The sequence below is a fragment of the Manacus vitellinus genome, unplaced genomic scaffold (assembly GCF_001715985.3).
Source record: "Manacus vitellinus isolate BGI_N305 unplaced genomic scaffold, ASM171598v3 scaffold_10_pilon, whole genome shotgun sequence".
Lineage (NCBI taxonomy): Eukaryota > Metazoa > Chordata > Aves > Passeriformes > Pipridae > Manacus > Manacus vitellinus.
Window position 1 is genome coordinate 5,804,870 of NW_021938838.1, and position 72,089 is coordinate 5,876,958.

General features: G+C 40.8%; 1 protein-coding gene across 1 annotated transcript; it reads right to left on the reverse strand.

The window, feature by feature from the left end:
- Positions 1–35,420: 35,420 nt before the first annotated feature.
- MLYCD (malonyl-CoA decarboxylase) lies at positions 35,421–54,175 on the reverse strand. The gene is given in 6 exon segments (XM_025896468.2): positions 35,421–36,794; positions 45,503–45,652; positions 46,147–46,303; positions 47,283–47,395; positions 53,763–53,941; positions 53,944–54,175. Coding segments are annotated over 6 exon segments (1,365 nt in total). The 3' UTR covers positions 35,421–36,260.
- Between the last annotated feature and the right edge of the window lie 17,914 nt (positions 54,176–72,089).

Sequence of the window (72,089 nt, forward strand, 5' to 3'; positions counted from 1 at the left end):
CTGATACAACCAGGGGGTTGACTTGTTTTCACTATGACTGCCAGAAAAAAAACCCCAAACCAACAAAAAACCAACTTTACTTTGAGTAGAACTCTCTCATTTCAGGCAAGAGTTCTTTCTTAGTGTCTCTACAGCTGCAGTTTCTTGAGCCCTGTCTTTGAACCTTAGTAATGTTGAAGCCAGTGCTAACAAATGCTGTGTCTGCAGCATTGTTATCTGCACTGCTCCAAGTCCAAGCAGAAGTTTTAATCATTTATGTAAATGTATGATGTAGTGCTTTATGGCATATTCGTGAAATATTGATTGCTGCTTGAGACTTGTGTTTATGCATTCTGTGCTAATGAAATTTGCACCAAAGACCAAATTGGACAGTGATGTCAATACACATACATATAAACAAGGCTTATTCTGCAATGGTTCACTCTCCACAATTATATTAAGTACTTTTATGGGAATAAAAGCAGTAAGCTAGTTGAACTGCCCTCTAATGACCAATGAAAACAACCCAGATATTCTGTTTTAATTGCTCACTTCCCAACATAAGCAAGCAGCCTTTCCCAAATCTTTTGCACTGTCAAAGCCTTTTGGCTCAAAGTGAATGCACCAAGGGTGGCTCCTGAGACACAGGCAAATCATCTGCTATGCAGCATGTTGCATCCCAAAGCCACCTGCGTGTTGGGAGATAATGCAAAGCATTCACGTGACAGAGTGGATCCTCTGTTGGGATTTTCAGAAGTTATATCTAAATAAATTTCTTCTGCCAGGTACATTTGATGGGGTTTCCAACCAAACGATAACACGATTTTTCTGAGTCTCTATTAACTCCACGGCCTCAGTGTGTGTTTTTCCCCTGCCTCTCTGCTTTGATTTGCATCACTGTTCTTTTTTTCCCTCTTGCCTCAGCCAGGCTCTCTTGTTTTGCTGACCCCCTCGCTGTTGCACAGCCTGTGCTTTCCAGTTCTCTCACGCTCACTTCTGAACCGGACCTGAATTGAGGTGAAGGGGATTCTCAGCTGCCTTCAGTCCGTGTTGGTTTTGAGGATAAGACTGCTAAAATCTTGCTTTCAGAACTGAATTCAGTAACCACCCTTAGGTTTCCAAAAGAAATGATAACAAGAGCAGAAAAGTCCAAGACTTTCAGTGTGGGGTATGAAGGCAGGAATGACAAACTAATTTGAGAATGTTTAGATTCTTGGAGACAACAAAACGGAGGGAAGGCAGCTTATTTTGGTCCATGAATATGTTTATCAATTAGGCATATATCAATAAAACTTTGTGTCCTGTCAACATGGAAACCTCCTGTCCTCACAGTCAGAGGAACCCTGGCTGATAGACAAAGCAGGCAAAGGAGTGCTCTGATCACTGCCTTGTTTCCTCCTGAGAACAGACAAACACACCAACGAAATTCTACCCCAGATTTGAAACATCCTTCTTGTCAAAACTAGAAAATATATTCACATGAAAAGGTTTTATTTCAACAGAACCATGTTCTTTTCCACAGCAAAATTCAAACAGGCTGTGCTGACTATATATAAGGGGAACATTTTATCTGATGAGGGTGGTGAGATACTGGCACAGGTTGCTCAGGGGTGGGGTGGTGGATGCTCTGCCTCTGGAAACATTCAGGGTCAGGTTGGATGTGGCTCTGAGTAATCTGATCTAGTGCAAGATTTCCTGGCTGGTTGCAGGGGGGATGGACTGGATGACCTTTAAAGGTCCCTTCCAACCCAAACCATTCTATGACTCTAAGAAAATGCAGGTAACAATGCAATCAGAAGCAGATGGGTGAGGCTACAGAAGCCTGGGGTACCTTGCAATTCAAATTCTGCATCCTTTCTAAAAAGAACTCCAAGACCTTGTTTAAGGGTCTTTGCATTCAATAAACAGACCACAGTGATTAAATGGACTTTGAATCATTGTCACTGTTGAACTATGAACACTCCTTGTTAACGAGGCACAGCCTGGTGACCAAGCTCACCCACCCTGCCAGCACAGCCCAGGGCAGGGGAAAGGGCAATTTCCAAACAGAGCCATTTGGGTTCTGGGCTAACACTATTAACAGTGATGCCAATGGCAATAACACTTTTCATACAGTGGACACCTGTATGCTTGGAATGGGGTAGAGAACATCAGCTCATTTTGTTTTGGCTTGCAAATAGCTGCAGGTGGCAAAGCTATTTGCTTGCTTGCAGCACAGAATGGACTTCAAGTACAAAGAAAAAACCTCTATTATTCCACATCTCCCTCCTGTCCCTTCCATATATACTCATTTAGGATTTAGCAAGACTCAGATGTAAAATGGAATAGGTTCCTCAGGAAAAAAAAAAGTATGAAGTGACTTTAAACAATTCTGTAAATCTTCTGTAAATACAGTCAGAGCCCTGCATTGTGTGGCACAACTACAGCTTGTCACAGCACAGTTATCAAATTTAACAGCACTAAATTTAACAGAGCTGTTTTACAGAGGCAGGAATGTCCCACAGTGAAATCAAATGCTAAAAGCACAGGTAAGACCTGAATTCTGGCTCAGACTTGTGAGTCCACAAAGATCAGTCAAACCCCTCTCTGTGCTGGCTGTGTTTGGTTATCAGGTTGTGTTATATTTCCATTAAAAACAACTCAGGTGTAGCGTGGGAGTGGGAGGGAATGGACACAGCTGGATTCTGCTGGGAGCTGAGAATGCTGGAGTTTTAAGGATAGTAGGCAGGAGATTTGCAGCACAGCTGAGAGTCTGTGGCTCATGAGAATGTAAAGAACAGATAATCAGGCCACAGACAAAAAGGAAAAATATTTCTGGAGCTATAGAGAATTGGGTTTGCTGTAGCTCAAACTCATTGAATGGACCAAAACCAAACTTGGAGGCAAGAATCCATCTACTTGGACACAGTGGACAAAGGAAGCAATCTATTTCCCCTCCATTTTTAAAAAGGAGACAAACTACATTTAAAAACATATGAGTTTGAGAAAATAATAATTTGTGAAACACATTCAGATTTTCAGAGGAGGGAGGAAGAAAAAAAAAGCACAAATGAAATTGAGTGGTAGGAATATAAAGAATGACACATTACAATTATTTTCTACAAACAGTCTCAGACAATATACAAAACATGGTTAGAGAAAACAAAAATGCTTTTCTCAGCCCGGGTCTTTTCCCTGTGTTTCATCTCAACCAACATTTTTGCAGCCACAACCAGCTCTGCCTTTTAGATTATGATGCACAGAGCAGAACAAGACAAGCAGAATAAGTGTAACAGAAACACATTTTTGTCAATAAAGGAAGCAACTTCAAACTGCAAGACTTCCACTAGCACAGACCCAGCTCTGCCTGCCAGCAACTACCACACCTTGCCTCTGAAGCCTCAAAGAACATTCACTCCCCACTGCACTGTGCAGGCAGCCACAAATGGAAGGAAAAGGCTTTGGAGAGGTCTCTGCAGTAAGGCCTGGGAAGGGGAAAAAAGCATAAGGAAGAGACAGAGAAAACTCAGCATGTTCCATCATTGCTCTGGTGGGCACAATGGCAGCTCCAAAGAAAGGCTCAAGGATGCCAAGTGACAGTGGTGGATGCAGAAATGAAGCACAAGCAGAGGGAATCCTCACAGTGCTGCCACTCAGCACACAGGGGTGTCTGCTCTGGGAGAGCACTGCAGCAGGACTGTAGGGTCAGAGAGCATCCTCAGTTGGGAGGGAACGACAAGGATCATCCAGTCCAACTTCTGGTCCTGCACAGGACACCCCAGCAATCCCACCCTGTTCCTGAGAGTGTTGTCCAAACCCTCCTGGAGCTCTGTCAGCCTTGGTGCTGTGCCCACTGCCCTGGGGAGCCTGGTCAGTGCCCAATCACCCTCTGGTGGAAGAACCTTTTCCTGAGATCCAACCTGACCCTGCCCTGGCACAGTTCCAGCTGTTCCCTCGGGTCCTGTCACTGTTCACAGAGATCAGTGATTGGTGCTGCCCCTCCACTGCCTCTTGTGAAGATGTGCAGACCCTGCCAGCCCTAAACCAACAACTTCACAGTGTCCTTGCAAAGGCCATGACTCCAATCTCCCTCTGGAGTGGGATTTGGAAGCACAGATGCTGCTCTGCACTCAGGTAATGCACCTGCACTGAGCTGCTGCCAATTTCTCAGAATAAGAGTTCTTCCTTCTTGATTTGCATATGCCAAAAAATATGCTCTTTTTTACTGCAAAGCTGTGTGTCTTTAAAGTATCCTAATTTTTAAATTGGAGGCATGATTTTTCTTTTTCAATTCTGTCATATAATTTAGCCAAATTTCCCTACAAATTTGCCCTTACGCAGTAGAAAAATCATTTTCTATAAAAGCTGCAATGAAATATGGGGGGGAAAATCCCTATTATTATACAATCTTAATTAATTATATTTTTTAAATTACTTTCCTCCTGCTTTCCCTATAAAATGCAGAACCCCACCGTTCACCTTGTTATATCTAAATTAGCAGCCTCCCCAAGCAGGTGTTACATTTGGAAGACAACATGTTGTAAGCAATTAGAGAATTGTTTGTAAATACGTAATTTGTCTGAGGAAAAGAAAGCTCTTTGGTGTGATTAAGTACCATTTAAAAATTTTCTGTTAAAAGAAAGCAAACAACTTCCAAAGTGGATGATGCAGGGTTGGAAAATGTGCTTCCCTGGAGGATGAGGCCAAGGAGCACACGGTGTGTCTCTCTGTGATCAGGTGGTGAAAGGTCTGAGTGTGCTGGCTCATTTTGTAATCTTTGCTCCCAAGAGACTTTGCTCTTGGAGGAACTGATGAATTAGAGTGTGATTATTTCCCCACTAGCTGCTCCTTAATAAAAGTCCATATTTGTGGCACACACACACTCTTGGATACTCACTGGCATGGGAGAGGAAGCATGAGCAGACAGGGAATGCACAAAAAAAGGTGGACAGGAATGTTCTGATTTTTAACATCTAGAGATGTTAAACCTGAGCCCTCATAGAGATATCTTTTCCAGCAGATTTTACATGGAGTTTTATCCTCAACTTCATAATACTCCAAAGAGAAGAAGAGTCATGGCCTTTCAGACAGCTGCAAACACATAACACCTACCCATGGATTCATATCTTGGCTTACAGACCCATGTAAAACCCTGCAGGAGATCTGTGAAGGACCTTGGAAAACTTCTGCACTCCACAGAAGTGTGAGAGTGTGGGTGGAATTATCCTTATTTTACTATTGGATAAACCATTACGAAAGATGAAAAATGAGTGAGTATTCTCCCTACCTAATTTTGGGAGTCCACTGCTTTCCAAATGAAGGAAAATGCCCACCCTGATGCATCTCTCCTGTCAAATGAACACATTTTACCATGAAGACAATGAAAAAGGAGTGATTTCTATTCCTATTGCTGTCACTAAGTATTGTAACTTCACAGGCTCTGTGGATATTTGCCACTTTAATTAGACACTTGGGGCCCTGAATGGTTGAAATCACTTCTCAATAATGCTACAACAATAAGTAGTAAAATCAGAATTCTTTTTTTTTCCATCCCAGTGTTTATTGGCATTGCCTATTAAGCACACTGGGGAACTTGCAGAAATCTTTTTAATAGCAGAACGAGAGACTTCTATAAGGGCTGAAGTTTCCCTCTCTCTCAAGTCAGAAATCTGCAGTCCCAGTGATTGCCAGAGCCAGCATTGATGACCAGAGCACAATCCTAATAAAGTGTGACTACAGCATGACCACAACCATAGCAGCAGAATGTAGCTGTGCATTAAAATACCACTTACCCAACCAACACTCAGCCTGGGAGAAAATTCTCCAAATCAATTTTATTTACTTTCAGGGCGTATGAAATGCATCACTTTTCCCTTCTGTTTACCTGTCTAACATACAGATTGCCTCTCTCGTAGGATAGGAAAGAGCTGAAGTCCAAGAAGTGAAGTTTTTCTAGTGGAAAAGCATGACTTATAATCTCAGATCCATTTCAAATATGACATTTCAGGATTCAATGTTAAATACTTGGGGCTTTTTTATACAGTCGATGAGATAGAGTAAATTAGGGTTGTTGTATAGGACGGGAGCTGAAGCACCTTTAGTATCTGAGCTCACTCATTTGAATTAAGCTGGGCTGTCTCTAATATATTGTACTTGGCAATGAAAATATACCCTGATTTGGTCATAGAGAAGTTGTTCTGCAAAGATATTCCCAGTCCCCACTAACAACAGGAACAGCACTTTTTTGCTAAGGGCAAAAACAAACCCATGAATATTTCTTTGGCCACCTCGCAGGGAAGCCAAAATAATGCTGCAGTAATTTAGGAGCAAATTGGTAAACGTGCAAAAGTCTCAGACATTCACACCTTCTCCTACCAACCAGCACATCCAGCTGGTTCCTGCAACTCAGCCTGGAAGAGAATGTAGTGCTGTCACCTCAGGATTTCACTGGCCATGCACTGGAAGTTGTGTCCTGTGAATGTGTGACAAGAAGTGGGGGAGATGCAAGTCTAAAGAACTGGCAACTCTGCACCTTGCCTGAAAAAACCCTACTCTCTCCTTTTACTAGGAGCCTTGATTTTGCCTTACCTTCACAGATTACAGTGTTGCACATGATAAATAGCATATAGCAAATTAATATTTAAGAATTCATCACTGAGAGGTAATTACTCATCTACTGCAGGCTCACGTTATTGATGCTTGGCTCCTTAAGAGGTGGTGGTGGTGGGGGGGGGGGTTTTGGAGTGCCTATAAACTAAATTAAGACACTTAAAACATTGTAGTATTATACATCATTAGTTTTCCTGATCTGCATATTTTAGCAATTGTTTATGTTATGTAGCATGAAGAGGCATTTCTTGCAAGCCATTTCCGAGAAAAGCTTGGGTTGGATTATCTGTTTGTAATGTCTGATAGGAGAGAAAGTGTGCCCCAAAGTGTACAGTGGGCTGTGTAAAAAACCAGCTCCTTCATGGCCCCGAAATGTGAAGAATAAGTCTTCAAGGCTCTGGCTTTCCTGTGACCACAGTGGCCAATTCCACCTCTCTTTAGTTCTTCAGAAAACATCAGAGAAACTCCATGGGAGCTGTTACACACAGCCAAGTACAAGTTCCTCAGTCAGTTAGTCTTAGCTTTAGTCAGAGACTGATTTGTCAAATTACACTGTCTGAGGGGTCCTGAGTTCATCTTGCCAGGATAGGAATGGAAGGAACTCATTCCTCACACTTCAGTTGACACAGAAAGCTGTGCCCCTCAGCTGCTGGTGTGCAACCAGGAGCTTAAAATCATAATGGCATGAGAGCTCCAAAAATATCAGGGGCCAAAATGGAGAAATAGTGTCACAAGAAGACACTCAGGAACGTAGAAGTGAAAAGTATATCAAATACACAGGAAAAATCCACAAAGAGCTTGCATGGTACAAGAGATTTGACTGATTTTTGGAGCAGACCACTGACAGTAGAAAAATGTTTGGATTTCCCTGCACGTATCATTGTATGTTGGACCAAAACCCCACAGTCACTGGTCATAGTCAGTTGAATGAGAGAATTAGGATCCTGAGGGCCTGATGTGGAGTGGTCTTGGGTTGGAGCCAGGTAGAGCTGGAATCACTCTTGGACCGATGCCACAGGGCGAGAGGACTATACGAAAATAATTATACCAACAATAATTTGCACTGTTAAGCAACAAAGGCATGATTTTGAGGGTATAATGTCTATTCACTTGCAATTGATCCAAATGGGATCTCAGTCTTCATGGAAAGGGCTTGGAAAAGGGCCCGACAAATTGTCAGCTTTGTGGTGTACCTACATATGTTCCACAGCATACAGGGGTATAATCTTAAATTAATGCATTTTATAACTGGAGCAAAACTCATCTAGTTCTGTGGTGTAGAACTGAATGGCTGCACTTGGCAGGCATTTTTAGGCATTTAAGACCTCTCTTTATAGGCAAAATAACAAGACTCATCAATCCCATATTGTGCTCTTTGAGAAAAAAACAAACCAACAACAATCCTGACACTGGGAATACCACTTATGAAGTATTATTGCATTAAACTAAAGGCTTTAATTGGCTCTGTTAAATTTTATCTGATAGACGTGCAACCAATAATTCAGTAGAACCGAATCAGCTATTGGTGTTCTCAGCCCACCAGCTCACCCAGTGCTGGTTTATTCTGTGTCCTGGGGTTTAACTGTGAAAATCCCTGTCCTTGTGGCAGTTTCATAGTTACACGTTACGATCAGAGGGGAAATAATAATAATAATAATAAAAAAGACACCTATGCGTGACACTGGAGCCCGGAGGAAAAGGCAGAGATCCGTGCATCTGTTCTGCGCTAGAAGGTTGGATCGAGACAGAAGGAGGGCTCGGCGGGGAGAGGAGCGGGAGCTGCAGGACGGTCTGATGTACCACGGAGCCATCTACCGGGAAACACCGCTCTGCGCTCCGCTCCTCCACCTCCCGGGCTTTAACCCCTCCACACCCACACCCACCTCCATCTGCTGCCCCTCCTTGTGCCGCAGGGTACAGGCGGCTGCTAAATCTCAGCTGCTATTTGCCACCTTTCTAGTTGTGGGAAAAGGGAGAGACCCGCGTTTCCAAGCTGGATTCACAGAGGAATGGCAGTCCATGTGTTCTGTGGTTTGACTCAGGTGTATGCCCTGCTGCTGGCCACACTCCAGTGATGTTTAAGGAAAGGAAGCAGGAGAAATGTGTTGTGCTGCAAGACTGTCACTTGTTTCTACAGGGAAATGGACAAGTTTTGCTTTTACAATGCACTAAAACTTGTTTTAGGATGGTTTGTTTGAACAGTGCTGAGAATCATTTCTTCTGCTTTGTTAGAAGAAATACTGAGTAATCTCAGCTTCTACCGAGGTGGTGGAGTTTTTTTCTTATTCTTCCTTTTTTTCTGAGTTTTTTTTCTCCTCTTTTCTCCTCTTTTTCTTTCTGAAAGCTGTTTGTCTACCCAGGCAGGTGTTTTGTCCAGGTAGCACATGCTACTTTTCCCCCAGAAACTACTACATTTCCTATAGTCATTTTAAACGAGGTCTTAGATTAAAAGAATCATGATCAGCCACCATTTTAAACATAACCAGAGCTGCATTTGCATCTATCTTAATCAAGATGCTTGCTAAATTAAACAGCACTCCTAAAACAAAGCTGATTGCTTTTCATGCCCCACAAAATGACTTGGACAGACAATAACTGAGCAAATACTCTCTAATCTGCTTTGATAATAATTTTACATCTATATTTGAGCTTACCACTGCATTGGTGTTTCCATGCAATGAGCCTTCATCCTGCGGGGAGGAATAGTTGAAGAGTTCAAGTGATGCCGCAGGGAATCCTTGTAAACACGCAATTCCTAATGATGCAGAAGGACTCTGTTCTCCAGATAACTGAGGGAAGAGCAAAGCTCTAATTTAAACACAGCCAGTTCCACATAGCTCATCAAATTTTAATTTTATTAAATATTATGTATAATTTACGTATGTGTAAATAATAAATACATTAACCTTTATTCTTAATATTACATGTTGTTATTAAGAATTTTATGGAGCCCAGTGGGACGAAGTCTTCTGTGCCTGACCTAAACTTTTGTAGACTGTAAGGGCAGCTGTGTCAGAATAAGGGCAAAGAACTCCAAGGTTTGCATCAATACAAAAAGAAAAAGTGTGGAAGTTTCTATAGATGCAAAGTAAATGTTTGTTGGGAATCTGCTGTTTGGACCCCACACCAGTTATAGGAACTTCATGGGAGTGCACAAATCCAAAAGCCAAATTGGCACAAACCTGAAGATTGAATTGATAATCCTCCTCTGCAGCCTAAATGGCAGGTACATCAAAATAAAGGAACACACACTACCAGTGGAAAGTTAATTATGTCAAGTATAAAAAAGTTGATTGTTCCTATTTTTGAAGGCACAGCAATAGTGCATTAGTGCATTAGAATTGCACATACAAACCACCTGGCAGCCTCTAATCACCTGCTGCAGGAGTCCTTCACTGGCTCTGTTTCATTTGCTTATTCACTCTTGGATTTGAGCCTTTGGAGCTGGCAGAGCAGCAATATCTGTTTTACCAAACCTATAGGTGTGACCTTCTACCTGAAGGGTGTAGGCAGGACACCCCCTGCTATCAAACTTGGTCAGGAATCTGCCTTTGAGTGTCCAGGAGAGTGTCACAGTCAAATGGGTTGAAACCAAGGACGAGGAGGATGAAATGTTAATTGCAGCAGGATTTTTTTGATGGGAGCTGGTGATGTGAGAAGTGGGAGCTGTGCCCTCACAGCATTTGGAATGGGGAGTTTACAGTGCTGGGTAGTGCTGACCATCAAATTTAAAGAAATAGTAACTGTAGGTTACTGTTTTTCTTCCCCTCCACTGAAGCAATGGGTTCCCCATCTATTTTTTATCCTATGCTTGTTCTTCCCACAGATGATGTAGTCAGAGGAAAGCTGTCAAACTATCCTTGTAAAAGAAAAATTGTTTCTTTCTATCACATCATTTCATCTTTAAAAAAAAACATCCTTACCTTCACTTCGTGGAAGACTTTTCTTAGAACTATTTTATGTCCATCAGAAAAGGTATTTTAGTTCTTTTTCTTCCCTTAAATCCTGAAATCATGATGAGCTTGTAATTAACCACAGTTTGTAGGGCATTTGTGAAACTATTATGCTGTGCTATAAGGACACACACTTTATCAAGGCTTGAGCATGGTCTAATTAATAGAGATCACATGCAGCCCATTAATTAACTCAACATGGTAATCAAACATGCAGAAATAGTGCTTAACTAACCTCTGGTGCACCCAAGGGCAAGGCATCCACTGAAGAGGTGCTGTGTCTTATTGCTGCAGGAGTGCAGCAGTGTTACCTTCCAGGGTGGGGTGCTTGGGGATTAATTTGACAGAAAATGCAATAGCAAAGAATGTGTTTGTAGGTGAGTTTGTGTGCCTGCGAAAATAATAAATTAGCCTTAATAGAAAGTTAAAGATTTCTTGAGCAGCAACCCCTGGCTACTCATCTTCTTGCTCTAATTATTGCCCATTATCTCCCCACCCTCCTGTCACAGCCTTGCAGCAGGGATTAGGGCAGTTCCCCAGGGATTCATGTCACAGCTCCACAAACAGCTGAATGGGCAGCATGGAATGAGAGTCCATAGGCAGAGAGACAGATCTGTTCACACCAACTCTGAACAGTTCTTCTGTCAGAGTCTAAAAGTCAGGCATCTGTTCAGAATGCATCTGATTATGTGTAGTAATACAGATATTTCTAGAAGTTGTGTTAGCCCACCTATCTCAGGAACATATGACAGGAGGATCATCTTTGGAGGTGCTTAATTATTTCCTTTGGGCTCTATGGAGATCCTATATTCCTAAATCAGACCAGTTTTACCTTATACATGGGAAAATCAAGTGATGTAAATCCCCATCTGAGTACTTAAATGTGACTGAACAGTGGCCAGCTAGTAATCAACAGTAGCTATTATCATCATGATGGGAATTACCAAAAGAATCCATTCCATGTTCGTATTTAGGTCGTCCATTTATTTCCAAGTCCCTTAGATCTCATTTGTCCCCTTGGCAGATTGCTGCTTCACCAGTGTTATATTTGGGTGAATCACAACTTAAAGAAAACTAGTCCTGTTTTCCCTTACACTCAGATGAAGGTCACTGTAAAGACAGAAGAAAACAAGAATAACTGAGCTAATGAAAAAACTACTTCTAAAGCAGTTTCCCCTGCTCTGACTCAATGTACTTATATTACTAAGTAAATCAAACTCTAATAAAGCATTGTCCTCTGACATGAAATCACCATGCTATAATTCTGCTTCTAATCATTTGTGGTGCTAGGAGACAGTGAACACTATCATTACAGGCTGTGATCTCACTCAGCCTCATGGAATTTTTATACCAAAAGGGAATACTACTTTAATCTATGTGACTGCCAGCGTAATCCAGGTCAAAATATGTCACTTGGTAACTCCTGCATCCTGAGCATATTTTGTGGTAGGAGTTGGGACAGATTTTAAGAAAGATAATAAAAATAAATAATGAAAACCCTTCTATAGCTCTCTGTAAATCATCCCAGTATTTGGTTACCTTCTGTGTGAAATTTTAGCACCTGAAGTCTGACCCAAATTTCTGCTGGCTCCAGTTGTCTGCCACTGGGTCTCATCCTGCCTTCAGTTGCTGAGTTACTGGTTTTTGGCTCAGAGTCAACACAAGGCACTTATTTTTCCACTGACCTATAGGGGCAGATCTTCAATTGGAATGAGTCATTATAGTTTAAGCAAAATTAACTGGATCTCATCCTGACTTGGCTCGTTAAATTAAGGAAATATCTGCTGTGCCTCATACAAGCTGTTCTCTAACATGGGCTTTAATCGAAGTATATCAGAACCTTCATTTCAACCAGGTAATAAAATTATTACCTTGAGTTTTCCACATCAGCATGTATATTCTGAAGGTTTTCAGAAAGGAACTAGACACCGTCTCAGTGCACCACCTCAGGAGAACTGAGAGAAAGAAAATCAGATGGAAAAGCTTGTGGGTCAAGATAAACACAGGAAGATCTCTTACTAGCTACCACCATGGATTTGACTTGGTAAAAATTAATTTATTGCCAATTAAAATAGACATGGGTGGTGAGAACAAGACAAGATTAAAGCATCATTGTCCATCTTCATCTTTCCCCCCAACTACCCTTCCCACCCGCTTCCCCAGGCTCAGTGTCACTCTGTCATTCCCAGCTCTTCAGCCTCCTCTCCCGAGCAGTGGGGACACAGGGGGAGCAGGGGGTCACAGTTTGGACCTCAGGGCTCCTCTCTGTGGCTCCCTCCTCCTCACACTTCCCCTGCTCCAGCCCGAGTCCCCTCAGGACAGACCCACCTGCTCCTACCTGGGGTCCTCCAGGGCTGCCTGGAATCCCTGCTCCACACTGGGAGCCCTTCCTCCTTTTCCTCCTCCTCATCCTCCTCTCCCCGGGGCTCACACCTCACACTTTCCCCCTCACTCCTTATTCCCAGGTACCATTTTTCCCGTTTCCCACCTCTGGCACAGCGGCAGCTCCGGTGTCTCTGAGGGCTCAGCTCTGCCCAGGCTGGGGACAGCCCTGACCTCCCTCACAGAGACCACAGGGAGAGTCATGACCAAAAAAACCTGAAACTCATGGGTTGAAACAATAACTGTTTAATAATTGACATAAAATAAAATCAACTATTAATACTAAATCTATTAAAAAGGAGGAGGAGATAAACCCCTAAAAAAACAAGTAATGTCAATTCAACTGCTCACCACCAACCGACCAGTGCCCAGCCCATCAGCTCCCGGCCAATTCCCTCCAGTTTATGTACTGGGCATGGTGTTCTACGCTGTGGAATATCCCTCAGGCAGTTTGGGTTCCTCTCCTGGCCATGCTCCCTCTCGGCTCCTTGTGCACCTCCTTGCTATCAAAGCTTGAGAAACTGAAAAGTCCTTGATTTAGGGTAAGCACCGCTCAGCAACAATGAAAACATCAGTGTGTTACCAACACTATCCTCATACTGAATCCAAAGCACAACACTGCACTAGCCACTAAGAAGAAAATTAACTCTATCCCTGCTGAAACCAGGGACCTTCGTGGGAGTTTCTGTGCCCAACCCTCAGCGAGACCTCAGAGGAACTGGAAACTTTCCTCTGGTGCCAATCCCAGACTTAGAGCTTCCTTCTGCAAGCTGTCATCGAGACACTTTGGGAGCCGTTTAATATGTGCGACACCGATTTTGTAGAGTGATAATTGTTTTTAATCAGAATGTTGTGCAGTGCTAAGTCAAACACATTACAGAAGTCTAAATATATTATGTCAACACGGCTACTTTAAAGGAAGCAGAGGTAGACTCAACTCAGGAGATCCATGGAATACTGTGATTCATTGGGAAGCACTGTTGATTTAGTAGTAACTATCTTGTCCCAGAAGAACCATCCTAATAATGTTTCTTGGAATGGAACTACTGGAAGGGAAAGAGAAGAGGTTTAGGGACTGTGGTCCCTCTATCCACTGTGTGATGTGTGGTACAATCTTTCTGATACAGTAGAGGATAGGGCAGCATGTTGTGTAAATCACAGCTACATCCAGTCCTGACCATGCTATTGCTGTTATCTCTCCAATAGCAAAGGCAATGAACATCACCCCAGCTTTCTGCAGGAATTAAACATCAAGGCACCTTTTTTGAGTATAACAATATTATTGGGGAGAGAAAGAGTCTTAAAAGCTGTCCAGGGGTTAATTTTGTACATATATTGGTTTTTAAAAAATGGTTCATAGAAATATTTCTTATAGACAATAACGGACAGATTATTTTTATTTAATTGCAGCAGAAACTATGCAATTAAAAGGAAGGCCCACCAAGCTCCCATCTCTGCTATTCCCCTGCCACAGAGGGAAAACAAAGTTCACTGCTTATGTAGTCCTCTGGTACTTACTTGAAATCAATTTAAATTGGGTTTGGAAGTTGTAGGTACCGTTAAGAATGCAGAAAACAGACAGGGAATGATGAAAAGGGGATATGGTGTGAGTAACCAGGCTCCTGTCTCCGGCCATTCCCTCTCACAATGCCTTCTGTGGTCTCATCAGGTAAAAAGGGAGGAAAAGAAAAGAAAACCATTTGCTTCAGCTGGCAGGGGGAACCAGGAACAAATTGTCCTTAAGCACCACTCTAAGTAAATTAAAGTAACAAACTAACCTTAATGATCCCTTTGGAAGAGACAGAACCATTCAGCATTTTACTTCTCTAATTCTCCACAGAGGAACAGCACCTGCTTTTCCTCAGCTTCATCCATAACTCTCACAATGCTGTATTTTAGCCCCCATCTCCACTGGCGTTCATAGTCCATCACAATCTGTTCATATTAAAGGTACCACTATTATTCCTAAGCATTTTAAGAGCTTTCTACTTTTTCCCTTCGCAAAACCACCCTCCTCCAGCAAAATATATAATAGATAAAATGGATCAAATACAGACATTTTCGGACCATTCAAAAATAATGGAAAAGAGCAAAGGAAACATGAAAAAAATGGGAGCTTAAAAGCAATTTCCAGACACTTTTGTTATGCATTCGTGAAATAAAACTGTGCAGCCTGAAACTAATGATATGGGAAAGAAACAGACCCATTAGGATGGAAAATTGTGTAGCTTGGCTCTAGAAGAGAAGTTTCACCTGTCATTATCACTAATCCCCCAGAGCCAGCACCCCAAGGAGCAAGAGCTCTCCCTGGCCTTCCTCATCTTCCTACAGGGAACCAGATGATCCAAAAAGCCACATGCAGCAATAAATTCCACGGCATCCTTCACATAATTCTCTCTTTCTCACATGCCCATGCCCACCTTATCATTGCCCTTCACATGGCAGTGCTGAGCAGTGAAGGACAAGAGAATAATTTAGCAAAACTTGCACTGAGAAACTCCCAGTGAGTGCCACATTAAGTTGCCACATTACAGAAATGAACTCCCTTTAAGCCCAAGAGCACGTTGTCTTGCAACAAAACCATTCAGCAACATTATGGTTATGGCACATTTTCATTGAACTATATTTTTTTAGGAAAAAACACGTGTTTCTCTCTGTGTTGGGCACTCCAGATCAGTAGGAAAAAGAAGAGGCTGGATCTGCCTGTTGTGTGACAACTGCTCAACACACCCAGTGCGGGTTTCAGCTGGAGACATCAAAACCAACTCACCATCACGTTGTTCCCATCCTCTGTGATCTTTTACAGCGTCCTTCTCTCAGGGGCTCATGTTTTTGGACACAACCCAAGGTGCACCACGTGTGTAACACCAGACTTGTGATGTTTGGAACAGTGAGGTGGAACCACCCACCACCCTGGCTAAAATTCGGATTAATTAGGACCCCTCCAGTCTCTGTTTTCTAATGATTAAAGGCTTGAGGGAGCCTGCAGAGATGACACCTGTCAGCATGAGTTATCAAAATACATTAGCCACATATTTAGTGAGGGCTGGCTTGGTTTTTAACTAAAGGAAGCACTCAGTTTAATTCCAGCACTTTTAAGTACCATCAGCATAGTTCTTCAGTATCAGAAGTTATTACAAAGCTACAACCCCTTTTGAAAAGGGAAGGCAGCAAGGCCAAATTAAACTGGCAGATTTGGAAATTCAAATTCCGTGGCAGTTCAAGTTATACACTACGCTTAGGTGAAAAAAAAAAAAGAAAAACATCCCTAATTCTATTTTAAGGGCTCATTTTCCACAAATGGCTGAGCTGTTTAAGTTAAAGTGAATAAATAACTAATGAGCCATTAAAGTCTATAAGACTGTATGGCCTCCAGGCACTGGTACCTGGATTCAGCCAATTATAGGCCCATAAGATAAGATGAAGACATCAGGTTGTTATTGGAATATGTAAAGGTTGAAGACACTGTTAATAAGTCACTACAGGATGTGATAAAATTGTTTAAACTGTTTAAAAACTCTCAATGTGCTTTGCTAGACATATTTTTACTGCTGGCTCTCCCTTCCCTGGAAAGTCTAATCCTTTCTTTGCACAGCCTTGAGAACTACACTCTGCAATATTGCATTAATACCAAAAGGTGATTTGTTTCGACATTTCCATGTTTTTAGCACATACTCTGGAGGTTATGAAATATTAACGGTGGCAATTCCTCAACCATGGCATAGAGAGAATAGGAAGGAAAGGAAAGAAATTAGGAAATACTGGGGTTTTTTTAAAAAAAACCAAACCCGAAGCAACCATCCAAGAGAAGAGTCATAAATAGTGAAAGCTATATTTGCCTTTAAGCAATATCAATCTTATGGAAATTATTCTCACATAGCTCCTATATATCTATCCTTAACATTTTTCTAAGATGAAGAACTCAGCCTATTCATAATCAGAATTTTCTTGTGCTGAGTCTGTTTATTAATCTTTAATTATTTTCCCCAACACAAACACGTAAGAGTTGACTACAGAACCCAAATACATAAGGAGAAACATATGAAAAATCACCCTGAACACATGGGCACCAATCCTATTGCAAAGATCTGTGGATACTCACCATTTTCATCCCACTAGTTTAAGTTTTCCAGGGAGAACTTTTGTTTGTCCTCTCACTGCTTCATCCCTGAGGCACCTTCCTATTTCCCTTCTTTTGAACCCTTCAGCAAGTTCAAGCTTGCCAAAAGCAGGCCTGGATAGACTTTTGACTTTCAGACTGATCATAACATTTTGGCACTTTCTCTGCTCTCTCTGAGCCTGCTACTCTCTATCCATCTGCTTTCCCTTGGCTTTACCTTGGAAGACTTTGGGGGTAGAGTCTGTCTTTTTTATTGTGTGTCTGTGCAGCACTTAGTGCAGCAGCATCCTGATCTCTCTCCAGGGTTCCTTGCTGTTCCTGGGCTTAACTAAGTGATATTAAAGCAAGGCATCAGGGGGGCTGTTAATGGGACAATTCACAGAGCTCAAGGTTAAGCATATGAATAAATATGTACAGAATAAGAGGCTGCCTGATGAAGGCTGAAACATTTCATTTGTTAAAGTCACAAAGCCTTTTAACACGAGAAAATTATCTCAGTGCAATTTTCTTTATGACTCTCTCTCCTATGATTCAGTATCAGTTATTTAAAAAATGGTGATTCTGCCCTAAGAACTGCCATATAAACCCATAGACCACAGTATATTTTTACAAGCATATTATAAACCTCCTGGACTGATCAAGGTTTCTGACAGGCACATTTATACATTTTCATTCCCCCTACTTTCTCTCATAAATGTGCTGAAGGTTAAAAGCACACAACATTGCTGGCATAGCCTTATTTCCCAGCAGCATAACTTGCATAAAGACTTATGTGATGCCCTGAACTAGGGAGCACCTCCCCTAATCCCCTCTTGTGCCCTCAGCAGAGCTTCAGGGCACTGCTTCTGAATTATCACCTATGACTAATTCAGCTTCCCACTGTCACAGTTCTATTCTGCTTTGGCTTTAAGTCACCAAAGGGGAATAATCTTTCCTCTAACTTCTAGGATCAGATCCTCAGCTTGAGTAAGCCATTGTAATTCAAGTGACATCAGCAGCAATAAGGCACGTTATGTCAGTTTGGGGGCCAGCCTGGGCATCCTCAGGACAAATCAGCACAGTTGTTGTACCAAATCATACAACTCTGCCTCAGTGCTGCAGCATGAACTTCTTTATTTCCCATGCATGCACCCCTGATCACTTCTGCAAAGGCTGCCTAACTCCACATTTACTCCAGCTTGAAAATCTGGGATATCACAGCACAACAGAAATTCCAGGTCCCTGTGGGAATGTTTTACTGTTCAGAGCTGCATCTTGCCAATGAATATGTGACTGTTGATGCCACAGGTGGGATGTAATGAAGCACTTCAGTAAGCAGCTCTTCATGGCTGAGCAAATGAAAGGCTTGATGGAAATACTGCACAATATTCATCCCAAAGAAGCCTCATCGGTTGAATCTCCTGATTTTATACCTGACCCTCTCATTAATGCCTTGTGGCAGTCCCTGACTTCACAGTGGTTTCTTTATGACACTGCAGTCTTTCCCTTAATGGCAAATCACCAGCCCTGGATTTGTTACAAACCCAAAGAAAAAAAGGAGTGGGGAAAAAAGACATGGTTAAAGTGACACAGCAAACCAAATAAGGAACCTGACAGTGTGAAAAATATATTCTGAAGTACAGCAACCCTATCTCAGGCAATAAAGGGAGGCTGAAAGTTGGGGCATTTGACAACTTCCAAATTACTTTTGGATGAGCCCTGACTTCTTGTGTGTTAAAGATTGCTCAGAGCTGCAAATTAAATATTTCAGGAATTACAGATAATGGAGGCCCAACATCCTAATGGCACTTGGAGCCATGACTATGTAATGCAATCTCCTTTTTATTAAGGGAGATTATTTTCTTCTTTCTTGATTGTATTCCCAGGTTATTTTTTTGTCTTTTATTTACTGTTACTATTGTGCATGACAAGCACACTCTTAGCTACAGGCCAGGAACATCTTTTAGAACCTGCTTTGAACATCTGTATGCTTGTTGGCCTAAAACATATTGCTTTATAAGTCTCAAAGTATATTAAATACATATATGTGACAGGAAAAAAGTGCAGCTTGGGTTTGGGAGAGAATACTGGTGGGATGTATAAATTATTTCAAGATTATTAAAAATACTTTTGTGATGTAAAGGATAGATTACCCATAAGTTCTACTCAAGGGTAAGTTAGTTTTTATTATCATTTTTAAAAGGCTGTTTTCTTGGCTTACTACAAGTGGAGTAACATAAGTGGCATTTAATAACAATGTAGTAAAATGCATGCTTAATTTTCCCCAAGCAAAAGAAGAGAGTCTTTTTTTGATTTGCAACTATTCAGATATTTAGAAATTAAAAGGCTGCAAAGTATAATAGTATAGAGTGTAATCTATGATTTACCACCATCAAAAGAATGTAATGAGAGAACTACCTGGAAAGCCAAACTGAGCTGGGCAAAACTCTCCCATCTGGTATGGAAGTTAAAGAAGAGGAAATAAAATAATACCTATACTAAACACCATGTTGCAGATGAAGACCTCAAATTCTGCTTAAACTGTCATCCTGCTTTACTGGGGATGTGCTTGGATGAGGCACTGGAACATTGTCAGTTTTGGAACAATCTATTAGTGCCTGAACAAGCCATCTGGATCTAGAATGTTCTAATCCTTCAGCCTCCAGCTGCAGAAGCTGAGTTCATACTTGGTGATGCTGCTTCACCCTCAGCTGAACCCCGGTGTTTGGAAGTTCCACAGCAGCTTTCATTTCAGGATCTCAGTGTACACGGAGCAGGACTTATGGGAGCAGGGACAGAACACTTCCCGTTCTGCAAAGGAGCCAAAAGAGATCAAACAACTTCTGAAAAACCACTCAGCAAATATTAGCCAGGAAGGAGTGAGGAAACAAACCCTCCCGTGCCAACCTGTGCCTGGGAGCCAAAGAGCTCTGGGAGCACTCAGAGCTCCCATGTTTATGCTCCTGAGAGTACATTTTGCTGTTCAAGATGTCCATGGAGTGGGAGCTCCTATTTGCTGGATGAAACACCCAAGCAGTGATTCTGTATTTATAATGATTCTGTCAAACTGAACCTTTCAGAATACCATGGGGAGAAAGGTCTTCAGTTATTTGCAGCATAATCAGGAATACCTGTCCTCAAATCCCTTACCTCTGGTGAGCAAGCAGCTGTATATTTTCAAAAACCCAGAGGAGCAGAAAAGAAAATGACAACAGATATATTCTCTTCAGATCTTAAGACATACTGAAAAGACTTTTTAAACCAACATTTTAATGCTATTTACTTTTTTTTTTTCCTTTTAAGAGCTCTGAGAGAGCTCTCAAAGGATAATTTATATTCATGTGAACTCTAGGGTTTTTTTAACACATATAAAAAAATCTCCTCTGTGTTTTGATGTTTACCAGCCTGGGTAAGAGGTAAGCCTGGATCTCAGCAGTGTGATGGATTGGTTTAGCTGTCTAGCTGGAGATAAAGGCCACTGAGGTGTTTCCTGTGCTACTGATACAGCACAAGGATCAATCTCACACCCCAGTGCCCCTCCAGCCTTGGATGAGGATGGATGGCATTATGTGACAGCCTCATCCACCTGGATTCACTCGCTGAGGGCTTAGAAGGGTGGGGCCTGTGTCCCTCCAACCTTCTGTCCAGGTGGACACAGATTATCTGCACAGACCAGGGCCCAGCACATCTGACCCCAACAGTGCAGATTTAAAATCCTCTAATCTCCATTTTCTCATCCTTAATTAATGAGACTCCTCACTCATCACAATAAATTGGACCCACAAGCTAAAATGTGGACACCAGGTTTTTCTTACCATACACAACTACAAACGTCCTTCCTTGAGCTAATGAACAAAACAGGGTCACAAAGATGTCACAGAGGAAATTCTTTTGTCCTCGGATTTGCTAAATTTGCTCAGATGGGACAAAAGGATCTGCCCATCCAGACATTTCTCCCCAAGCTCTGTTAAGCAGAGCCATCTCACAAGGGCAGAAAACATCATCCTTGAACTCAGCATCCATCAAAGGCAATTCACTGAGAGCTGGGCAGTGTTGCACAGCCTCTAAATGCACCGAGCATTCCTTCTCTGGCAATTATATTTTACAACCACCTCACAGAAAGGTAAATCAAGACATACAGGGATTAAGACCAACAAAACACTGATTTCTCAGCTATTCTTGCTTTTTGGGGACACCAAGAAAACACCTCCTTTCTTATACCATTTTAAGTTGTAGCTTCTGACTGGTTTGCTTTACAGTCCAGAAAGGAAGTGGGAGATGGATGTGAGACCTGAGCTTCCACATCTAACTACAAAACTGATCTGGCTCCTAAAATAATATTACAAAGAGGTTTGGAAGGTCCTTTGAACTTGAAATAAAATAGATAAACCAAGGAGAAAAATTAATACACTTAAATTAAATATGGCAACAACAAATAAACCAGACAATTTGTTACACAGTATGGATGCTGAAGGAAAACACTGCATCCATTATTTCTTATCATTGCTCCAGGAAAGAAATTCACAGTGGAGGCAAAAAATGAAGTTAGCAATGATTTTTCACTCATGAACCTTTCTCCAGGGATGAGTTATAAAGGAAAAATATGTTGCCTGGAAGAAGAGAGAAAGCAAGGATTATCTATGTTTATATATTTAGCAAGACACTTGCACCCACACTTACACTGCTATAGGAAAACCATTAAACAGCCCTTTTACACTTTTTCTAATTTTTTCCTAATACATGAAAGAAATATGCAGCCAAGAAGTAGCAAAATATGATGTGAGCTGCTTCTGTGTTGGTTATATCTTATCTGGGGAATGTTGAACAGGAAGGCTCTCTAAATATCTGCTGGTTCACAGGGGAGCAATAACACTGACACAGATTATTTGTATAAAAATGTATGTGGGACAGGCTGAGACCTCAAAGACAAGTGAGCAGATGGGAAGACAGACAGCAGCTAAGAGGTGTGCCATAATCAGAGTAGGAGAAGTTTTCAAACACAGAGGGCTAGGGGAGGGGGTGCAATTAGAAAAGGTTAGAAGTGTTGATTTTAAAAAGTAGTTCAGAAATATCAAAGAGCAGGAAGCCAGGAGTGACGACAGCGATAGCAGGCATGAGATCAAAGGTAATATTACATGAAGCCCAGCATCAAACATCACACAAAACAGTAGGTACTGAAGTGTAAAAAATAAGTAAACAGAGAAAAGGCTGGTGGAAACAGGGAAAATGTGGAGTGAGCACTCTGCAGGGAGCAGAGCAGCCCAAATCCAACAGCAGCCAGGGCAAAATGCTGCTGCCAGTCAATAAGTTTCCCCAGCTGTTCTGGGGAGGATTGGAGGGATTATGTTCGTTGTTTTATAAGTTCCATCACCAAATCAAACCTTAGAATCCTTGGGTGTGTTTGTCCACTACAAACAACAGTAAACCTTTTGCAGAGACATTGAAATGAAGCAGAAATGTTTTCTGCCCCTGAAGGGGGTTTAACCAGGTGTGGATCAGAATCCTCAGTACTGACCAGTCCAGAGCCCTCCCAGCCTAATGCTGTGCTGGGGGGATCAGTGGCAGTGTATGTCCAGGTCCAGACAACCTGTAATCCTAATTCACCCAGGTGCATCACTAATTAAACCAAAGAAATGGAATTACCCATAGGATTAAGACCCAGCACACACTTAAGTAGCTAGTGGCATTGGAGCTGGTAAAATAAAGGCTCTGAGAGATCCCTTGACAGTGTCTTAACTCTCACCTGAACCTCTTTCAGGGGTTTGTTTGGGAAATATCCCATGTTGATTTATTGTTCGTATAAATAAACAGAGATGGAGAGGACTGACACACTTCCAAAGTGGCAACAAAGAACAGAAAGGCAGGAAATGGTAAAGTACAGAAAAGCTGAGGTGTGGAAGCATATACATTACACATTTTAAAGGATATTCATGTTATTCCATGACAGAATAACAGCATTATGCCTTCTGGCTCATGTTGGTACTTTGGTTAAATCCCTTAAGTAGATTAGAAGGAATTACAGACACTACTGGACAAAAAAGCCCATAAAGACAGGTAGTGTGTGTGTCTAGGATATATAGCTACCAACAAAGTGCTGGCATGGTACAGATACACATGAAGAAGTGACTTGCTTGGATTCGGAGTGGGAAAGTTAGGAAGAAAAATGGAGGCTTGGAATTTTAAAACTTGTTCCCTTCTGATGATTTCCATGATCAGCTGCTCCTCATCCCTTTGGATAAATTTTGAGATAAATTCTTTCTCTCTTATAAAACAGTAACCCCCAGTCACTTACAGAAGGATTGTAGAAACCATCTTCATGCTGCTTTATTTCATATCTCCATATGTTGTAATATGTTTTTTACATTTATTGAGTTCTATCCTATATCCACAATAAGCTGGAAAAGTCCCACTGAATCAAAAAGGTGGTGCTAATTCCTCTAAAGGTTCCTCTCATTTTTAAGCTATAACTGGTATTTTCACAAACTAAACAGATTACATTCTCCTGCATTTCTCTGTTCATAAGAAAGGCTTCAAAATATAACCCAGATCACTGCTATAATAAGCTGCAATAAAAATATAAAATCTGAACAGGTATTCATGTCCTCTTCAGAATCTTGGATATATGGATGGGTTTACCATAAAGCAATAAATGTTTTTTTGTTAGCATTCAAAAGAATGTTTGGTTGTTGCCTCCAGACATTTTTCAAGTAGTATTCAGTATTTATCAGACCTCCTCATGCTTCTCTAATTGGATTTTTGCCCATTTGAAATGCACAGCAACATTCTCCTCAGAACAATACATCCAAAAAGAACACACCTTGTTTAAAAATACATAAGTACATTTCTTGTTTGAGCACAGAAAAAAACCCAACATTTCAAATTCCTCAAGAAAAACTTCAAGGACATCAGAAGACCCAGGGCAGGCTGAGACTGACCCAGCAGAAGTGAGAACTGTGATAATTCCACTTTAATCCAGTTTTCTCCTACAATCACCTACTGCTTATTCTTGGTCGATAACTTTGTCTGTATTTTGAAATTCCTGAGACCTCTTTGCCAAACCCTGAAGTGTCTGTGCTCTCCAAGAAGCAGGAAAGCACCTGAAGTCCAAGGCAGCTGCTGAAAACACACAAACCACAGTCTTGTTATTCCATACTGATAAAATATAGTCAATATTTTTCCAAAGATGACACTGAATTACAATTACACAGAAAAATGTACTCCCTGAAGTACTGTATGAAACAATGGCTAAAGCAAGAGTAGCAGTGCATTGTTTTATAGTGCACAGCAAAAATCTACACAAATGAGAGAATTTTAAGGGCCACCAAAGAAACTGTAAACTCTGTAGTGGTCTATAGACATCTTCTGAGGGTTCCAACTAAGACAGCCTCTGTGAGATTTGGGGTAGAACCATAGAGAACTGCAAGGGAAAGGTGAACATTGGTGTGAATGGAGAACAAATGGGAGTATCTGGATGTGGAGGCATCACGAGGAGCACACAGCAGGTCTCAGAACAGCCTGTGTTCATGGCACTCAGACTCACAGCTCATCAGGGCTCCAAAAGGGTTAAAAATGCATGTTTGAGACCTGGAAATGGTCACCAGTGTAAGACAACCCCAGGAGACATGAGGGGACCTGGCAGCTGGTGCCTCCACATACCTTTAAAAATTAATAACAATTAAAAATAAAAATAAAAGTCGCTTAAAATGTTGTTTGTTGTTATTTAGGTATTCATCCACTCCTGTGTTCTGCCATGGGTGTTTGCTACACTGTTGATACTCTGGTGCAGCAGTGCTGCCTACAGACATTATGAAAGAAGATCTGGATCAAGACTTTAATCCTATTACTGATTACGACTCTTTTCTGATTTACTTGGATTAGTTATTCTGAAGATTTCCCCCCCGAAATGTCTCAATGCCTCTTGTTGCTGGATCCTTTGTGACCACTCCAGGACTGTCTGTCACTCACAGAACGAGCTCACAAAGTTTGCTGCCCGTGTACACACATACCTTTGTGGGAGAAGGCAAATATCATTTTTCCTTTCTTTTTTTTTTCTCCTTAAAAAGGGCAATTCCCTGGAATTTTGCAGTAATATGCCACAGTTTCACGTGAAGAGCTCAGCTGAGACTGTAATAGAAGTGTCAGTCACTTGATTGGCAGCATGTGAGGAAGTGTGACTTTTTCTTCCTCACCCCAATGAAATTCTGATGACAAATATATCTTTCAAAAGAAACAGGGGGGTTTGTTGTTGTTGTTTGTGATTATGGGTTTTTTTAAAGAGTACCTGTTAGAATTCTGGACTTTTGGGAACTGGAATTCACAAAAAAAAACATGTAAGAAGTAAACATCTGCCCCAAAAGCATGGCTCTGGCACACTTGTGAAAACTGCCCCCCTGGTAGTGGCTGCTGAGGACTTTGGGCCCCCAGTTACTCAGTGCACTGACTGCCCAGGCAGTGAGGCGATGCTGGGATCTGGAAATCAAGCCTGACTTTCTTTGTATCTCATGTATTCCTAAGAAGAACAGACCTTACCTGTGTGTGGACCTAAGGCATGCACTGGTAATTCCTCAGTGTGGGAGGAACTGGATAAACAGAGACTCCAGAAATCCAGGTGATCCATCAGGTGGAGGGAGCAGCAAGGACTTGGGGTCAAACAGCTCTGCTGGGAGGAGCTAATCAATCAGACATGACAAGCTGGAATTTGACTCCATATGTGATGTTCAACTTAATTTCAAAAGTGTTCTGGTAGACACAGACCCATCCCATTTGCTCTAAGGTCAGGATTTAATCCCCAGGGTCAGGATTTTCAGAGGACAATAATTAGGGCTTGTTCACACAACCTCTTCCCATTCCAGTTGTTTCCTGAACATCCCCATCTGCCAGCTGGTACCCTCGTGCTGGAGCTTGGTACCCCTTCTGACATTCCAGATGAGATGTTTTTCCCACAAGGAGATGGTTTGGCTCCAACAGTTTTAAATGCCTTCAGAGCCCTGAAATATGTGTGTGGATATTCCTGACAGCCACTGAGCTGGAGGGTCTTAGGGGGAAGTAAGTGCCTGAAGTGATGAGGAGGAATGTGGGTGGGTAGCACCTCGGGGAAAGAGAGTGGGCAGGGAAGTCCTTAGGGAATGTGGCATCCAGCCCCCTTGGAACCTCACTAAGGTTTAAGGTAACATTTTTAGCCCCAGTTGAAAATGTCATTCTAACGTGACACTCCAGGGTTTCCATTTCAGTTTTTCTGCTCATCCCTATGATCCTGAGAGTACGTGAGAAGCAACACGCAAATTGGGATAGCAGAAATTAATCACTCAGTTAAAATAAGTGCCTGAAATCCAGACCCTTTGAAATTAATATCCAAGCACTTTCACCAAGGGCAGGACTTCACTTACTGGATGTACTCTGGCACAGAGCCAGTGGCAGTAGATCAGTGTCAGGGTAGCTACAAGTGACTGCTCTGGCAGTGATGGAGCACAGGCACTTCCTATATTTTCATTTCCTTACTCCCATTAACACATGCAAATGATGTGCCTTTCTGTGTCTCTTTTGCTTTAACAACCTCCAGCTAATTCCCTGTTAACACAGATTTTTTTCAGGCATCCTCAGTAGACATTTACACAACCTTTTTTTTTTTTTTAATGTTGAGGGAGCAGAAAGAGAGAGAAACAAGCAGTGATGGAGGGAGATGAAGAATGGCAGAGTAATGAAGCACAGGAATGAATACTGAAGGGCCTTATCCTTATATTAAGCACCTGTTCAGCAGTAATGGACTAAAACACTCAGTACAGAAACATCCAAACAGCAGAGGTGTCTGTAAACCTCTGAATACACTTGTCAGGTAATTCTCTGCTGAGTCACTTTGGTGGATGTATCCTTATAAGTGTTCCAGAACAATGGCCTTTGCATATGCCATGACCATGTTTGGAACATATTTTCCAGGCATATGCCATTCAGGGGTGGTTGTTAAATGCTCCATCCCCAAACCATTATGCTCTCCTATATTGAGGTTTCACTGCAACAGGCAGCTGTTTGACAGGGAATAAGCTCCTGGGGCCAGCAGCAAATCAAATTAAATATATCTCCACAGAGCTATCATAGGGGGTTGCATGGCTTGATAGGCTGCATCAGGAGCAATAAACACACACAGGAAGAGCAAACCTGAGATAAATCAAGATAGACCAAATGAGCAAGCAGACAGACAAATCACCAGTGCCTCCATGGAAGTCATTAGGAGTTTCCAACAGGACCAGTATTTCAGCTGTCTATCTGTGGGCAGGAAGGTTTTAATCCTATAAAAGTCAGAGATTATCTAATTAGTGTTCTTTCCTCCCTCACTTTATAAGCTTGGTTATGGGGAATTACACTCACTGATATGCCTATAAGTTCACTGAGGGAAAAATAAAGAAGTGGAACATGATAATAGTTCAGACTCTGTTCAATGTCTTTTCTAATATTTATTTTCCTTATATAAACCTGTAACCTGAAGTTTAGTAGGGGCTAAAGAAAGAAAAGGGCTTGATTACCTCAAGGAACAGACCCAAACATATATTCATCTCAAACACTGGCATATTATCATTAAGAACTTTTTTACAAACAAGGCAATATGAATGTTTTCTTTTCTCCTTCTTTTCTCTTCTGTGCATCAAAAAATATTAAAGGCTGGTAAAGACACTCTGCACTAGGGGGGCAGGAGAAACAGCAAGAGAGGTGTCAATATAGTGAATAAATTCCTCTTAATTAACAAATTTCATTACATTAACAATGCTGTGGAAGTGAGCACTTCAGGGAAGTCCAAAGTGCTCATACCATATTTTACTTCAATATATTCTATATCAAAACCCTGCTCTTTCAATACTCCCTTTCTCAGCCACTTGTGTCAGCCTGAATAGACTCAAATCCTCAGAATTATTTCCTTCTGGAAAAGAAATGATAAATCTGTGTAGCAGCCAGGACAACCTTGTTCTGTTTTAAAAGCTTTCACTCCTACATCATTCATCCTGTTAAGGCTCCCTCTCACCTAACCCTACAACACCATATTTTTTTTTTTGTTTTATGTTTTTTTCTGAGTGATCTTATCCAAATCAGATGCACATTAAAAAACAGAAATACAGCTATGCTGCTCTGACTCACAGAATAATTTCTTATCACCAAATACCTTTGTTTTTCCACCATGGATCTGTCAAGCATCTCTCCACAGGCTGGTTGGGAAAAGGGAAGATAAAAGCAGTGGACAGCTGTCCCTAATTAGGTTAGTCTGGTATTATTTTAAAAATACTGTATGTTCATTGCTGAATTAGTCCATTCAGCTTGAAAGTTCCTGTGCAACTCTGACACTACCAGAACGTTGTTAGCAAAAACTTTCAGCAGGGAGAAAAGCCTTCGACACTTCTGTCAGAACAAAGTTAGGAAGGGCAGGTATCATTGTGCTCAGCTGTGTATTATCACTAGTTCACAAAGATGCTTTAGCAGCTTCTCCCCCTCAGTGCTCTGGTGATAAAACTGGGAGATAACCACACTCCTGTGAAAGATGGACAAATCCGTCCTGATTTTAAGCCTCTGAAATTCTTTGCTTGCACAGGTTCAGGGGAAATGGAACCAGACAGGTAAATTCTTTGAAGCATTTAGCTGTACCCAACGTGCTCCACTGCTTGGGGTTGCAGGGGCTGAGAAAGAATTTCCTCTCCAGCTGTGTCCCTGGCACCCAGAGCAGGATGCAGCACTGGGAACTTCATCTGGGTGCAAACAAACTGTCCCCTGCAACATCAGTCCTGCTGCTGGTCAGCAAAATAAACAGGGGGGATGAGGAAGGGGGAGAGACCTGAACCAAAGGAAAGTAGGAAGGAGAGAGGTGGTGTAAGATTGTCAGTGGGAGCTGAAAATCACCCAGCTGATGTTCACCCACGGAGCTGAATTTCGCTGGGGGGTAAAGGTTGGGATAAGAGTGGCTGGAGAGCAGCCCTGCAGAAAGGGATGTGGAGGTGCTGGTCTGCAGGAGGCTCAGTGAGTCAGCAGAGTGTCCTGACAGCCTCAAGAGGGCAAATCCCATCCTGGGGGGCAGCAAACACAGTAGAAAGAGCTGGGCAAAAAGGTGATTATTTGTCACCCAGAGAAGCTGTGGCTGCCCAATCCCTGGAAGTGTCCAAGGCCAGGTTGGACAGGGCTTGGAGCAACCTGGGATAGGGGAAGGTGTCCCTGCCCGTGGCTGAGGGTGGTTCTTTTAAGGTTCCTCCAATCCAAACCATCATATGATTCTACAATCCCATATTTTCTCCAAGATCCTGAAGCCCTATCCCCAATCCAGGCTTTCACAGGCACAGTGGGGTTTTTTTCCCATAGTTTCTGTGTCAAGCAAGAGACAGCTGAGCCCAAACCATGAACCTGTCAAGTGTAGACTGCAGACAACAGGCAGAAACTCCACTTTGCACAAATAATGTGCTACAAAAGCCCAGGCTGGGATCTACTTCAGCCACCTCAAGATGGGCTCTGGGGCTGAGCAGGACATTCCTGTCAGGCTCAGCTCTGGGGATCCCCCTACTCCTGACAAAATCCCATGCTCCAGGGAGGCTGGAATGTTGTGCCATAAATAAAGCAGAGAGCTTCAGATTTCGAGTAGGAGATCAAAGATCTCTGGTGTAATAAGTATTTCAAACACAGAACTATCTGAAGTTTGGGTAGAACTCAGAAGATGATTATTCAAAAATCCAATTAAAACTTTATCCTTTGCCTAAAGCCATTCTCTTAACTCTAACATAAGTCGTTAGGAGAACTTTACTTGCAGTGAGAATATGAAATTTCAAGCCCATCTTGTCAGGAGAATATTCTTTGAACAAAAACCCACAACAACATTTATTTTAAAAATGTAAGCAAACATACCTTAAATATTTAAATTGCATTTTAAATACTGTTCTGGAACATAAAGTCTAAGTGTATTCTTAGATACAGACTGTAATAACGTAAATAAAGTTCTTGCATCACTTCCCTTTTTTTTTGGTAATTAAGCAGAAACAACCAGGGTCATTTTAGTTCTGTGTCTTCCCCTTCCTCCACCATTCCCCCAACACTCCCAAGTTCTGACTCTGGTTAAGATTCAGTAAATGATTCAACCTAATCCCCAGTAATTGGGTTAATGAGTTCTCTGGTTTAAAAGTCACATTTGGGTGAGAACTTTGCATATCTTTTTTGGCATATCAGTTACCTTAATTTTACTTTGCCCTTCCCTTTCTTCCAAAAAAAAAGGACCCATTAGTTTAAACAATTTAGTAAAAATTGCTTTTTTGACTGCCATTTCTTAAAACTGGAAGCAGAATGTCTTTTATTTTCTCACAATCTGACACCACCCCTGCCCAGTTTATCTCTTTCATCCACTTGTTGCAGGTGCTGCCTTTCAGAGATTTTGATTTTTGATTCAGCCCACAATTAAGAGATGATAAAGAGGAAGAGATGGATATTGATTCATATTATATGTAATATAAAAAAGCCACACAACCTTCTGTTTTTCAGTAGTGACCTGTTGCAGGGAGCTAATGTATCCTGCAGGCAGTTATGGCATCTCCAGAAACAGCCAGATGGAAAAGGAATGCAGCTCCTTTGAAAAAAAAAAAATCAACATAAAAATCTGTATTTGCACATGTTCATTACAGTCTTGGTAGCAGATCTGGAGTTTGCTTTTGTCACTGTGACCAAACAATCAACACAACCCAAATCCCACTTTTTAAGAAAACAAATCTCCCCTTGACTTCAACAATGGCAGCACTTGAACAAAATCAGCAGATTCTGGCATTTAGCAAACAGGGATTAACAGGGAATTTCTGAGCTTCTTTCAGCAGCCTGCACAGCCAGCAAGCCTCTGGAGCTCCCACCAGACTTCCTTGCCTGTGGATAACAAGGGAAAAGTCGGCTGAAATGCCAGGAGCTGTTCTGCCAGCCCTGCCCCGCTGAGGGAATTAGGGAACCTCAGGAAACCGGCCCAAGCTCTTCCCAGGAGGAGCAGCTAAATGAGTAGGTTGGTAGTGAATCCAATGAGCCACTGAACCATCACAGCTTCAGCAGGGCTGGACAGGAGTTTGTGAACTGCCCTCTCCTGCAGGGCTTGTCAGGTGGGAACAGCTCTGGGAACAGCTCCCAGGCACTGCCTCAAATCCTCCCTGCTGAAAACAGGGACTGAAGACAGAATCCCACATTTAACTGTCCTCTGGCTTTCAGCCAAAATCCCAGTATGAGGTTTAATAACTTATCCAGCTGTCAGATTATATTTTGCTGTATCTCAGCATTCTCCAAGCACTGATCAGTGCTGGTACAGATTTATTTCAAGAGCAATGAGTATGCATTCCGTTCCTGAATAATGTGGCAACAAGTGATTTTTTTATTTTTTTTTCTGAACAATTCTGGGTATCCTCAATATAAAACAAAACCTAAGCCTGACTAAAAACCCAATCCATTTATGCTGTCCTTAATTCCTTAACTGTAAGCATCAAGCTTGGAACTGACACATCAAGAAAATTCAACTTTCCCCATAACCTGTGGATCGTGTAGTTGGTGCCTCAAGGGTAGATTCATGGCAGCTGCATGTGGAAAAACACCAATCCTAAAACTGTAAGTTGAGGAAATGCAGAAACACATCTGAACAGGCTCATGACATGGTGCTTCCCTTTAGATCCATTTATGAGTCTTTTTCGAGGGCAGCTCCTCAACAGTGCTGAACATTTATACAACATTCCCAGGGGTCACACCCTTGCTTGAGAAATGTTTGGGTTCAAATTTCTTGAAAAATTCAAATGCTTTTGGAAGCAGTAAAAAAACAGACAATAAATGTGATGGTTTATCCTTTATTTTCTAAAGGAAATAATTCTAAATATGTGTTAACTGCTCCTGGTATGCTGACCATAAAACCCTGATCTCTCCCTTCCTAGGGGTTTCCTTATCCAGAGGCTGAAGAATCAGACTACCTTAACCTAATCTATCTGGTTCAACAGACCTTTGTCCCCATTTCCCCAAGGAGGATTTCCCACTGGAGGCATGTTTTGTAGCTTATGACAGTCAGTAACTAAAATAAACTACAGTGATATACATGGAAAATTTGTTCTGCTTCAAGTAGCACTTACTCCTTTCTTTTAACAAGACTTTGTGATGGCTCAGCATCTGCAAATAAACTGAATATCCCCCAGTCAAGCAATATTTCCTCATTGCTCATCCAGGGCACGTGGAGAGCACGGATCCTACTCAACTCCATACAACGTGCTCAAAGAGAGGCCCTACTCCTGTGACAAGAGAAATGGCCTAAATTGATCATAAACAAACCTAAGTGACAAAGTAACATAATTTCTATTGATTTGCTTTCAAAAGCAGGATGCAGCTGTGGAACTGAGGTGCTTTTATATGCTGCACCTTCCAGCACAGCAGCTCCCACTGCTTACTGAGGAGCGAGCCTGAAACCAGCCTCCCCTTTTCCTTCTGGGCACACGGTAACAGAAGGTGCTCTGTAACATCATGTACCTGCTCCTCAGAAATGGCACTGCAAATGGCCCACACTGAGAGGGAGAAAAAGGAACTGGACTTCTCTCTTCTTTCTGAGCTGTGAAGACTCCCTTTGATACTCTGATCCTCTCAGTGACAGTTATTGTCCCAGGAAGTGGTACAGATGGCAAACATTTATTTTTTTCTCTTCGGCATCCTTCATGCTGAAATCACTCTTTAGTAGAAAGTTGGAAAACCCAAGCAGTGCTATACAGCTAAGAATCAATGGCCAATGAAAGAAAAATAATAGCATTTATCAGCTGATGGCTTTTATGAGCAGCCTGTCCCACTCTCATCTTCAAATGATCCGTCTGCACTTAAATCCGTGCTGTGACTCTGGTGCAGAAATCACTGCAGGGATTTTTGGCCTCACAATGCTCTAATTTATCAATATAAGAGATGAATTGATCTCAGAGAGCAAAACACAACCAATAACCCAAACCATAACAACTGTTGAAAAGGAAACAACTCTGCAGGTGCTGGAGTTCTGATGGAGACCAGATGTCATGTAACAAATGTACCCGTCCAGAACAGCTCCAGGAAGATGCTTTGTCTGTCATCTCCTTGCCAGCCCCACATCACAAGCCCTTGGAATAGCTCCTGGGAAGAGCATCAGATTAAACTGACTGCAAAGCAGGAGTGACTGGGTAGTTCAAGGTCTAGAGGAACGTGGCACGTGCATGAGGTGAGGGAGCAGGGACAGACCTGCCTGTGACCCACCAACTAAACCACTGGGTCAGCAGCTGAGCAACCAGTCCTGGAACCACAGGGTGCAGGTCTGAACTGGAGAGAAACTCCCATGGCTGCTTTGTCACAGCCAAATGCCAGCAATCCTCCTGATTTTAAGGTTGGTAGGGAGAAAAAGAAGAGCTGTGCCTGCTGCCCTTAAGCTGAGGGCAGGGCTGGGTTTCTGCCCGTGTCAGATCCAACAGCCAGAGGGGAACAGCTGGGGAACAACTCAAGTGTTAACGAAGCATGAGCAGCTTTGCTTTTTCTTTGCTTTTTCTTCCTTATAAGCTACAATCACTTCATGTCACTGAACCAATTCTCATACAATTGTCTGGGGCTCCAAGTGGAAAAAACTCATTATCCTTCGAGTCCAGCTGTTAAGAATATCGGATTATGTTGTATTTCCATCTGCAACAGAGCAGAAGCGTTGGCTCTTTTTGAACTGTGGTCTGGAGGATGCACATTTAATTGCCCTCAGAGCTCCTCCTGCTTCAAAATAAAACTGTCTTTCAAAATCATTGCATTTTCAGAACCCTTTGACTTGAAGTAAATGACCAGGTTTCCTCAAACTTGAAGAGCTTCATGTAACAGAGGGTTGTCTTTCTCTATTCCTCCCAGCCAAGAAAGGCTAGTACATGTTTATATAAGCAGCTAAATTTCACCTTGAAACCTGAATTCTAAGGCAGTTCTAGAAAACCCAAAAGCAGAACAAAGCCATCCTCTGATCACTGAAAAAGAGGAGTGTCCTGTAGTGATTGTGTGGTGAAAATTTCTGTACCAACTCAGTGTTATTTCACATTAAAAAATTTGACAAGCAAAATGCACATGCCACAGAGAAAAGTGATGTGGGAGTAGTTTGGTGTGATATTCTGATACAGGTCTGACATTCTCAACTGTAAATAGCTACTTTTTAGGAAGCTAAATACACACACACACACACTGTATATTCCCTAATGTTCATGTTCCAGGACTAAAAGTTGCACACAAATTTTAGAAGGAACTTAAACAGAATTCTAACAATGCCTTAAAAATGTGGGGTTTGCAATAGAATTGGCAACCAGGTTCTTCATGTAATAATAAATAAAAATGCCAGGAGAAGATGCCCTAATTAATCCAAACCATTATACACATTTGATTGTGCCCTGCCTCTTTTCCAGCCTGAACTCTCCTCTGGACATGCAATTGTTCAATACCTGTGCTCAACTTCCAGCATTTCTTGAGGGTAAAGCCCAGACTTCCATATGAAGCACTAAACAGACTCTACTTACCTGTTGTTGTGCAGAAAACTTACCATAACTCCTGATCCAAGAGCAAAAACTCTGAAGTTACTGCCTCAGGTTGGCCAGGTTGGAGTTGCCTGTTCAAAGTCTCTGACTAAAAGTTCCCAGTGGGTTTGAGTGTTTAATCCTTAGTTCCCCTCATGAATAAAGTGTTCCCTAATGCACATTCAGCAAGATATCCAGAGAAGGTGCAAAAAACCCAAACCAAGACCAACTTATATTTACTCCACCACCACAGTTCAAGAGGAACTCAACTTTTCTTTAGTGGTTTTGGCAACCGGACACATTTTTGTTTACCAGGGGATGACACTTCTTTGGTATTTCTTTTAATCCTATAAAAATCAATAAACTAACTCTGTATAAGAAAGATGCTGACTTCTGAACTATTCTTAAAAACATACTGAAGGCTACATGGCATAGAGAGTTGTCACTTTTAATGTGACATCCTGCCACTGATGGCCAGATGCTGCCTCTGCTCTCAAGGGAATAACAGGCAGTGAATATATTCTTGTCCTTTAACTACTGCTGTTAAAAATCCACCATGAACAGAAATCCCTGTAACCTGTTCCCAGAATAGGTTACCAGTGTGGAGGATGGAATTTGTTTCTAACAATGACTATGAAAATAGTGTCTCCAATTAACTAACTTCATTCCAGGATGAATTACAGATTACTTCACTTACAGATTTCTTCACTTCTGTTTTCATACACGAGCAAACACTCCATTACTTTTGAATCCTCTGTGTAATTCTTTTCTTGAAAACAGGACTGGAATTGGACCAGAATAAATCAGATATTACAAATCAGCATGAAATCCTTTTAAAATGGGCCTTCTTCTGTGGTGAAACTGTTATCAAGAAGGGCCACTAAGTGAGGGGAGATGTTGAAACACAACCAGACATGATTTATTGAGAAAGTCTCTTTTATTGATTTACAGGTCACACCTACCCCTTTATTAAAAAAGCTCTTTGTTAACTTAAAACATTATCAGAGCCAAAGTATAACATACATATTTAGAAACTTCTCAGTTGATCCCCAAGTATCAGTCTCTCTTGTTCTCCTCTCCTGTTTGAACACTTCCTTATTGCTCAGCATATTTTAGCAGCCAGAAGATGGAAATACAACACAACATACCTGCTGCACTGAGAGATCCTGGGTTTTGAACATTAATGCAAGGCTTTTCCATGCTTCAGCAAAGCAAGGATTCAGTGAGATTTTTAGTGCATTTGAAAAAAGAAAATACCTAAAAAGGTTTTACATGAGAATTTTCTAAGGGTGAAAAAGATAGATATTATAGAAATAAAATTGCAGATTAAGGTTTTGAATAACAATTTACCTTCATTCAGTCCTTTCCAGGTACTTGTGTACTGAACAATCTACAGCAGCATTATGACAAAGTGCAGCTCCTTACAGGACAGTTTATACAGGTTTATTACCAACAGAATAATGCTCGGTTCAAGTATTGTCCATTCAATTACTGCTGAGTTGTAACTGATTAAGAGAATTTTACTCACCCTTTACTACACACCTCCAACCCACCTGCACATAAACAGATGTCCAGAACTTGCAGAGCCAGTCAGGTTTTGAATATATGGCCACAGAAGCAAGACAACTGACCATCCAGATATGTAGTGTGCTGGGCAAATTTGCTTTACAATACATTCTCATTTAAATACAGGCACTGCAGATTCTTACAGCTCTTTATGGGTGAGCAACACTCGTTCTTAGCTTTCAGAATTTTTAATTACAGTTTGCTATTTTGCTGGAATTGGGACACCAAGGCAAGCACCTGCTCCGAGGCTTTGATGTGTTTGGTGCCCAGGTAAGCTGCACTGTTGCTGGCTGTGTCCTCCAGGAAATACCTGTAGTTCACCATCATGCCACAGGAAGCCCCAATGCCCCGAGGGCTCGTGTCCCCCATCCAGTTTATCCGCCACAGCACGGAGCCGTTCTGGAGATGGAAGTTTGCCACTGGATTAAGGGCATAACCACGGTGTTTCTCTCCATACAAGTACCAGGCACAGAGTCTCATCAGTGGGGGATTCAGCACCTCGACTAATTTATCTGATCTCACCCACTCGTTGTTGTTTAAGAGTTTTTTCAGTGTCTCAGTGGAAGAGTCTCCCGTGATCGCAGAGATTTCTTGCCATTCGGACTCTGTAAAAAGTTCATTTCTTCCCTGTTCTTTTGCTTGGGGGGAGAGGAGGCCAACAAGCCATTTTGTGAATCCTGGGATGGGTGAGAGAGTAGAAAAAACTTTTATCTGAGGAAGTTCTTTCTGCAGACAAAAGGAGAGAAAATAAAAATCGTGAGTTTTGTCACGACTGACACAGGGAAGTTTGAGTGAAAGAACAGCTTCAAGTCAAGGGAAAACCAGGGATTCTGACAAGGAACTGACTTACACAGACACAAAAAAGAGGTTAAAAATCACCCTGCCAGTACCAGGTTAGTGAGTAGAAAGCACTCAAGAACATGAAGAAAACTTTAACACTGACTGAATTACAGTCCTCACACCCAATCTATATAAAAGTACTTATGCAGTACTTACCAACCCTGAGCTCTGGTATCATTTTATAGGCAGAAATAAACAAATAGAATCACAGGCCATAAAGAAGTTATTCTGAGGAATATTTTTTTTAAATAAACCTACAAGTTTTTAGAACCTTTTAAATGCTATTTATTTTTTATATGTAACTACTTTTTTTAAATCAAGGGCAGTTTACTACTTCAGTCTACTGTAAAATGAGGGGAGGTACTATTTTTAGATTTTTATGGAAAGAAGCATTTCCTGAAATTTTGAATTAAGTTCTTTATACAAGGCAGCTACTTTTCATGATAGTCCTTAAAAATAGCAAGATAAGAGATACATACTTGCAGTAACAAAAAAACATTCACACAGTTCTTGTTTTAACAAAGAGAAACTTCTGCTGTACCCCTCCTAATTTATGATTAAAACCTATAAACTATGTAATTAAAACCTGTAACTATGTAACATGAAGCAAAGCATACATAAGGAGAGCTGTGTGTCAGTTTTGGGGCACATCAACATGAAGAATATCCTGTCACTTGGAACACTTGGAATTAACAAAAATTACATCAGCACTTGGAATTAATAAAAATTACATTAATCAACCCTTCTAAAGGAGTGGGGGGCAAAGGAACAGAGGGAAGACAGAGCTGAACTGAAACCACCACAGTGTTGGTTTAATTACTGCTCATACAGGAGGAAGTGGTGAGAACCAAGACATTCATCAACATTACAGAGGCATCTTAATGTCAACAGAAAATTGTCTTTAAATGACTACAAATTGCACTTTTTGTGCTTTGAGGATTACTGAGGTAAGCATTAAAAAGCCATCAGGGCTCAGATGGTGCCTCCTCAGCACGTTAATGGCTCTGGCAGGGACAGGTTGTCTGAGCTGCTCCTGCACCGTGGCATCCTCAGGTTCCCTGTGCTCACATCTGCTCCAGGAGGATGCAGAGCCAGGGAATTCTGCTCTAGGAGGATGCAGGAGCCAGGGAATGCTGGCCTGGCTCACCTCAGGCTGGAGACAAGCACCTTTCCTAACTTCCATAGCTGGTATTCACAATATCTTTTCCCTGAGCTGAAGCTCTGATTGTTATAGAGACATGTAAGCTGAAGAATCCTTCTTTTGGGAGCAGGCAGGAACAAGAAAAGCAGACCAAGTTACAAACAAACACCCCATTTTATCTCCTCAAAGAATCAAATAAAGAAAAAAAAACAAATTATTTCCTAAAAACACTAATTTCTGTATCTTATTGAACAAATCAGAGCACTCAGGAGATCCTGACTGGATCAATAGTCATAACTGCTACAGCTTCCAGAGTCAGGGAGTGCAATACCAGGAAAGCAGCAGAAACTAGGAAAGCAGGAACTTTTTTCAAGTTTCCACTAAAGGATATGATGATATTTTACTTTTAAGAGTAATTCTGAAGCTGATGTCCTTAACACAATCTATGAAATACAACTATCAGGTTTCCTTGCATGTGTATTTCATAAAATAAAAAAAGAAAAGTTCATTTACAGACATCTCTTACACATCTTCCTACAATTTTAGGGAATACATTTATAAAAAAATGAGTTTATTAGGGTTGTGCTCTTACTGTAGACTATGGATACTAGAGGCACAGATACAGAAAGTATGTTTTAATTAAAAGAATGTTTCTTAGAGTAGACAGTTTAGACTCTTTAGAAAAAGTTCTCCCTTTGCTTTTGAAAAAGAGCAATGACACAGTAAATTAAAAAAAAATATATCTGGAGGCAGAAAAAGGGAAAAAATAAGCACAGAATAAAGCAACTCCACAGACTTCAAACATTTTCCTTCTGAGCCCTGTGCTAAATACTTCCCCATGGATATAACCACTGTTTATCCACAAATCAATTCGAAGTAACTTTATAAAATTTTAATACAGAATCAAATGCACTCACTACATCTTCCTCTGGTCACCTTTCATTCACCTCTTTGTGTTTCTTAATCAAGAAGCACACCTAATCATCACCTCTGGAGTGCACTTTTCTTTCAAGCAGCAGGATTTTCATTAGCCCTGCAGAGGAGAGCTCTGCCCATGGACCCCCTTGTCAGCTACACCTTCCTGGACTCAACACTGCTACACAAAACCATGGATCTCCTGGAGAAGGAGGAAGAAGAAGCAAGTTTTTAAAGGCCACTCCTAAACTCAAAGGTGTTTGTTCCTGGAGAAAGAGCAGAGGGCTTTCAGTTCTGTCAAGTCAGTGAAGAGCAGCATCACCTTCACTGCCCCACCAGCACCCTGAGGGCTGAGCTGTGCTGACTCTGCTGGGACTGGACACAGCTGAGCTGCTGAGTCACTTTGCTGTCCCATAATGTGACCTCCTGCATGTCAGCTGGAAGAATTGCTGCCCAGAATGGAGGTCACAACTCCCTTCTGAAGATTCAGTGACCCAGGAGCCTCCTGCCTGTCCACACAGTAATGATGGATGAGATCTCAGGGACCACCTCAGATGTGATGGACCTGCAGAGGAACCTCAGGGCACAGAAACACAAACCCATCATCTATAATGAGAAGTGCCCTTTTCATGTCCCATCCTGAAGCAGCAGCCAGCTCCCCTCAAAGACACTGGCCTTCAAAATGGGGGTTCACTCTTCTTCATTTTTTTAGTGCCTTAAAGTTCCTCTTCAGTTCATAATACAAAGAGCACAAGACAGGAATAAATGGGTAAAAGTTTTCAAATTAATGACCTACCATGACAAATCCTCCATGTGCTGCAGGAGGGGCTACAGATTTTACTGTTGTGCAGTGGGGATGAAAAAGGGGAAAAAAAAACCATAGAGAAGAAGAAAAAATTGTTAGAGGCTGTTTCCTCCAGGCAAGGATTCAAGGAATACAGAATGTGTTTCTTTTTGACCCAAAGATAGGATTACACTCCTTAAAGGTTTGCCTTTTTTTCCTAACTATATCACTTATCCTATAAAAGATAGTGCCTTTGAGAACACACTGCTTAGGTCTCTTTCATGATTTCTTCACAGATATTTAGGGTTAAAACCTGAGAGGGGAAGAAGGAAGGTAATGCTGAAATTTGAGAAGCAGAAATTCTTCTTTCAGGCCAAAGGAAAAACTGACTGGACCAAGAGAAAAGGCTGCTTAGCACAAAGTCTGAATCTCTTCTACACTCTCTCTGCTAAGAAAGCAGTGCCTGAAAACACTATTTTGCCATAGAGCTTTGCCTGAGTTTTCCACACAGGAGCTGAGCTTTGTCCATAGCTCCCACAAAGCAACAATCCCAATCTCATCTCCCAGCTTGCAAAGCCCAGAGGGCACCTGAGCACCACCCACAGTGACAAAAGTGAGAATGAATGATTTCTTCCCCTATCTGTGTGTTAATAATAACCACTGCAAAGTTCCTAATTCAATAACTGACACTGAATCCTGCTGGTGTTGACTCCTCTTTGTTCATCATCCCTTTAAGGAGTGACATGTTCAGCAAGACAACCCAAAATATTTAACAGGAAGACAGTAGCTCCTCCTTTATTAATAAATACAAATTGGGAAATTGTGCACATTTTTTTTACTTCTTAGGACAGGTAAGACATGGCAAAGTGACCCCATTTTGAAGCTACAGTACAAAGTACCACATATCTGATAAATGCTTGAGTTTAGGAGCTTATCTGGGGCGGACATTTCTTGTGGAAAAATAAATAAATGCAGCCAAGTGTGCACATTTATGTTGTTGCTAAATTGATGTGCTAATTTCTAAGGCTATTGTGGAAATCCATTAATGTTTACTTTCCTGTCAGAAACCCACACACCATTAAGTAACAGCTGCTAATTTTGGTTTGGGGTAGATTTCTGTGTTTGATTGTCTTTTTTTCTAGGCTTTTTTTCCATTGCAGAACAGCACAGATTTCTCCTGTTATCCATATCTCATCTGAAACTGTCTTGCACTCTGAAAGCTGTAGTCCAAGGTCACATTTTTCATCAATGAAAGCAAAGCCTGTTTTGGAAATTATGATCTCCCCAGGTCACCTAGATCAAATTAAGGTAGCAATTATCAACAGCCCAAGCAGAAAGCTAAAATCTGCCACCAATTGTTAAGCATTCTATTGAGTCACACAGCAGCTATCAGTTTTCTCCCCCAAATGCCACAGGCTATAAAATCTTAAGCAGTTTTCTCAAAGGCTTCACCACAGTTATCTGTGCCTGTCATCTGCAGACTGAATTGCCATGATGTACCTTCTGCAGAGCTCCAGAGCGTTCAGAGTGGCTATAAACACATTCTGAATTAAATGTCTGCCTAATGAGCAATCTAATTGTCTCCACCTTCACCAGCACCTCTCAGCCTGCTAGAAACAATCTGCCTGCTCCTCTTCCAGCACCCAGTTTGGGGTCGGTTTGTTTGTTTTCTTGTAGTCCTCTAAAATAGTTTCAAAATCCAATTCGTTTCTGGGAACGACACAAGCTTGAATTTTAGAAACACCAGAGATTATTTTTGTTGTCTGCTCCCTGCTTTATATACATTAATATAACCAAGGGAGCACACACAGAATGCCTACACAGCCCATTCTCAGATTTGTACAGGGAGAACTGGGACCAAAGTGGTATCAGTGGAGTAATGAATTCATCCCAAAAAAATGCAAACGGGATATGCTCAGATAACAACAGAAGCCTGTATATAAAACCCTTCTATATTACTTGTGTAGCAAACTTTTGTGAAGAAACTACCAAAAACAGAACAATCTGCTCCTGAGAGCAGCCCACTTTCTCCCAGGATGCCCTTTGTATGAGACACCAGCTACATCCCTCAGGTCCTGCTCTGATTTCCAGTATATCCCTCCCCTTCACAGAAACATATATAGCAACACCTGTGGCAAATTCCAAATCATCATGTCTAGGTAGAGATCAAGGATTCAAACTGCAAACTGTGCACATTTAAAGAGAGGAAACCGAGGACCCATTTCAACTTCATCCATCCTCCATCTGCTTAAATTAATGAAAGACCCAAAAGCAGGGGCATTTAACTTGTACACAGTGCCCCAAACTAATAGTGCTCAGCACTGGGGGTTGAAATCCTTCCCAGAGCCTCCACTGCTGCAGTTTTCCCAACAATCCTAATAAAAACCCATTTGCAAGGAATACTTTCACGAGGGAATGAGCAGGTGACATTCTCTGAAGGTGAGAAGTGCTGCCCTACACCAGTTCAAGTTCAGCAGAGTATGTGACCACATCAGGCAAATCAGCAAGAAGATTTCTAAAAAATTAAGCTCTATTTTAATTGTCCATTAATCAGATTTTAAGGAAGAGGGTGCTAACTGAATTTACAGCCATAATTCTGTAGTTTAGATACCTGTTAGATTAATGTTTCAGTACAGTTTCTTGTCAAATGAAGGCTTCAGTGGTGGAAGCAGAGTGGCTGTTAACACACTTCTAACTTGTGCATGTCTTTTTCTGACCTAATGATACACATTCATGACTAGTCCAATCTGGAGTTCTCCTTATGAAGAATGACAGCTGAGACCTCAGTTTTGAGGTTACAGTGGGACTTAGAAGTGTCAGAGCAGGTTACGCTGAGGCAAAGTCAGATAAAGGACATTTACTAGAGAATAAAAGAAATTATGAGTTTGCAAAGCCCTGGGAAAAACTGAATCTAATAGAATTCTGCAGAGCAAACAGATGTCCACAAAAGTTAACTCAACTGGCAAGTTATAAAAGTGTATTAATCATCAACAACTCAAACACGATGGGAAACAAAATCCTCAACCCCTTCAAATGGTCTTCTCTTCCCAAAGGATTTTATTACCAGTTAAATCAAAGACAGTCTCAACTTCTGTAACTTGGAACACTCAGTGATTTAGCAGCACTTTAAAAAGAGATTTGTTTATTGCAAAGCCATGAAAAGGTTACATAGAAAATCCTCTTCCTATCAGAGACCTCACCCATCTATTTTTGCAAAGGCTGCTGGAAGCTTGCTTAATGAGATGCAATTTTTGACCCAGGACTTTTTTGCTGAGCCTGTATTGTTTAAGCTGCTGCCACCAAGTCAACTCAGCACTCCTGCCACACCATTTGTCCCTTTTAAAGCCACTGTAATGCTGCTCCAAAGAATTATGTCCAGCCTGAAAATACAGACAACCTTGGAAAGTCCTTTGCTTCCACCTGACCAGAGAGAAAGAGAGCACATGTGTGCAATTAATCCACTGAAGTAGGACTTCCAGAGTTTTGGGAGACAGGTAAAACAGGCTGCCAAGAATATTACTCATCATATTCTCTACCTTTGGCCTTCACTTTGTAGAAATTTTACAGGGAAAGCATTTGGAAACTGTAAATACACAGGGCTTGTCTCCTCTGAGGGGAGAAATCCACTGAGATGGAAGGTACAACATTTAAAGCTAAAGCTTAGCAAGGAGGAGTTATAGATGTGCATCAAATAATTCTGTAACAACAGTACAGTGATTTAGGGTCACTGCACAGATGTAAAATATGTAATGGAAAATGGTTCTTGCAGAATTCAAGAGTAATGCTTTAGAATGAAGAGGGAGAAAGCATGGAGTGGCAGAAGAGACAAGAAAAAAATATTAACATCATCAAAGAGTGGAAGAAAAACTATTAGAGAATCATGTCCATCATGGACAGACACTCCTGGATTATCCTTTTTATTTTCTTTAGCCCTACAGTGGTACCCAAAAAAGGAATGGGGTAAAAGCAAGAGATAAAAGTTGTTGTACCTTTATTATATAGATACAAACTACATAGAAACAAGCTGTTCAAGTCTGGCCAGCACTTCAGAGTCAACTAAGCCCATGTTCAATTTGCCACATAACACCTTACTAACAACACATTTTTCATGACACCTTAAAGCAGTGCATGGAATAGGAAGATCTCCATCTTTGGCACTGTATGGACAGCACTCAGTTTTCAACGTAAAGTTATACGACTTTGAGGCATTAATTTGTGATTAGAATGTATTTAAAGGCATCTCAGCCAAAGTGTTTCCCCTTCATTGTCTGTTTGATGAAGAGAGGCTGGATTTTACACACTGAAATGCAGAAACTTTGTCCTAAGTATAAATAAGAAACACATTCTTCTGTTGGACACACCAAATTTCAGAACTTGCATTAGGTTATCTCAGCATGGTGTGTCCGTTTGCCTTTATAACTCACAACTTTGTAAGTGTTGCAAGCAATTAGTGATGGACAGATCTGATGGCAATAGGGTTATTTTATGAGAGCAACTCAATTATGCAGAAATTATTTTCCAGATCTGAAAGCAGATAACTGCATGGATTTATTCCAATTTCCCCTCAGTCAAGATCAGACAGATGGCACAGCCTAATTATACCTGGGCTACTGCACTTTCCACAATTAATCTAAAAGCCATTCCAAATGCAAGAAGCAACAGAATTCAGCCAAAATAGCCATTAAAAATAAAATAAAATAAAAAACTTCAGGGCAGCCAGCTATGATTCAGCAGTTAACTAATCAATCATTTTGTAGCAGTAGAAATTTGGAGCATCCAACTTTAAGTTGTTTTTGTAAGCAGAACCTAAGTTCTACATCACACAGTTTTCCAAACATCATTACTAATCTAGATGTGGAAGAATAAATACGAACACAAAAAGTGATTATCACTTTTAAGTGGCAGGTTTGTTAATAATTTAAGTAGTAAAGAGTATTAAATAAAATTATGTACTCAGTGCAGAAATATGACTGTCTCTTCCACACCATTCTATATACGAATTTTCATCCCTTTCTCAAGTTGCTTAGAAGAAGGTTCTATAAGAAGTACTAAAACTATTAACAATATTCCTAGGGCATGTAATGATATTAAATTCATAGATCTGACTTGTATAAAGCAACTGATTCTTGGACTATCAAGACATTCTCTTAACTATATTGCAAGAAATGCCTGGGCAAAAAAATCTTTTTATTTTCCTAAATAGAGATATTCAAGGCAAGCATGCAAACTGCATAAATAACCAGAGGCAAATCAATATAACAAACAAAAAAATGAACAAATTAATGTACAGGAAGTATTTTTGTTACTGGAGCAGGTGTAAGATTTTGAAAAAGGCATTGTCAGGTACACTGAAGAGAGAAAATGTTGATCAGGGGCCTGGACGGAACCTGCTTGCAGGGTCCACCCCCTCAACTGAGAGGCAACAGTGAATCCTAACATAGACAACAGTGCAAAATCCAGCTGTATCCAAGTTACCTTCAAGAGAAATGGACTCATTTGACTTTAGGTAACCTACATGTGAGGAGGCAAACACAGGAATTCACACGGGATGTACCAGCTGTGGAACAGAACCTACACCTGGTAGACATTAACCAAGAGCAGAAAATGTTCTTCCAAGTCCTTGCACATCTTCCAAGGCTGACCTGGGAAAACCCAGCAGCTCCTGGCCTTGAGCAGGGACAAGAACTGGAAACCCAGGAAGGTCAGGGCAGCACAGTGGGCAAACAGCACCTCAAGGACCCCCCATCAACCCACCTGCAGCTCCTTGACCACCTTCTTGATGAGGTAGGTCCCGAGTTCCACCCCCTGCAGCCCCTGCTGAGTCAAACTGATGGAGTAGAAAATGGCTGTTGAGATTTTCTCTGTATCTTCTGTTTCTAAAGGAGGCACTTCTTTCACTATGGCCTGGGAAAATTAGAATTTAAAAGAAAAGTTATTAATGGTTATCATCATCATTATGGGGAGGAAGTCTTTCTTTTTAACTTTTAAATGTATTAGCCCTTTTCCCCACTCTTTTATTCATAACCCTCTGTGAGAAACAATAAGAATCTAATGAAAAAGAAGAAAGAAGAGCTGTTTATCCATTAGTAAGTGCTGCAAATAACATGGTTTAAAATTTTCAGAATTAATTGCAACCACTTTGGAGTTTTAATCTCATTTGCTCCATTTTCTTATATATTTCTTATTTTTTCTCATTCTTCTCCCACTTGAGCAACTCCCCTAAATGTCAACTTACATAATACAGCTACATATACAGATTATCCCTGTAATTTTTACAATTCTCTCATCTCTTAAAAAGATGAAGCAAACCCAAATATTCACAAATTATAAGGAATTTTAAAGGAAGCACATTGCAATTTGAGCACTTTGCTGTGTACTAAATGCAGCAGTGACTGTACCTGGATGTTGTTGGAGATGTCACTGGTCAGAGCCACATGCAGGACTATCAATGGTTCCCCTGGGATTGCACAGTGGGAAAAAAAGTAACATCTTCTATAGGCCCCAACTCGACGCTTCATATCAACCCAGTTCCTGACAGGATGCACAGCTTCAGAACTCAAGGAGAAAAGAAAAGCACAATTATTATCATTTTTTCAAAATAAGAGGTCAGCTGCCAACCCTACAAGCTCCTCATTTTTCCCACTGATGTCAGGGACAAAACTCTCCAATGAAAGGAGGAGAATCACGCTGTGAGTAAAGTAAAATTCATCAGCTAACTGACAAAGTGGATTGTGAAGGCAGATTGCACATCTACTCTTTAGTGTGTTTGCCAAATTCCCTTGAAGATTAATTCTTACTCATTATTTTTATTTGGAACCTTTAGCTGGTATACAAGATCTCTTTTCTTTGCCTCCTCAACATTTAAGTCACATACTGTCAGAACTCTTGAGAGATTCAGTTTTCTTCAAACTTTTTATATAACAAAGTGGCACAACAATATAACTTGAGTCCACTCATTTGCAACTTCCTCACAGCTTTAACAGCAATTCAGAAATAAATGTTTTAGAGCACATTACATAAAACCCAAGGTTCTCTCTTCACACACAGGTCACAGGTGATCCTGTGCACCTCACCAGGTCCAGCCAGGAAGGGGAATATCACTGGATTAGAAGTAAAAAAAGCTCTTGAGTGTTGGGCTGCACGAGATTTAAATGTGCTGCTGGTGCAGACTGAGGAGAGATGGGGGCCCATGGAAGCAGCAGCAGCTGCAGCATCTGTGGCAGCAAAGGCAAGGATCTGGGTTTGTAGGAAAACGTGTAAAGAGTAACTGGGAAAGCTGGAAAAAAACACAGCAGTCTACAAGGGCAGCATGTGAGCTAAAGGATCAAATTATGGGACAAATGATCCCCTTTACTGTTATTTAATTCAGTTGTTAAATGTGTGCTCTACAGAGTGTTAAATGAAAATATTCCATTATTATACTTTGCCTGTGGTTCAGTATTGAAAAGCAGAGTTTTGAAAACAGTGGATCTGTGCAGTCCCAAGCATTTCACCACCTCTTCATAAATGAGTCTTCCCAACCTTTAGCACTTACTCACTAATTTTCTGGAGTATTTCACAAGGGGATTGCCAAGTGACCCTTTCCAAGTTCAGGAATCCTGTGCAGAACCACTCTGACAGCATATTCTTCAGAACTCCACTCATTTCCTGCAAGCAGAAGAAAGCTGGAATTAAATAAGCAAGGTAGAACACAGGAATGTGAGTAAAGAGAACCTTGATTGATTCAAACTACAACACTGGGAAGTTAAAAGAAACTAATGCTTCTGTTTGAGAAGATTTACCAGTTCAGCTGGACAATTTCTATAGCAAACTACACAGAAGATAAGGCAAAAAAATGCAGATGAAAAGCAGACAATAGGTAGAAGTATTTGAGCAGTCTTGACCATAAGGCCACAGTTGCTCAGATTTAAATACCATGAGAAAATATCTTTCAACAGGAGGCAGATAGAACTTTATAGAATTTTTTACAGGTTTTGCAGAATTTTTCTTCTCTGGAAATATGAATAGTTTTGAGCAAGAAAAATAAAAACAGCAGCATAAGACCACAGAACTCAAAAATCAAACCAGCTTTGGAACAGTGTGAAACAGATGAAACCCACCTGAAATATCAAATACTTTCAGAAACAGTCAGGGTGATTTTTATATTCCCTACTAATTTCCTGCTGCCTGTATTATTAAAGATTTCCTATCTAAAATTCTTTGAATTGAAGAAGTATTCTTGAACTCAGCACAGCATGAAAATCCCTTAAAGAGAGTCCAGAGCCTGGTTTTTTTGTCTTCCATTTGCCTTGTCCACATATCAAAGAAGGTTCCTGCTGGCCAAAGCAACTGCTACAAATATGCCAGGATTGAATAAGAGAATGGTTTTATTCCTTAATTCAACATACTAGAAAAACTGAAATTTATAAACACAGAAGAAACAGTCATTTATCTGCACAGAACAATTCTGTCATGCATGATTATTTTTTTTCTCCAATACCTTTCTCCTAAACAAGTATATTCTGATTGGTTTGTTTATTCTGACTTTAAGGTATCTCCCTTGTGAGTCCACGTTTCTGCACAGCTCTGAAGTTTTCAGATAATAACCATAAATCATTTTGGTCAGATACCCCTTGGTGTAGTCAAAGTCTCCAGGATTGCTTGTTTTGTTTTCTTTTGGACTGTAAACCAGAAAAATGGGCTGGATTTGTCAGATCTGGGGTCAAAGGAACAGATCCTTATGGCTCTCTTGTCATCCATCCCCTTCTTGGAACACCATTTCAGCTGCAGCCCAGCTGAAGGAGGGAAAAGTGCTGATGGCTGCACTCCTGCTGGGCAGGAACTGAACACTCTGCTCTGCAGCTCTGGCAGGAATGTGGCTCAGGCAGCAAGGAGAACACCAGTTATTCTGCATGGAAACTGGGAAAAGGGGAAAACATCCAAAATTCCATGATTCTATGTTAACCAAATTTCTTGGTGCAGAAAGACATAAAAATTTATACTATCCAAAACCGTGGTTAACTCAGCCATCTAAGAAAAAAAATCTGAGTTGTGTTTAATATCACAATACATACATTTCCAAAAGGTTTTACTCCAACAAGGACAGTCCCAATTTTGCATCTCTTATCTTGTAGACTTAGTGGTACATTCTCTTATTTTGTAAAGGTAGTGGTAAGTAAATTCTTATTTTCACTTCAGAGGCCTTTCTAGTCATAAAAATTACATCTCCAATACTTCACTGAAAAGAAATCACATATTTGTTATTCAGCATCCCAATTTTAAATCTGAGCAACAAGACATACTCACATTAGTATTTCAAATTACCAGTTATACTTCAATTTATATTAGCCAAGTATAATAAACTGTGATTATTTTTTCTCATTCTGTGTTCTTGCTACAAGACAGCAAATTATAGGCTTTTTAATCTTCCCAACAAGTCCCTATTTATTGGGCAACAAATGGGAGAACTCTGATGAAAACCTTCAATTAATTTTTTTTTAGTAAGAAAAACTGCCTCTTTGATGAGGGAACTATTTCAATTTCCCTCTCAAACTACTAAATAAAAAAGCCCTCAGATGAGTCGAATTTTAACTTGTTTTTGGGGTTTAACCTGATAAGTTTCATTTGGGACCTACAGATCTACTCTGATATGGCCAAGTGTTCTAAGGTGTCTTTGGTGGTGGGAGGGTTTGGTTGGGGTTTTTTTGTTTGTTTTGTTAGCTTCAAAATATACATAGAGAACATCCCTGGTGAGATTCTGAAAAATATCCCATCAGAAAACCAGGATTCAATAGTTAGACATGAATTAAAGGGGATTGTTTGCTGCTTTTTTTATTGCTAATAGTAATTACTGCACTGATAATGGTAGTGCTGAAAACTCCCCTGGCTCTTGTGTTCTATATTATTTCATGTCTTATTCCTAAAAAAAAATTAAAGTTGTTATTTCCTTTTTTCCCCCCTATTTCTGCTCATTTAGCCAATAAGTAAAGTATGCACAAGCATTTTCAAGTGAGTTAATCACCTGCATACAGCATATACTTTACTGTAATCTCTTGAACAAACATGAAATAGAAATGTTTCATCCACCCATTTCTAACAGTCCAAGTTGTTTCTGTCTTGATAGCTGCTGAGGAAATAAAAAATATTTCATATTTACAACACAGCAATGGGCAATCCTTGTTTTAATAGGTCTTTCAAAATGCAAAATGAAAACTAAGGACTAAGAAATATTTTAGACAGTTTGGGCAAAACCAAAATCCCAGCAGGTCATATAATGCATTCTGTAATTTTCCTCCAGCACCAGGAAGATCCATTTAATTTTATGTCCACATTTCCTCGTCAGTGCAGATACAAACATGCAAAAGTTGTAAAATTCTTGTTGCACATGAGTTTTTATGTCTGTTAGAATTTCAATCAAATCTACACTAATGAAATGGCTACACAGGACTTTAGAGAAGCAAATACCAAACACTTTTTTTATAGAAAAACTTTTAATAATGATGATATTTCTTTTTTTTTCCAGTAGACCAACACCAGACCAAGATTACAGATACACTCCAGCTACTGCTTAATTATGGAAGCAGGTGTATTTATAAATCAATTTGACAAAAATGCTCTCTTTTTCATTATCTTTTTGCCAGAAGCTTGAACTTTCCACTGACTTTTTCTAAATCATATGGAAAGATGAAAAATATTTTAAAAGCAATCGTTGAATGATTTGCTACCTGAAATAATAATGTTGTGAATTTTTCACCAGAGTCATATTTCGAGAGCTGAAATATGAGTAAGCAAGGGAAATATAAAACATCTCAGGAGGAAAATGCTGGCACAGAAAAAGTAAAGCCTTGCAGGCAAGAGGGTTCTGAACAATAAAAGAACTACACTCAGGAAACAGATTTTCAGCAAATTTTGCTCCGTGCACTGCAAGGGCTGATCAGAAATTCAACTCGTTTATAAGGACAGTGGAAAATGAGCCTGTCCTGGGGTGGAAGGAAAGAACAGGACACATGAAAAGAACATAAGAGAATGAGGACAAAAATTCAAACAGCATCATGAAAAAGAATCAGGCCCAGCTTCACTGCAATTTAACTTTTTAAAGAGTGTACGATGTGGCAGTACCTTTTATTTTTAAATGGCCCTCCCAACGTTATTCATGAGGCTTGTGAATGTAATAATTGATTCATATATTTAACAGATAAGAAAATCCACCTCTGGGACAGATTACAGAGAACTTTCTCCTCATATGTCCTGCATGAATTTTTGGTGGACTTTTTGGAAAAAGGGCTGTACAGCTCCAAAAATACAGTTTACCACTAAATTTTTGATTTTATCAAGACGCCTGTGTCAAGACATTCCTCATCTTTCCCAATCCACATGGGACATTTACTACATCATAACCTGTCAATGGATGCCCATAATTTTTCTGTCTTGCTCTGGGTGATGATTCTGCCCTCTAATAACCAACTTATATATAAACTAAAACTTACATGCAGCACATTCCTTCTCTTTGCACAATCCATCATTTTAAGAATTTCCAATGCATTGTTCAGGGTTTATTTTAAGATCTAAGGAATTCTTCCAGTAAGGCAGACAGCATTCTTTTTCAATTGCTTATAACTCAGCTTTTTCCTTTTGTTAATGATTTATGAACAGTGAAACCAGTGGAGAAACAATCAGAAGTTAATTTGCATCTCCTTGGTTTCAAGTAATACCTTTAGAAATTCAAGAAAGTAAGAATTGATCACATATAACAATAATACAGTGACTTCTGATGTGTTATCATCCATCCCAAGTTCTGGAGCTTCCTAATAGCTTTTTTGTCTCTATCCTGCAGTCAGGGAAACTAGCAAAGAAATTGTCCACTGCAAGAATCTAAAATATATATTGCATCACTAGAAAGGTTCTTTACTCAAGACTGAAATTCTTTATTAAAAAAGAAAGAAAAAAAAGAAAAAGAACGTTAAAAAATGTTTAATAAAAAAAAAAGGGAAAAAGAAAAATTTACAATCCCACCCCCAAATTTAGAGCCTGAATATTCTGCCATACAGTTTTCTCTGCTTTTGACACACAGTCTCAAACAGGTAATGGTGTCTCACACCTATGGCTTTCCAAGACCAAATTAAGTATTTGTGTCCTCACACCCCTTCTTCACAAACCACTTGTCAGTCAACACCTCCTGGGGGTTTTTTGCTCCCTTGGGTGCTCGTAGTTATTCTGTCACTTACTTGCAACAGAAGCAAATAGATTTTAAAGGCTGAGCAAGACACTTATTTCAGAAGCAACAGGTAACACCTTTCCCAGACACACTAGCAGGAACACGGGAACAACACACAGTTCTGGGTCTTGGGTTGATGTGGCAAAAGATGAGAATGACCTAAGTGAAACTCCAGACTGAAAAGAAACAGTGTCCAGAGTAAACCCTTACAGCCAATATGGTCACAAACAAACCCAATGTAAACCAGTTCTAGGTTTTGTGCTGACTTATGTGCTGCTTATCATCAACTCTCGTTTTTAGACTACATCGCATCTGAAAAATAAAACTGATCAACAAGCACAAAACTGACTACAAGAACGGAAATACAGAACTGAGTCTAGTCATCTGACGAACCCAAACGTTTAAGAAAATATTTTGAGAAGATAGAACGCCCCTGACAGCCTTTTATTGATGCTTTAGCTTTGCAGACAATGTTTTCCTACTTTCAAATGTCTTTAGTATGTTTCTGTGTTATCTGACACATGTACATTCAGCTGTTTTACATATTTTTACCCTGATAATTTTGCAAACTCAGTCCAGTTTTACTTAAGATGATCCAACTGGATGTGGAATGTTACCAAAGCTGTTGTTGCTTCGGTTATGTGATGACTGTGGTTCATTGACAGAACTGACACCAAGAACATCGTTTTCTTGTCAAACCTAATTTGGATCTGAATATTGGCAAATAACTAATGGTCATTGCATCTGATTGACTTGCTGTCTCTCTTCATTGCCTTCCAGGAAGTCCTGTCAGCTCCTGCCACTGTCATGTCCTACAGCAGTCCTTCCTCCACAGCCATGTCACCTCACTACACCATGGAACCACTTAGGATGTTTCACTTCACCTCTGCCTTCTCACTCTTGAGCCAAATCATGGCAACTCCTTTCTCCTGCTGATATTCCTCACCATTAGCACAACACAGTGCTGTGTCACTTGTGGCCCTGGAACAGACTAAGGAGTGAGGCCACGACCGAGGGAGTTCCTGGCACAGCTTGGCAGCCCCAACACGAGCTGCACTGCACCAGTGTGGCACTGCCCACAGCAGCCTCCCACTGCCACTCTGGAAAGCAAGCCCATTGCTTCACCCCACGGGCCACTCCCTTCCTAATATCAACACAGGCAGCTCTCGCTGGTGCCGTGGCTGTGGGATAGGGTTCACTTGTGTCCCACCACAGAATCGATTAGGTTGGAAAAGAGCTCTGGGACCATCGAGTCCAACCTGGGACCAATCCCCACCTTGTCAACTAGACCAGAGCACCGAGTGCCACACCCAGTCCTTCCTTAAACACCTCCAGGGATGGGGACTCCACCACCTCCCTGGGCAGCCCCTTCCAATGTTTAACCCTTTCTGTGAAGAAATTCTTCCTGGTGTCCAACTTAAACCTCCCGTGGCACAGCTAGAGACTGTTTCCTCTCATTCTGTCCCTTATTCGCTGGGAGCAGAGCCCGACCCCCACCTGGCTCCATCCTCCTGTCAGGGAGTTGTAGAGAGCGAGAAGGTCCCCACTGAGCCTCCTTTTCTCCAGGCTGAGACCCCCCAGCTCCCTCAGCTGCTCCTCACAGGACCTGCCCTCCAGACCCTTCCCCAGCTCCACTGTCCTTCCCGGGCCCCACTGCAGCCCCTGAACATCCCACCTGAACTGAGGGGCCCATGGACACCTCAACATCGAATCGGCTTCACGACATACTTTCCATCCCACCGTGGCTCCAGGAGCAGGAAGCCCCAGACCACATCCCCGCCGACTTCCTTCAGAGCCACCCACCCTCACCTCTGCCCTCACCTTGACATGAGGCCCATCCACCTCCTTGCTCGCCAGCCCCTCCACCAGGTCGCCCCGGAGCTCCACGAGGAAGCGCAGCCCGCCCTCGAGGCGGCCCAGGTGCTGGAAGAGCCCGCGGTACTGGGGGTTCAGGTAGTACCGCAGCCGGTCCTCGGCCTGCAGCAGCGCCCCGTGCTCCACGCCGAAGTCCTGGGCCAGGCGGGTGAGGAGCTCTGCGCGGGGCGGCGCCCGTGCTCCACGCCGAAGTCCTGGGCCAGGCGGGTGAGGAGCTCTGCGCGGGGCGGCCCGGGCGGCAGCGCGCGGTAGAACTGCACGAACTCCGCGCCGCGCAGCTCCGCGGGAGGCGGCGCCTTCTCCTTGGTCTCGTAGGGCGGCAGCGGCGCTGCACCGCGCGGCCGCAGCAGCTCCTCCATGCCCGGGGCGGCCGCGGCCCGAGAGGCGGGCCGCGCGCCCCGCGCTGCCCAGAGGCAGCGGGCGCGGGCCAGGGCCGGGCACAGGCGGCTCATCCCTCTCCCGGCCCACACGCGGCACCGGCCCGCGGCACCGCCCAACGGGGCAAGCGCTGCGCGCGCTGATTGCGGTGGATAATCGCAGACTGACAGCCTCGCAATGGAAAGCGAGGATATTGTGGCGGGGCTGGGGGTGTGTCGGCCGCCATGTTGAGTGTGGCACAGGGGTCACCGCGCGGCCCGCCCCGGGGCGGCACCGGCGGCACCGGCGCGTCCTCAGCGCTCGGAGCTCCCCGGCACCGCCCCTTCTCTCAGAGTTCAAGTTAGAATCAGAGTCATAGTGAACATAGTCTAATCACAGAGAACACAGAGAAACAGGGGAGGTTCAAGTTGGCCATTAGGAGGAATTTCCTCACGCGAGGGATGACTGGGCATTAGGCTGCCCAGGCAGGTGGTGGAGTCACTGCTCCTGGAGGTGTTTAAGGAAAGACTGGACGAGGCACTCAGTGCCATGGTTTAGTTGACGCGGTGGTGATCGCTCACAGGTTGGACTCGATGATCTCAGAGTTCTTTTCCAGCCTAAGTGATTCTGTAATTCTGTGAATCATCAAGGTTGGAAGAGACCTTTAAGATCATCCAGTCCAACCCTCGACCCGGCACTGCCGCTGCAACCCCTGAACCAGTAAATCACATCACCCTTCCCCTGAGCATGTGTAGAATTTAACTTGGGTTGCTTAACTTGTGTGTAAATTACTAACCAATCCTAATTAGAGGGACTGTACTTGGAAAGTTACTAACTCTGAATTTCTGCATATAATGGTGTGAAAAGTCTGATGGATGTGTTGGATTTGTGGAATACCACCAAGCACCAGGCTTCTGTAAGTCTGAAATAACCAATGTCTCTCTCGTGTAACTTATTGGCTTGTTGCACTCTAAGTAATGAATCCAGTTTTGTTAACAACACCCCCATGGCCTTTGGAGGTCCTGGCTCCCGAAATCCTGCTGGCTGTCGGTCCCAGTGTCCGGCACTGAGGTACAGGAGCCACTGCACAGCCCCAGTGAGCCCAGGCCAGCCCTGCTGACAGCTGTTTGCTCTGAAACGACTGCAGGAAACCACACAAATTTGGTTGTGTAATTTGAGGTCACAGTCCTGAAAGCAAATGTGCACTTTGGGCCCCGTGGCAAAAAACTTGTCATGAGCCCAAAGTCCTCCAAAGTGTGTCAGGACTATTCATGAATGAAGCTAAACATCCACATCCTGCTCCCAGTTCAGCCTTACAAAGGTGTGTTTGCCTCCTTTTGACATCTCCTGAGCTCTGTCATTGCTACTGTTATGTACCCATTAAACCAAGCAAAACACATAGGTCAGATTGATGCCAGTGAGATTGGAATTGAGCACTAGTTGTCCTTCAGAAGGACAGGGAATTTGGGATTCTCAACATTTGAAGTAAGAATTGAGAAGGGAATTGGGCCCTCTCTATCAGTGAAAAGACAAAAACAGAGCACTACCTAATTACAAATTTTAGAACAATATGTTAGAGCTTCCCAAGGAAGACGAGGAGGGAAAAAAAGCTATGTGAGCAGTATAGCCCTGGGGAACTGAGGGTCATAAGGTAAGATAACATACCATTAAGAGAGAGAAAACATTACTGAGAAACATTACAATATATGAAAAAGACTTTAAAAAAAAACAAACACTTAAATCACACAGGCAATGAATTAAGTTCCAGAAATTCCATTAACCACTTTATAACTTCATTTTCAGCCAAAATGAAAGCCTTCAAAGTTGGCTGGTTAGTCCTCCTGCTTCAGCTCTTCAGGAAATGGGCTGTCAAGGACAGCTTCTGTCTGTGTCTGATTCCCAGTGTCTTCAGAGACAGAGGAAGACGTAAGAACTGTCACCAAAAACCATGATGATATTTGTATATGCACTGCTTATAGACAGAAACGTTGCAGTTTTAAACAGGGATAATTAGCCAAATACAACTTTTTCCATTGGAAAACCAAAATAAAACATCTTTTAGCAATGCTTCTTAACAAGAGATTGTCAGACTTGGTGTTTTTCAATAAAGGGTAGCTAGAAATTGACCTTTTCCTTCCATAATTATAATAATGATCTTTAATCCACTGTAATCCACCCTAATAAACTTCTTTACAACCCATGATACAGATTTGGTTAACATAAGCCTAAAAATTGTGCTAAAAGTCTTCATGAGCCTAATTTGTGGCAGTTGTGGTTAGTGCACATCAGCTTCTGAAAACATTAGGACACATGAGCCAGAAAACCTGGATAACCTTATGCACATCCATAGCCACAGGAAGACACATCAATGTCTTTAGTGCCTCAAGACACTCTTGTAATTCCATGTAAATGAGCTAAATCAGAGCACTGAGGCATTTACAAAAATATTAGTAGAAAACCTTATGGATGAGTTCAGCTTCTGTATCATTCAGAGATTCCTGGAGATTTCAAGAAGCCTGAGATTGAGATATTAATACAGGGAGAGTGGTGATGGAAGCTGAAGGCTTGCAGCCTCCCAGGAAATGGTCAGCATTTCTCAGGATCAATTCCTTTTAAAAATCCTACATAGAAATCACTTCCATTCTTTTCATTTTGACAACCCTCTCAGACTGGCCTTGGGTGGGATTCTTGCAATAACAGAGTTCTCTTGCATAACCCACAGGCCATGAAAACAGCTCCCTGTATTGTTCATCGACAAAACCCTCTGTGGTGTAGGTTATAAGGCTTTGTAAAGTAAGACATTCCTTTTGAAATCTTCTATTGCTCCTTTTCTCTTTCCCCCAGGGAAAACTATTATCTGCTTCAGCTGCTGCTTGAAAAATGAAAACACATCTCTCTCTGTCAGGACCTGGGGGCACTAATACACTTTAGTGGCCCTGACCAGCCTCACCTGGGATGTTCTCTCACCTCTGTGGGCCACAGAGCTCTTTTTCAGCTCTGCCAGGAGGGTTTGAGTCCTTTCCTGAGCTGTGCTGTGGGAATGTACATACCTGTACCTGGCTGCAGGTGGCCCTCATCCCAAACTCCAGACTTGCTTCCTTGGATCTGCCTTGGACATTCCTGACTGGGCTGTGTCTGGCTGGTTTCTGTCCTCAGTCCTGATCCCAACTCGGGTTCCTGGTTGGATTTACACCAGAGAGTTGCTTGTTGATCTTGACTCCTGGTTGAACCTGGCTCCTACCTGGGCCTGCCCTGCTCACCTTGCTCAGGTGCAGTGGGGCTGTGTTATAACCCTTGGATCTCTGTTCCCAAGGGAGCAGCCAGCCCTTGCTACTCCCTTCCACTTCCTAAGAAAATGACACACCTATCCACAGGAAGTCATTCAGGTCCAAGAATTTATTTTGCTTGAAATAACAAAGACCTTGCTAAGCTTTGAAAATGAATTTGTTACATACTTATAAAGTGATTTTTTTTTTTGCTTTATTGAAAGCAAAAAACTGAACATTGTTATTAGAAAACTGGGGATTGGAAGAGCCTAATTGCACTTTAGGAATACTAACTTTTGTCTCCAAGCAAAAAGAGAATCGTGTAAAAGATGGAAAGTCAATCTGATCCTTTTTTTCCCCTCTTTAATCTGTTCCAATGCTAAGTAAAAATAAAATACACGTTAAATAAAAATAAGATACATAAAATAAAATTCATTACACTACAATGAAGACAAACTGATTTATGATGGAAGTGAACATAGTTTCTGGTGTTTGTTTGGGTTTTTTTTTAAGTATTTGTACTTACATGTAGAGTGCCACATAAGTGTATATAGGACAAATGGGGAACTGATGCTGTTATTACTAAAAAGAATAGAGGAACTTCAGTTAACTCCAAAGGAAACAAGATGGATCCAATGATTTCCAGTAAAGTCTGTGTTTGTGCCTGCATAGTGTTCATCCAAGGGAGATTTATCAGGCAACATCATTCCCCACCTATCATAAAGGTATCATGGCTATGATTTTCTTCTTATAATAATGTGGTTTATACATAAATTCCTTTTTCAGGCATAGTTCTCAAACTAATTTTTTTTTAAAAAAATATCTACTCGAAAATATTAAAAATATCTATTTGTTCAATTGACAACCAGCCCTTTTTGGGTTGATATGAGGAAAAAAGCTGAGAGGGTAAAAGGCCTCTTCCCCTGTTTTTCTTTCAGGAAGGAGCAGTGCTTGGAGAGGCAGAGCATAGAGGGAAGCTCTTGCAAGCTCTAAACACATTTTGTAATACCTTGAAAAAGAGTTTGTAAAATGACTTTAAACAAGAGAATATCCCATTTTGAAGATTTCATAAATCTTGTAAGATATTGGAAAAAGAAACCTTGCTGCAGTTACTTAGGAAAAAGCGGGATCTTTTCAGCTTTCAGACTGCTCTTCAATTATTCAAACCCTCCAGATAAGCAATTCTACGTGGCAATTCTGAGGGTTGTTTTGCTCCAGCTCCCAAAGCTGTTTGTTTAAAATTAGATAGCAAGGTCCCATTGTTAGAGCTGTAGCCAGTGGTTAGCTTTAATCTTAATTTTAGATAAATACAATATTGTTTTATAGAATTATCTGGTTTTAGGCACAGGAGGCTTGTACTTGGAGGATACAGAATCAATTCTGTGCTTCTCAGCTGCACAATTTTAAGGCCACCTGGGTTCAAGGTTTCATTCCTGATTCTTCAGATCTTCAAGTGCTTGTTTAATTTACCTGCAATGAGTTTTCTCTAGGTAATGAAATGAAGTACTGAACAGGATAGGTGTCTGTCTTTGAGATCAGATCATCATGATATTTGTTTCAAGTGATTAATCTCTTCATATTGAGTAGTTCTCTGAAATCGTGATTATAAAGCTGAGGATTTTCATTGAGGTGTCTGTAGAATGAGAACTTTTATGATAAAACTCTGGTTTATATGTCTTTTTCTACCAACTTTAAGTATATTTATAACTGACGGTGGAGAGATTATTCTAAGACTTAAATATTTTATCTTTTTTTAAAAAGGAAAAGGAAAGCTCTCGGAGATTTTAAGAAGTATCTTTAATATCTCAATGTACAGTTAAAATGACTGTGATACTTTTTTATTTTCAGTCATGGGTCCTAAATACAATGTTGGAAGTTGCAGATATTCTTATGAACATTGACTTGATTTGCTTTATTGGCTGATACTCGATTTTGCTCTTACATGGTTGGATAGTAAATAAAAGTGGAATATAGTGCATGAATTTATATGTAAATGTACTTCACCCTTGTTACCACAGAATTCTTAATATGATCATGGAGATTGGCCTCATGGAGGTTCCAAGCCACTCATTTCCTCCCTATTTATGCTACTATCATGAAAAAGAGCAACAAAACCCTAACTTCTGGTTTAGAATGAAATTTAAAAGGTGAATTTTAACCAGAGTTGTTTGTCCTCCACTCCTTTACAAACATCCCTTTCCTTTTTTCATTATTTTGTCCTTTCCTCACTTGGATAAGTCTTAGTTGATGATTCAGTTCCTAGATAAATCTAAATTAGCATTTACCCAGTTCATTCAGCTCCTTGATATTAATTCTTGTTAAGGCTCAGATGGCACATTAGAGGAAAATGAGGCCAAAAATTTAAGCAGATACTTTTAATTATGTCTGGCTCTAATGCAAGATGGACAGAATCCTACAGGGCAGCATATGAAGCTAATCTTTTCTGCATGAAACTTTTATGCTTATCACACAAATCATTCAGTGTAGTAGCAAATTCATCCTTATAATAGTTATTTCTAAACTGATGTTTGTCATTTTTCTCCTTCATTGCTAGGCCAGATTTTTAACTTGTGTGAATTTGGATGTCAAAGCAGTAAGTTCTAAATTAAATTCCTTCTTAGCCTGCAGAAATAAGGCTGGTTGTAAGAATAAGAAGCTTTCTCCCTGTTTTCCTGCTTGCAGTGAAAAGATCTAGATTTTAAACATAACAGAACAGAGCAAGGAGGAAGAGGAACAGAAGTTGTCCAGAAGGGGAAGTTGCAGGGTTCAAATATGGAGAGAATGACACAGAAGTCGAATGAGAAATTCAACAAAATATTTGTGATTTTTTGGGAAAGGATGTATAACTTCCTTTCTGTTGTGACGGGGTTATAAATGTTGGGCTGAGCTCACCTGGGCTCTAACTGGGATTGTGAACAGTACAGAACTCCACAGGAACTTTGTAGTTTTCATTGCTCTCTTTTTTTTCCTTCTCCATCATCAAAGATTAGATGAATAGCTCATTACAGCCCAATGGGTCTGAGCTGTGCAGTGCTTAGGGAAATAAATGGCCTGAAGCACTGACAATCCAAGTGTTTTATTGAAGTGGAGGCCTGGTTTCTTGGAGCTGGCTCATGTGTAAAGTGTTAGGATGTCCATGAATGACCTTGGCATTGTCTGTGTCTCTCTCTCTGGAATTAGGTTTTTTTTTCCAACCCCCTCCAATTCAACTTTAAGCATTTACTGTATTAAAGGATTTACCAGATCATACAAGGAGTTCAGGATTCAGCATATTTATTGACTGTATAAATGTTACTTCTTTTACAGTTAGCATTTAAGTCTGCAGGGATGAATGTGGGCTGACTGTTATAGTCCTATGCAAATTTATTTAGTCTGTGGTATGCTAAAAGCATTCATTAGTTTTAATAAAATAACACGAGGACTGGGAAATTGAGGGATGTGATAATTGCTTTACCCAGCATGGAACTTAATAATCAGGAAAAAAAACTATTTTAAAATCTTTTGCTTTATGCTAGTGGCAATGGAGCTTTTATACTGCTGTCTTCAACAGAGCTGATTTTTAATGTTGCTGGAGTTTCCTTCAGGTAATTATTTTGGAAAATTATCAGTTGGAATCATTGTGGTGCCTGGACTCAGTTCTCTTGTTTCACACTGACTTGCTCTGTGGCATGGAAATACCTACACGGTGTTATTTCATAAAATTCCCAATGGTCTAACACATGGATTGCTCCAGCTGAGGCACTGAAGTGTTTACAGTGTTTACTTTGTGTATAAATCCAGGAATACAAAAATTGCAAGGATGTCAAAATTTATGATACCAACCTATTAATCTGTCACCAACTCCAAAAGCCTCTAAAAGCTCAATTACCAGTGAGGTGTCTCCGTGTTATTCCCCCAGTTATGCATGTGTGAATCACAGTGAGGAAAAGGGGATGGTTATTTTGGTCATGTTTATTGTGGATGGTTATTTTGGTCATGTTTATTGTTCCTGTGTGTTTACTACATACTAGTTGTTTAGTTTCTTCAAGTTGCTACGACCGTGGAATGAAAAATATGAATCAGTGCTTTGTCAGCCAGTTAACCTTTTAAAATGAAGTTTGCAAAGGAGCTATTACTGGTGAATGGGAAATACATGTAGATTAGCTTCTGTTCTTCTGCTGAGCTCACTAAGTTTAATTCCACAGTCAGAGCTGTTCTTCTAGAAGTTAACTCAGTGTGTTCCTCTCTCTCCGTTGACTGTGGAGAGATCCTGATCTGCAGTCAATGTTAGCCAAGCAAACTAGCCAGTATTTGTTCCCTCACACCTTCAGATCAGGGCAGAGACTTCTTATAAAATTCATAATTATCATTAATAAGATGCAGTCAGGCCTCAGAGACAGTGGGAAGAACTTTCCCTGAGCTCCAGAGGAGGCTGTGTCAGGAAACCTGAGAAAGCTGCTGAAGCTGAATGGCACTGGAGGGATGGGCCCACCATCCAGGGCCTGGTGGGTGCTGAAGTGGTTGTTACTAAACCTTTAAATCTTTTTTAATTAGTAGATTTGTTTTCCCTGCCAACAATGGATGTCATTCTGTTTTATGTATTAATAAAATGCATCTTGGAGATTGGAAGTGGTTTAAGGTGCTCAATTCCAGGAATTGTGAGTGATTTTGCTCTCAGGCTCGAGCCCATTTTTCCCCATGACAGAAGGTCACCCAGCAGTTCAGACAGGGTTCAGATGTTGGGGGCTTGTCCCCAATTGCCAGAATAATTTTTCCCTCCAGGTCTGCACTCTGTGCTTTGCTGTGAGCAGTGTTTAGGAGCAGCCTGGCATTCAGCGACACTGGGATGTGGAGAAAGGGGGAATATTTTCTGAATTTTATACTAACATGAATGAAATTGCTGTTATGTCATTACTTAGAGATATAAATGCAGCCAGAATATAGTTCATAGTTTTCATTTAAGCCTTTATTGATTATTGACCCCAAAGAAATTACCCACAGACTGCAACACAAAAACCTCTACTGTGCAGATTTGTATTTCATTTACTGTGATAGTAAATATAGTTACACAAGAGGGAGAAGCATCCCAGGGAGACTTGTCTGATGCTGCAGATAGCTTTTTGCAAATATTGTACTGGTGGCTGGTGAAATCTCCAGAGGACAGAGGAAAAATAAGTGAAGGCCACAACCTCAATTTACAGCACACCAAATTAGAAATGGAAGGGATTTGGGAGGAATCCACCTCTTCAGAACACACTGATTTTGTGTGTCTTGGTGTGTGCCTGTGTCTCTGCCCTTGTAATTTAATGTGGAACTGGGGATGGACAGTATTCCTGCTCTTCCTTTTTCCTGTGGTTAGAGACTGAGGCTGGTGGCTTTTGGGGTTTTTTTGCCCTGCAGTTCCAGTGCAGGATTTTAACTGTGGGTGGGCACAGTCACGTGCTTTAGCTGGCCATAAGGTGATGCTGCACGTGTGTTTAGTGAAGTCATGGTGGGTTCAAAGGACTCAGGTTTGTGCCAGGAATTTGCACTGATAACCCAATGATCTCATTCCTGCATATGGAGCGTTTACATCCACCTGGAATCAGCAGCTTTGATGTGTGTGGATCAATGGGCTCATATGTTCTGGTTATAAGTGTTGAATAGTACAGGAACTAGAGGCTGAATCACTGAAATAATCTTATTTTACATGCTAATTGCTGTACTATTTGAAGTTTTCTTCAAAGTAGAGGCTTTTATCACCAGTTTAAGTTGGGTGGATTAACAAAGATTAGTACAGAAGTTTAAAAAAACCACGGAGTGTAATACATTGTATTATATTCATTCGGGACAAGAAAACACTTAGATTAAGTAGCAGAATAACAATTAATTGTAAGATATTTTTATAATTAGCAGAATTTTACTTTTATGTTCAAAATACTTAATAAGCAAATGTCTACACTATAGATGAGGTGTTGGAAGAGCAGCTCGTTTTGTCACCTGCATGATATTCTGGCTGGGACTAGCACATGGAAATATAGGATCCTTGTTGGGAAGCTGTGTGCCTCTGGAATTGCTAAAGGTCTTTGGAAGTGGCATTCAAAGTGTGTAATCATTTGTGTGAAACAAAAGAAGAGAGAAGGCTCAGTGTTATGATTCTTTCATGGATGTTTTGTTCCCACTTATTGGAAGTGTTTGTTATATTCTTCTGTTTTCCTTTCTTTGGCCATGAATTCATCACCTGCAGCTTGAAGTGCAATTCATTCCATGGTTCCAGTGTTTTCTCGTGGATGATAATGAAGAGATGTGTAGGAGCAAACAAATTCACTTAATGTTGGCTGCTGGGGTCATATGTGTCACTGAACAAAGACAATGAGGCAGGACTGTGTTTTTTCCTAAATGCAGGACTTGCTCTGTACACAAACTTCCTCCCTTGTCTGCTGTTTTGTTTTTCTTAATGAAGAATTTATTTGCAACCCCTTTCCCATTTGATTTTTTTACTGTATCCTAACAAGATGTGACAGGGGGTAGCAGACTGCTAAAGCATGAAGACCTGTGAATAAAGAACTGTTCCTTCTTATTGAATTTGTGAGGGGGAAAAAAAAAAGAAGAGAGAACTGTTTCATGTGTTATTTGATTATTCCCTTGCAGTCACAGGTATTTTGATGACAGTGGTTCAGGTTTAGTGTCAGTTTAATGTATTAAACATAACTCTCTTGTTGTAGCTATCAGTCATTTTTTTTTAACAGGAATTAAAGGTTTCTCCTTTTTAATTATTCCACAGATTAATATATTGAAAATGGGCTCATTTCTATGCCTCAAATTAAGCTAGTTCTGTTTCAGCTTTTTCTCAATTACTTCTGTAATTAAGACCCATAAACCCATAGCAAAGAATAAAATAAGAAATTAGAAACAAAAATTAAAAGTGGAGGGAACATCTATTTGGCTTCCTTAATCATAAATTGCCTAAAACTCTTTCTGAAACAGCCACTACAAGGGAAATAATGAAGGAACTTGACAGCCTATATGTAGTTTTGAAAAGAACATAAAGTTTTCAGAGAGTATCCCATCAGGGATCCCAGTTGTAAACAGTCTGGATGTACCCACTTAATTATGTGAAAACCTGGCATGGTGCTCTGGGGAAGAATTAAAAAATGCTAAACCTGCCTCCCACACTGAAGTGGAATATTTAATCAAGTCAAAAGCTTCATTGCACCCTATAGCAAGCCAAGTTAAATCTAGGCTGTTAAATCTTTTATTAGTGTTGCTGTTCATTCTGGCCATATATCAGCTCATGGTAACAACAACAGAAGGGTTTCCTTCCCTCACAGAGTGTAGGACTCTCCGGGGTGATTTTCCCTGACACTCAGGATGGTTACTATGGAAAGTGGCCTCGAGGAGAGCTGTGCTTGAGATGTGAAGTGGCCCTGGCTGAAATGTGTGAAGATGGTCTGGATGCCGTGCAGGAAAGAACAATTTGCAAATGGGTACCGTTTTTTTATTCTTTTTACACTGCTAGGCACCATTAACTGCATTAATATAAAAAAATGAGGGCATTGTAGTAACTCACTGACACACGGACTGTTTTTGCTCAAGCCCAAGGACACATCTAAAGAAAAAAAAAAAAGAGATAAAAGCATGTTCTTTGCTTCAAAGCCAGCTCATATAACTGAAAAATATAGGTTTCCTTCTATGATACTTGAGAAACCAGTTGTATTGAATGTTTTTTACTTTTTTTTTTTTTTTAACCACTCTTTCAGTGCTTTGACCAGCAAACTTGGACACATTGTAAGTTTGTGCTGCAGTTCAGGTCAACACCCACCTTTATTGACTGTAAATTATTTGTAGCTGTTCAGTGGTTTACAATGCCTGCACTGGAGGGCCCCCATAAAAGCAGTTATGCACATAATATGTCAGAAATACATTTTTCATACTTTTGAGATCCTCTAGGACACTGCTTAGGGGTTATTGCATGACTGTGCCATAAAGTTAACTGATAGCTCTCTGCCTGAAATGTTTATCTCGAAATGCACCAAGTTTGGGTTGAAATATTTCTAGACACTAATGGTCATTACAAAGTGTCATTGTCTTCATCAGCCTGCTACAGATAAGCTTTAAATTGAAAATTAATAGCTCTTCTGTAAACACAGAGCTTAGTTTAAGCAGCTTGCAAGAGGCCACATGTGCTGATGGGATAAATAGATTTCTAGTGACTTTCCCAGTTTCCTGCCATTGACCCCGAGTAAACAGCAAAGCTTTAGAAATGCCAGTTAATTGAAAGCACAATTGAACTCCAGATAAGTGAAAGCAGTGCACACCTAAATCCCAGTTCAGCATTTCACTCCATTGTCTGAGTCCTGTTCCCACATGAGCCCCACATCAGCTTGGGGCCACGAAAGAACACAGGACATATTCTTGTGTCCACAGTCATTTAATTTACTGAAGCAGGGCTCAGTTTTCTTTCTGAAGAAGCAAGTCAATAATGATTTATCTTTCTGTCATTTTATGCCTTTTGAAATCACCTTTTTCTTTCAGGGCTGTGCAATAATGAAGCCTCCAATGCTGCTCCATTATACATTTGTAAACTTTTTGGATTGAAAATGGCCTCTTGTTTATTATGTTCTACGAAATAAGAGCAAATACAGAGGAGAAAAAAAAGACTAATTACCTCTTCTTGAAAATAATGAATACCACACTAAATATCCCTCTGACTTATCTCCTTTCAGGGATGAATTGTTCCAGTTATTGCTGCCCCTGAGGCATGTCCACAGGAAAAGTGTGGCTGAGTTTCCTGACTGCAAAGTGTTGGAAATTGCAATCCAAGGGATATCTAAACATACAGCTGATATATCTCCCAGCCCCCAAAACTTTAAACTTTAGCACCTTAATCATGTCCTTATTGGCCCTCCTGTAACTTTATATTTGCTAATAGCATAATTTTAAAATTTCATTGCACTTCTTTATGTTGTTATTCAAAGTGGACAACAGTTGGTTGAAATAGAAAATGTTTTTTTATTTAAAGAGAAGAAAAAGCAGGATCCCTTGACATGACTAGGATAGAAAGCAATTACACAAGGACTTCCATGAGCAGATGTGGGAGGATAGTAACACTTGAGAGAATGGGAGGGAGTGTTGCTGAAGTCAGTAAAGTTGTAACTCAGCAGCCAGAAGAGCAATCCTGATGCTCTGTTCCCTTGGGACACTGTTGCTTGAGACTTTAAAATACTTTTAAGAAGTATCTGCATCTGCATAAGATTTCAGTGTTCAATTAGTCCCTGGGACTTGTACAGAAAAGATCACATTAAAGAACTTTTAAGTAGAGGCTAAATTAGTTTAGGGACTGAGGAACTGAACTCATCTGGGAATATCACTGTGTTAGTTTTAAGACCTTTTGAAGCACTTTTGTGAAGCCTGATTATTGAAGTTGTTCACCTTACAGATGTTTTCTTTCATTTCCTTCAGTAAACTGTCATGAGTGTGCCCCCAACCGTTTTAAGTGTCCTCCATGGATATACTACCAGGGTATGAAGAGAATAGATATTAAAATGGGGTCAAACAATGAGAATGAAGTCTTGCTAAGAGAAGGGTTTTTAATGAAAGGACAGTTCCTTGATTACCAGAATTGGAATCTCCAGCATATGACCAGTCCTGCTTGCTGAGGTTTGAGAAAAGAAACTCTTTGTTTCAAGCTCCATAATCCATGTGTGTAGGGAATTTGGGGTTTCTATTTCAAGTACACATTTCAACTGCTTTCTTAGTTAGAAACAAACCATGGCTAAGTCAGAAGATGATTCCCTTAAAGTCATGGAGAGCTGTACTCCTGCAAACATCCCTGTGGGCATGGACGTTATTCCCCTTGGATAAGGATAACCTGAGGGATAAGGCCCTGTAATCCTTTGGAGCAGTTTTTCTCTGTCCATGCAGATGACTGACATTTAATAATTTTCGGTGCTGTAGGTCATTGTGATTCTCCTGTGTTCATTTATGCAGAGGAAATAAGTTCCTGATAAGCAGGTTTGTATCTTTTATAAGCAAACACAGAGTTGGCTGAATTGGGAGTTTCCTGCAAAAGTGTCATTTTGATCTATGAATCTTCACTGTAATGAGAGCAGAGAATAAAGCCACCACAAGAAAGAAACTAATGAAAACAAAATCCAGCTGCAATAAGAGACCAGTAGGAAGAACAGGCATTAGATAATTCTGGCTTCAAAAAGCTGACAGTTTAATTAAAATTCTTATTGGGAGCACTAGGTAATATAGCTTTGCATTTAATAGGAATATTTTGCAAAACAAGTGTGTGACTGTATTTCAAAATATAAATTAATTGGTTGCTGGCTTGAAAAATGACTGAGATGAGGAGGTGTTTGTGCCATCATCCTGCACCATTTGGTGTCTTGCCACGCTACAGGTGCTGGGAGATGGTGGTCTAATTTTGCGTGGCTGGTTTTGCAAAATCAAGCTATTTCAATGTTTTGTTACATCTAGTTAAGTCTAGAGCCTTATGCCATGAAAAGAAGAAAAAAAATAAGAGGAAAAAAAGAAAAGGTGATTAGTTTTGGTTTACTCCTGTTGACACAAATCAAAGACCTGCATAGTGTCTTAAATGTTTTTAATAAAACTGGGCTGAGTTTCAGGTAGGAATCATTTGGAATGTAAAATGAAAGCCTTTCTGAAAAAGAATATTGATATTTCCCCTTCAAACCTCATAGACAGTAGTTTCTAAGCTTATCTTTACAAAGTTCATGCAAAGCCTGGTGTATGTCTTGCTTATCTCCTGCATGTTGGAGTGCTCCAGAATGCTGCCTGACAATCATTTATTTTACACCACCACAAGTGGGGAAGAATTAATCCAGCTTTACAGCCAGGCTGAAAAGAACAGAGGCAAAGTGATTTGCTCAAGGTCATTCAGAAGATTATTGGCAGAACCAGGATTAGAACTTACTTTTTAAATCCTAAAAGATGAGAATTTTTAACAGGACCTGGAAGTGTGTGTGTGTGGGGGGGGGGAGGTGTCTCTTATGAATATTAGCAAATTGAAACTCTTTCTTGTGAGCTTGATCTGTCCACAGTAAACCACGGGGGCAGACAAGAAAAGAAACATAATTTTTCTTCTCTTTTGCCTTTCCTCTTTAATTTGTTGTGCTTAAAATCAACGGTAAGGACCAAATTCTTCAAAGCTTCCTTTCTTATACCTCAATGGGTAGATACCCTTGAAATTCATGTTTGCATAAGTGAGGAGTGCAAAATTGGAGTCTGACTCAAAAGACATATTTATGTGTGCTTTATTTTTAACCTTCATATAAATTGCTACTGTAAGAAGATTAGAGTCAATGTGGACATGTGAGGGGTTTAAGATATGTCTGTCTATGTGTCTGTTTTGATAATTTTAGTTGGCTCTGTGTTAAATACAATTTGATTCTGCTCATGAACAAAATCCCCTCTTTTTAGGAGTGGGCCTAAAAAAATCCAAAGCCCTCAGGGATATGTATCACTAGTAAGGTGATTGTTGCTGTTGTACTGCAGGGGTTAAATGCCAGTGATTCTCTGGGTGGTTACCCAGTGGGTTGGTTTCTATTTATACTCCAAAGCCTGTTAAAGGGTCAGGAAGCTGAACAAGAGGAGAGTCTTGATTAGCACTTGTTACTGCTGGTTTAGCCCTGTTTTCTGTGCAGGAACAAAACAGAACATGGGCTGCTTCAGAGTTCAAGCAAAACTGGTAAAAAAGAAATATAAAAGCTGAAAGAATCGAGAGATGGTTGTTATACAGTTGGTTGTGCCAGATGTCTGTAGAACAGTTATATCTGTGGAAGCACTGACAGAACCACAGTACTGGGGCTACTTTGTTTTAAAATCTTATTGCACTTATTTAATGCTAAACCATGTTTAAGGTTCTGGCTTTAAAACCTTTTGTAATGAGTACTTCTTGAACAAACCTTTAGAACAGATTTCTGTATAGGTTTATTTAAAAGCTTCAAACCAGATTGCTTTTCACCCTCCAGTGTTTGTTCCAGTGAGCTGCTTTGTGATGCATTTTTGCCCTTTCTTGCAAAAAGAGCCCCATCCAACCTGGCCTTGGACACCTCCAGGGGTGGGGAGTCCACAATCTCTCTGGGTTTATGTATTTTCTTAAAAGCCTTCTGTACCACATCTTTCTAAGAGAAACAGCCTCTCTGTGTCCTTGTAAATCCAGGACATATATCTGCAACTTTTGCTGAGTTCTTCCAAAGTGTGATGGAGAACTTTACCAAAGAGAAAAGAAGAAAAGGTGAAAAAGCTACTAAAAAGGAAAAACATTCTTAAATCAGGGACCTGTCAATAGCATCAAGCAAACTAAATTTAACAGCTAATTTACTCATGACAGAAATATAATCCATATAATTTATGCATCTAATATAATCTGTCATTTGTGTTTAAGGAGGAGAGCAAGGCAGCATCTAATAAAATGTAGAAGAAAAATGAGTTTGTAAGGTGAGTGACAGAAATGTTCATTACCTCAGTTCTTTCCTGTGGTGTTCCTCTCTTTTTCAGGCAGGAATCTTGAGAGTTTGATTCTTATGAAGTACAAAATTATTACTTTAAAGGACATCTTTTTTTTTTTCCCCCCTTTCTTGTCAAAACTTAAAATTATTCCAGTTCAAAACCAATCAAAGAAGAAACAGAAGATTCTGACTTCATCCCTGTCCAGAGAGAGCAAAGAGAAAAGAGGCCAAGGGCTGTTGCAGAGATGAAAGACCTGTGTAAGATAATTTGAAATCATCATCAGTCTTTCCAGGTCGTGCTCAGACTCTGCCTGAGATACACACAGGTGAGTCAAAGGGGTTTGGATGTTCTGCAGCCTGCACTGGATGAGAGGAATCCTGTGAAAGAGCTGTGACTCTGTGGTACATAACATTATCCTAAAATGAATTTGTATTAGAGTTGAAACACAAACCAGGAGTGAAGAAACTGTGGGATATTGAAAAAAAACTTGAAACAAAAGCTAAGAGAGATCCTGGACTTCATTCCTAATGGATTTCTCTGTTGTTTTCCCACATGGCATGTGATGATTAGTGGGGCCAAAGCCCTAAAGAAGCAGCATCCCATGGCTGTAGAAACACAAAGTGTTGTAGACTTTTCCCCCTAATCCCAGTGTAGGTGAGAGGTCTTGATAATCAAGATATTGATTATCGGTCATTGATTTCAGAGCACTGACTGTGGCCAAGAAGTGAGAGGGCTGTGGAAGTGTCTGCTGTAACTCTGACTAACAGAATTCCTGTTGCATTATGATTTGGGGGTTTTGCTCTCTGCAGGTTTTGGCAGCATCCAACAGCCTCACAAAGCTGAGTTAGAGAAGAATTCTGTCACAGTTAATATGTCTGAGGGAAGACATGACTCCTCCAGTTAAGTGCATCTTAATAACAATATAAAAATAAGAAGCTTCTCTACACAATTGTGTGAAAGAAACTTTCTGAAAAATCTAAATCTGGTGTAAAATCCTTCTTACTGTGACAGGCATTAGTTCCTCTAAAATGTTTATTATTTCTTGTACGTTGGCATTTGGGAGTTCAGAGATACTACAGTGCATTGCAGAAACGTGATATTTTGTGACATGATAAACACATTTATCCACAGGCATTTTCCTATTAGATTAAGAGAAACTGTTGATTCAAAAAAGGAAAAATGTTGTGTTTGCAGAACAGACAATGGAGCAAGCAACCCCTGGCTTTTTGTTTATTTATGTTGTAATCCTATGATATTATTCCTTTAAAGCAAAAGGCAGCTCCCTTGCTAATTGTATCTGTGGTATTTATCAACATGGAATGAAGACAGTTGCTCTTAGAGAAACATGGAAACTCAGAACTTGCACTGCAGTTTTTAAAACTAGTACTTCTGGTAAAGTGCTTCTTAAAATTTAAAATGCTTAAACACTTAAGCTTGAATAGGCAGATCCAACTTTAATCGCTTTTATTTGAAACACAAGGATGAAGCTGGAGATACTGAGCTTCAGCAAAATTGTGGATGGATGTATTCCTTCAGGCAGTTTTATTCCAGATGTTACTTTGGGGAAAGAACTTATTACTCTAGATTTGCACAATGCCTGTTTTTCTACTTCATAATCTAGTTTTCTGTAGGGTCTTTGAATACATATTTGGCTAAAGGTGTCACCCTTGAACTGATTTCACACCCATCTCATTGGCCATATATTATAATCAAATGGTCATTTATTTATCAGCATGTTTTTGGGATCATCAGTGACGTTATTCAGTCATAAAACCAAGAAACTTCTGCTTCAGAGCTGGGAATCCAAATAGAATTGAGGAAAAGAGGATAAAAGAGGCATTTACAGTGCAATTGTTGCTACCTTAAACCTTTCCAAGAACATTTTCTCACAAGAAAACAGTTTTTCCAAAAATGTAAACTTCCCACAAGTCCACACCATTCTCAGTAGCTGAGAAAGAGAAGTCAAAAGGAGTCATTTCAAGAAATGTCAAAACATTTCTGAAGTAGAACTTGTAGGGGTGTTTTTAAAGCGTTTTAATTTTTATACTATGTATTTTAAAATATAATAGTGAAATGTTTCTCTTGACTCAAAATGTCAGAGTCATAGAGAACTCTAAGTGATAAATCTAGAGGAGAATAGGGATGAAAATTGGTTCCACAATGGAAGTTTTTCTTGCCTTTGACCAGGGCTAAAATCCAGAATATCTTACAC